Source organism: Salvia hispanica, chromosome 5 (genome assembly GCF_023119035.1).
Source record: "Salvia hispanica cultivar TCC Black 2014 chromosome 5, UniMelb_Shisp_WGS_1.0, whole genome shotgun sequence".
In the NCBI taxonomy this organism is placed as follows: Eukaryota; Viridiplantae; Streptophyta; class Magnoliopsida; order Lamiales; family Lamiaceae; genus Salvia; species Salvia hispanica.
The window spans coordinates 10,011,580-10,081,678 of record NC_062969.1 but is presented as its reverse complement, the minus strand read 5'-3'; the positions used below and the strand labels follow the sequence as shown (position 1 = coordinate 10,081,678).

General features: G+C 36.3%; 9 protein-coding genes across 14 annotated transcripts in view; 2 read left to right on the top strand and 7 right to left on the bottom strand.

The window, feature by feature from the left end:
- Positions 1-6,253: 6,253 nt before the first annotated feature.
- Positions 6,254-8,752, bottom strand: LOC125190782 (probable amidase At4g34880). The gene is given in 6 exon segments (XM_048088183.1): positions 6,254-6,801; positions 6,964-7,162; positions 7,257-7,496; positions 7,634-7,848; positions 8,224-8,387; positions 8,390-8,752. Coding segments are annotated over 6 exon segments (1,476 nt in total). The 5' UTR covers positions 8,694-8,752; the 3' UTR covers positions 6,254-6,447.
- Positions 8,753-9,457: 705 nt separating this feature from the next.
- On the bottom strand, positions 9,458-11,001 carry LOC125187739. Its single transcript, XM_048084370.1, has 3 exons — positions 10,723-11,001; positions 10,203-10,593; positions 9,458-10,089 (listed from the first exon to the last, which is right to left on the bottom strand). Exons 1-3 carry the CDS (start codon positions 10,871-10,873, stop codon positions 9,735-9,737), a joined length of 897 nt encoding a protein of 298 aa, XP_047940327.1. The 5' UTR covers positions 10,874-11,001; the 3' UTR covers positions 9,458-9,734.
- Positions 11,002-12,493: 1,492 nt separating this feature from the next.
- On the bottom strand, positions 12,494-14,913 carry LOC125188825 (eukaryotic translation initiation factor 4B3). The gene is made up of 2 exons (XM_048085885.1): positions 13,709-14,913; positions 12,494-12,744 (listed from the first exon to the last, which is right to left on the bottom strand). Exons 1-2 carry the CDS (start codon positions 14,827-14,829, stop codon positions 12,660-12,662), a joined length of 1,206 nt encoding a protein of 401 aa, XP_047941842.1. The 5' UTR covers positions 14,830-14,913; the 3' UTR covers positions 12,494-12,659.
- Positions 14,914-17,463: 2,550 nt separating this feature from the next.
- Positions 17,464-20,476, bottom strand: LOC125188731 (sterol 14-demethylase-like). 2 transcript variants are annotated; one of them, XM_048085751.1, is made up of 3 exons: positions 20,345-20,476; positions 19,613-20,119; positions 17,464-18,657 (listed from the first exon to the last, which is right to left on the bottom strand). In XM_048085751.1, exons 2-3 carry the CDS (start codon positions 20,090-20,092, stop codon positions 17,659-17,661), a joined length of 1,479 nt encoding a protein of 492 aa, XP_047941708.1. In that variant the 5' UTR covers positions 20,093-20,119; positions 20,345-20,476; the 3' UTR covers positions 17,464-17,658. The 2 variants fall into 2 exon arrangements, with proteins under 2 accessions (XP_047941708.1, XP_047941709.1); XM_048085752.1 differs by having other exon boundaries at positions 20,250-20,385.
- Positions 20,477-27,154: 6,678 nt separating this feature from the next.
- LOC125188184 (peptidyl-prolyl cis-trans isomerase) lies at positions 27,155-27,954 on the bottom strand. Its single transcript, XM_048084941.1, has one exon. The coding sequence runs from the start codon at positions 27,878-27,880 to the stop codon at positions 27,365-27,367; it is 516 nt and encodes a 171-aa protein (XP_047940898.1). The 5' UTR covers positions 27,881-27,954; the 3' UTR covers positions 27,155-27,364.
- A 2,184-nt stretch (positions 27,955-30,138) lies between these two features.
- LOC125188339 lies at positions 30,139-45,370 on the bottom strand. 2 transcript variants are annotated; one of them, XM_048085119.1, is made up of 32 exons: positions 45,070-45,370; positions 44,763-44,936; positions 44,561-44,656; positions 43,987-44,056; positions 43,170-43,303; positions 42,945-43,085; positions 42,710-42,867; positions 42,203-42,371; positions 42,006-42,104; positions 41,799-41,876; positions 41,660-41,719; positions 41,422-41,579; positions 40,902-41,103; positions 40,336-40,455; positions 39,461-39,543; positions 39,258-39,368; positions 38,852-38,950; positions 38,348-38,430; positions 37,529-37,677; positions 36,910-37,053; positions 36,693-36,800; positions 36,321-36,428; positions 35,625-35,729; positions 35,431-35,541; positions 34,535-34,707; positions 33,984-34,443; positions 33,746-33,853; positions 33,402-33,460; positions 32,909-33,293; positions 31,039-32,568; positions 30,678-30,885; positions 30,139-30,574 (listed from the first exon to the last, which is right to left on the bottom strand). In XM_048085119.1, exons 1-32 carry the CDS (start codon positions 45,214-45,216, stop codon positions 30,474-30,476), a joined length of 5,931 nt encoding a protein of 1,976 aa, XP_047941076.1. In that variant the 5' UTR covers positions 45,217-45,370; the 3' UTR covers positions 30,139-30,473. The 2 variants fall into 2 exon arrangements, with proteins under 2 accessions (XP_047941076.1, XP_047941075.1); XM_048085118.1 differs by having other exon boundaries at positions 40,336-40,489; positions 40,909-41,103.
- A 10,342-nt stretch (positions 45,371-55,712) lies between these two features.
- On the top strand, positions 55,713-58,737 carry LOC125190298 (bZIP transcription factor 29). Of its 2 annotated transcripts, none has more exons than XM_048087568.1 (5): positions 55,713-55,914; positions 56,118-57,457; positions 57,528-57,660; positions 57,750-57,834; positions 58,200-58,737. In XM_048087568.1, the coding sequence occupies exons 2-5, from the start codon at positions 56,184-56,186 to the stop codon at positions 58,406-58,408; spliced, it is 1,701 nt and encodes a 566-aa protein (XP_047943525.1). In that variant the 5' UTR covers positions 55,713-55,914; positions 56,118-56,183; the 3' UTR covers positions 58,409-58,737. The 2 variants fall into 2 exon arrangements, with proteins under 2 accessions (XP_047943525.1, XP_047943524.1); XM_048087567.1 differs by having other exon boundaries at positions 55,713-55,926.
- A 517-nt stretch (positions 58,738-59,254) lies between these two features.
- On the bottom strand, positions 59,255-64,197 carry LOC125190297. Of its 2 annotated transcripts, XM_048087565.1 has the most exons (7): positions 63,865-64,196; positions 61,561-63,594; positions 60,514-61,454; positions 60,288-60,423; positions 60,027-60,169; positions 59,831-59,954; positions 59,255-59,761 (listed from the first exon to the last, which is right to left on the bottom strand). In XM_048087565.1, the coding sequence occupies exons 1-7, from the start codon at positions 64,112-64,114 to the stop codon at positions 59,412-59,414; spliced, it is 3,978 nt and encodes a 1,325-aa protein (XP_047943522.1). In that variant the 5' UTR covers positions 64,115-64,196; the 3' UTR covers positions 59,255-59,411. The 2 variants fall into 2 exon arrangements, with proteins under 2 accessions (XP_047943522.1, XP_047943521.1); XM_048087564.1 differs by having other exon boundaries at positions 61,561-64,197.
- A 4,805-nt stretch (positions 64,198-69,002) lies between these two features.
- LOC125186705 (tRNA-dihydrouridine(47) synthase [NAD(P)(+)]-like) overlaps positions 69,003-70,099 on the top strand; it is a 3,609-nt gene continuing 2,512 nt past the window's right edge. The window contains exons 1-4 of one of the 2 annotated variants that reach the window (XM_048083134.1): positions 69,003-69,324; positions 69,402-69,518; positions 69,606-69,848; positions 69,945-70,099. The exon at positions 69,945-70,099 is cut by the window's right edge and continues 50 nt beyond it. In XM_048083134.1, coding sequence (XP_047939091.1) covers positions 69,055-69,324; positions 69,402-69,518; positions 69,606-69,848; positions 69,945-70,099 — 785 coding nt within the window. In that variant the 5' untranslated portion in view covers positions 69,003-69,054. Of the gene's footprint in view, positions 69,325-69,401; positions 69,519-69,605; positions 69,849-69,938 lie in introns of both variants that reach the window. The other variant, XM_048083133.1, reaches the window with a different exon arrangement.

Genomic DNA, 70,099 nt, shown 5'->3' with positions numbered 1-70,099 from the left:
CGAGCAGCATGATCATGTATATGCTAAACTTCTCCACCGGTGATACTGTATTAATTATTGGGTAATAGGTGGCTGCACATAATAGGGATTGAAGAAATATTTTTGTCTGCGTGTTTATATACTATACCATCAATTAAAATGTCATTATGAAATGTCAAAATCATTTCACTATGAAATGTCAAATCCACCATCCTTTTGATTTTCCAGCAATACGGGCCACGGACGAGTTGGATCCGCTTAGTATATCGTGGATGAAGAAATGGATTATGCAGGTGTGTTGTCTTCAGCTGGACTGGCCCATACGTTGAGCTTTCCCAGTAGGACTTTGTTGCCCATGTGGACACATCAGTTAATAACAAGTTGAAAACTTACAATATTCAGATATAGCAGTCACTAACCTATAGATTCAGCCAAGAGAATGATGTTTTCTAACTTTTGTAACTTAGCTCAAACACATACGAAATCTCTATCAGCCACAGATATTCCAGATCCACTGCTTGATCCACACGGAGTCCCAGATGATACATACGGATTCTATAATATTGAAAAAAAAGAATTCAAAATTACAAGGATTTGACCAAGAAATAAGGCCTATTTTCTACTTTTAGGTATAGATTTGTCCATCCCTCTGGTTTCTTTATGTGAACCATCGACACCGTCATCGCCATTAAATGTATCAAGTTCCATACTCATATTCATCTTTAACATTCCTCTATTTTATTACTTTCGTTTTAAGCGAGCTTCAAAAATTAAAACTGATCCCATTTATTTTCATAGCTTTTTCTTTCTTTGATCGGTCAAATTAGAAGAAGTTTAATTCTCCTGCCTTTATTTTAGTTCGATGTTGACAGAGCGGAAATTGGGCTGTCCAACTACATAATTGAAAAAATTCACCACAAACTTGTTTTGTATTCTACACCACACAATACACCAAATCTTAATTCTTTTCATTAAATCAAATAAACCTACAAAATAACAGGACATCTGAGCTATGGAAATATATTTATATGCCAAGAATTCTACTTTGAAATTGTAGAGTGAAATCTCAATATGTTCCAATAACTTTCTTGTACGGAATCTCTCTGCTCTAGTCCCTATGTATCTAAAATAAAAAGACGTATCTAAAATAAAGAGATACTTTTGTTCAAATATTTTAGTTAAAAAGACAAAAATTATACCTTAAAAAATGTGCAATATTGAAAATGACAAAATTATAGTACTGCAAAGATTCTAGATAAATATTAATCCACTTAGAAAGAGGGTAATCTCACACAAATTATCCAGTCATAACCGGATGAAACCAAACAGCTAGCTAAATTAAAACGATAGTCAGATCTGCTAAGCGACAACAACAGATCATACTACTACGACTAGAGTTCACCCCAATCAACGATGATGACGGGCTTAGAGAGCCTTCCGTTGGCGGATCCAACTTTCTCGATCTCCTTAACGGCGTCATGAAAAATGTTACTGGAATGTGGTAATTGGTGGTTGCATATAATAGGGATGGAAGAAATATTTTTGTTTGCATGTACACATACTATACTATCAAATTGAAAAGTCATTATGAAATGTCAAATCCATTTCACTATGAAATGTCAAATCCACCATCCCACGGACGGGTTGGTTCCGCTTAGTATCTCATGGATGAAGAAATGGATTATGGAGGTGTGTTGTCTTCAGCTGGACTGGCTCGTACGTTGAGCTTTCCCAGTAGGACTTTGTTGCGCATGTGGACAAGAAGAAAAGAATGCAGGACAAAATAGTTCTACTACTAGTTGATATAATATTTTTTTTGTTTTGGTACTCCATATTTACGATATTATTTTGTGCATGCCTTGTTTCCCAATGAATATTGCATGTCACATATTTAATTGGATTCAAAAACCATAACCATGCATGATCATGTATATACTAAACTTCTCCACCGATGATGTTGTATTGACTAATGGGTTATAGATGGCTGCACATAATAGGGATGGAAGAAATATCTTTGTCTGCATGTATATATACTATACCATCAAATTGAAATGTCATTATGAAATGTGAAATCCACATCCCATTTGATTTTCCAGCAATACGGACCACGGACGGGTTGGATCCGCTTAGTATATTGTGGATGAAGAAATGGATTATGGAGGTGTGTTGTCTTCAGCTGGACTGGCTCGTACGTTAAGCTTTCCCACTAGGACTTTGTTGTGCATGTGGACAGGAAGAAAAGAATGCAGGACAAAATAGTACTAATACTAGTTGATATAATAATTTTTTATTTTGGTACTCCATATTTACGATGTTACTTTGTGCATGTCTTGTTTCCCAATGAATATTACATGTCACATATTTAATTGGATTCAAAAATTATAACCATGGCGGGCTATTGCTTGTTATAAATCTAGAAGCGAGCAGCATGATCATGTATATACTTAACTTTTCCACCGGTGATGTTGTATTGACTATTGGGTAATAGGTGGCTGCACATAATATGGATGGAAGAAATATTTTTGTCTGCGTGTACATATGCTATACCATCAAATTAAAATGTCATTATGAAATGTCAAATCCATCTCAGTATGAAATGTCAAATCCACCATCCGTTTTACTTTCCAGCAATACGCACCACGGACGGGTTGGATCCGCTTAGTATATCGTGGATGAAGAAATGGATTATGGAGGTGTGTTGTCTTCAGCTGGAAGCCTGGACTGGCTCGTACGTTGAGCTTTCGCAGTAAGATTTTGTTGCGCATGTGGATAGGAAGAAAAGAATGCTAACAAAATAGTTCTACTACTAGTTGATATAATATATTTTTTGTTTTGGTACTCCATATTTACGATGTTATTTTGTGCATGCTTTGTTTCCCAATGAATATTACATGTCACATTTAATTGGATTCAAAAACCATAACCATGCATGATCATGTATATACTAAACTTCTCCACCGATGATGTTGTATTAACTAATGGTTATAGATGGCTGCACATAATAGGGATGGAAGAAATATTTTTTTCAACATGTACATATACTATATCATCAAATTGAAATGTTATTATGAAATGTCAAATTCATTTCCCTATGAAATGTCAAATACACCATCCCTTTTGATTTTCCAGCAATACGAATCACGGACGGGTTGGATACTTGGATCCGCTTAGTATATCGTGGATGAAGAAAAGAATGCATGACAAAATAGTACTCTGGTACTACTAGTTGATATAATAATTTTTTATTTTGGCATTCCATATTTACGATGTTATTTTTTGCATGCCTTGTTTCCCAATTAATATTACATGTCACGTGGTATTTAATTGCATTCTAAAATCATAATCATGGCGGGACTCCTTGTTATAAATCTAGAAAGCAAGCAGGCGAAACCGCGTTGCAATGGCATTATGATCCGAAAAATGTTTCAAATCTAATTATTTTGGGAAGATGTTATTACTGATTAGGTAGATCAAGTGTGATATGTTTGAGACTTAGATCCACCCTTTTCGCATTTTTTGTTTTTCTTTTTTTCAATACTAGTAATATATTTAAATTTTAATTAGCATTTTAATATAAAACTTTTTCATTTTCTTTCAATTTAATTCACATATAAATATAATTGGCATATGAATGTAATTATGTAATTGAATAACAAAATATAATTATTTAATATTACTAGAATATAGTAGTATAACAAATAGTATGAAAAATAAACAATGCTTAAAAAGTAAAGGATCATGTTGTACTCCCTCTATCCCCAATAACGTGTCTCAGTTTTCCATTTTACTACATTACTTATAAATTGTTTCGCTTTACTTTTACTACTTTTAGTAATGGGCATCACATTCCACTAACTTATTCTCCCCCCCACATTATATTATAAAATTAATATATAAAAATATGATACACGTACCGCTAACTTTTTCAACTCACCTTCCTTTGTGGAGTATTTTTTAAAACTCATGCTAAACTAAAATAGGACATATATTGAGGGACGGATGGAGTATAAAAAATGTCCTTATAGCTTTCAATAATACCAATAAAATGTTCAAGCTAATAGGTACTCCCTCTGACCCACTATAAGTGAGACATTTTTATTCGAGTGTTGTTTTGCAAATTTGATAATAGTTAGAATAGAGAGAAAATAAAGTAAGTAAGATAATAATAACGTATATACGACTCTCTTCTATATTATTCTCTTTTACATACTTTCTCTATACTTAAATTATCTTTATTATCATTTTCGCAAAATAATGCAAAAACGAAACGTCTCACTTGTGGTGGGACATAGGGACATAGGAATAACATTCTACCAAGAATGTAATCACTATATAATTATGAGTTTTAGCAAAATAATACTAATAATAATCCATCCATTCCAAATTAATTGACACGTTTTTTTTTCCAATGGATTTAAGAAAATACTTAGTGTTTAGTAAGTAAGTGATTATAAGTAAAGAATAAATAAGAGCGTTTAAAAGAATTGATGAAAAAAGAAAATAATTCATTTAACTTAGACATAAAAAAGAATACTGACTTAATTAAGTTAGAATGTGGAAAAGTAAAGATCCTCGTCATCATCTTAAACTGAATACTCATATATCATGGATACAATAACTAAGCAAAATATGATGTACACTCACTGGCGGATCCAGCTGGAAGCAAGGGTGTACGAGTGTACCCCCAAATAATTCTTCCCTTAAGATATACTCCCTCCGTCCCACTTAAAATGCAACATTTGGGAATCGGCACGGGATTTTATGTAGTGTTGTTTTGTGAGTTAAAGAAGAGAGAGGAAAGTAAGAGAGATGAAAAAGTAGAGATAAAGTTGTTTCCATTTTAGGAAACGTTTCATTTTTAATGGGACAGCCAAAAAAGGAAAACGTTTCATTTTTAATGGGACAGAGGGAGTATTTGAGATGAATTTCATAAATGGTGTGCGTAGCCTAGCCGTAGTTGAGTCAATTCTCACATAATAGACCCAAGTTCCGATTCCTCCTCATCGCGTCATTTTGCATATTTTGTTTCTAATATTCTTCCTCCTCATCACGTGGGTTTCCTTATTTTGTTACTATTATTCTATTAAGGTTTTAAGTAGTTTTTCTAAATTTATTTCTTTTTTGTTATTCTATTTTATGCAGATTTTAGGTAGCTTTTAAATATTAGTACTTCTTATTTATTATTAATATTATTTTTTTGATAGTACTTAAGTAGCTCCTCATCACGTGTGTTTGCAGATTTTAGTTTCTATTATTCTATTTAGGTTTTAGGTAGTATTTTTTTAATGTTATTTCTTTTTTAGTATTATTCTATTTTATGAAGATTTGAGTTAATGTTTTAATATCTGGCGTGAATTCAAAATATTCAATTTTCCGACCGTTTTTTAGATATTAGATAGTTTGAAAATTTTTATGATTATGTGACTTTAAATTTGAACATTATTTATTTATTTATATTATTTTTAATATTATTTAATATATCACACTTTCTCCGTTTTTCTTCATAGTTGAGTTATTTTTCTATTTTAGGAAGTTTCTTCATAATTGAGTCATTTCCATATATGGTAATTTTTTTCTATTTCTTACTTTACTCTCTCTTACTTTATTCACTTTATACTTTATTCTTCCTACCTTTTCCTTTCTCTTAATTTTTCATCTATTTATTTAACACACCCAACATTCATTTCTAAAACATCGTGCCGAAAAGTTTCATCTCAACTATGAAGAAACGAAGAGAGTATTATGTATATTTTTTACTATATAATTCGCACCCCCAATTCAAAAAGTCCGGATCCGCCACTGTGTACACTAATCTACAACATGGATTTTGCATAGACTTCTTCCACAAAATGTGCTTTATTAAACACATATAAGAGTTCGAAATCTATTACAGCTGTTACATGTTATATCGATGTCACGTTATACGATGTTACATAGGGGGTGTTCATTTGCAAGATTGTATCCGGGATTAAATTTGTAGTGTTTTGGTTCATGAGATTCAACTCCACAACTCAATCCTAGATGAATAATCATGGGATAATTAGTCATAGCTTACCTCCTATAACTAAAGTAATCTCATAACTCAATCCTAGATTGTATCTTGATATTATTTTATGTTGGAAACCGAACACCACCTAGATGACATAATAGCAGGTTTGATTTCTTAGATAATTAATCGTCTGTAGTTTGTAGTTGGATAACTGAATAATTAACTAATGTAAATGCACAAGTAAAGCAAGCTAAAAACAGTCAATTTTGAACTTTGATCTAGTGGTGAAGCCATAACAAGAACCATTTTAAACATAAATCTCGAAAATGTGTAAAAAAACGATGATAGAACTAGCTACTAGCAACATCAATACAATAGTACATATATTGAATTCTAAAGTCTAAACAACTAAGAACCCTGTTATAACATAACAAATTGAAAAACTTACAACATTCAGAGCGGTTCACTAACCTTTAGCTTCAGCCAAGAAAAGGAGATTTTCGAACTTTTGTAACTTGCTCAAACGCATACGAAATCTCTATCAGCTTTGCTTCGCTGCCTCTCAATCCTCCGAAGCATATCCCAAACGGCATCCCGTCTCTCTCGTAGCCAGCCGGGACAGTTATTGCCGGATACCCTCCAATAGCGTAGACGGCAGAAGCACAAGATCCTGGTGTCACCATTGCATCTAATTTGTGCTCCTTCATCAGTTTCTCGAATCCGTTTGTTGAAAGTTTTGCCAGATTTTCCAGTATAGCCATTTCGTGCTCGCCCAGCCCATTCGTCTTCTCAGATTCTATGAAGGTATTCTGATCATGCTCCTTCAGCATTTCCTATTGTGAAAAAAAAAAAAAAAAAAAAAAAGCAATTTTGTTGGTTTCAAGATTTAGGACACAGCACCAAATTAGACAAAATAAACTTCATACATGGCTCTAGATTATCGTAAGATTTACAGAACTAAGTAGGATTTGAAAACTAGAAGTGCAAATACGTACCAACTCCGGATTATTCTCGTTGAAGGCGATGATATCGGCTAAAGAATGCACAGGAGAATCATTTAATTCTTTCGGGTAAACGTTTATATGTGACTTGAACTCAGCCGCCATGATTGATATCTCACCACTTAGATTAGGATCAAGAATCGTCTCTATTTGATCTATCTTCAAGTTGTCGATTAATTGTGCACCTCTCTGCCTTTGATCATAATTAAAACAACATCAAATAAACTAAACTTCCAACTTTGTTTTAGCTCATCAGATTCAATATTAAAGTTGATATATTAATTCACCTCAGTGTATCTATATGAAGCTCGAAAGCTTCAGATTCAGCAGTACCATGTATTTTCTCCATGAAGGGATGCCTAATTATACCGAGCCTCTTTCCTTTCAGACCATCTTTGTTAAGAAACTGTTTGTAGCCACCTTCAGGGATGTACTTGGATGCCTCCCTCGTTGCTTCATCACTCGGGTCGAAACCTGCTATCACATCTAGCACATAAACTGCATCTGATACAGTCCTACATATCGGCCTACAAATCATTCAGACAATCTTTATCAGACATTCGCTAAAAAAAATTCAGGTGACCGAACTCTACCACTCATCAAAAAACACCTCAAGATTTCATCGTTTAATCGATAAGAATTCAATACAAGCATGCACAATTACCCAATTGTGTCCTAACGGGGTGTCATTGGTATAACCCCTGCTCGGCTTGTGAGACCAACAGTCGGCTTGATCCCCACGACCGAGTTGTTAACCGAGGGGCAGATAATGGAGCTGTGTGTCTCACTCCCGAGGGAAACACACACCATGTTTGCAGCCACAGATATTGCAGATCCACTACTTGATCCACATGGAGTCTCAGATGACAGATACGGATTCTATAACATTGAAAAACGAATGAAAAACTATGGCTACTAGATAACAAGAATGTGTTAAACATACACCAAATCTCTCCAGCAACCCTCAAACTAGACCTGGTTGTTAAGCAGTCCGCTTGAGTTGAACTGTACTTCTCCAAACGAATCATGTCTATTCATACTATAAATTTGCACACAATATGTTCCAACAAACCATGCATTACTCATCTAATTGGCACACAATTACCTATTACATTAACAATGTTGCAATTTGCAAATGCCATAATCAACACCTACATAAGAGCTATGTATACTTATCTACTGTACAAAAAAAATTCACACAATTATACACACACCAACAAAATAGAGGACAAAAGAGGGTTAAGAGGCACAAACCGCTCCTTGTCCGGAGCGAGCACACCAGCCATTGGGAACTCCACTGAGAGAACGGAACCTATACCATTCACTCAAGCTCGCCTTCCCTAAAATCAGGGCGCCGCTCTTCCTCAGCCGTTCCACCACCGCAGCGTCCCCCTGCACCTTCGATCCGAGCAGAGCGTAGCAGTGTTGTTGAGCTTATCGCGCGTCCCGATCGTGTCCTTGAGGAGCACCGGAATGCCGTGCAATTCCCCCAAATCCGCCAATCCGCCGCCGCTTCTGCTGGTCTCCTTCTTCCTGTCTAATTCATCCGCCAGTAGCTGCGCGTCCGGGTTAACCTCGATCACGCCGCGAAGCACCGGATTGAGACGCTCGATCTGGTGCAGGTAGAAATCGACTAGCTTCCTGGCGGTGAGTTTGCCGTCTGCGAATGCTTGTTGAATCGATTTGATTGTGGCTTCTTCCACATGGAAATTGAGCTCTTCCATGGCGGAATTTCGTCTAGCAGTTGTAGAATTTGCGATACCTCTCAATTTTGAGCTGGAGTGCCGAGTGCGTGATACATCATTAACGGAAAAAAAAAATCATTTTGAGATTTGCGCGCCTTTGTTTTTTTTTTTTTTAATAAATACTACGCTTATTATGCTCCTATTTTATAATATTGACATAATAATATCGAAAAGGAAATTACACAAATAAGACAACGGTTTGGTACTACAACTAGATAAAACTGCTAGGTTTTTAGGAAACCCAATAGGGCTGACTCGCTCGCGTTCCAGACCGGAGCAGAGGGTTTTGGAGTAGGTAATCCGCTCAGCGTTTCTATCTTATCGAATTGTCGAGATTTCCGATTATGATTAATCTGAATTATAAATTGTCAACTATAATCTTAAACTTTCCGCTAATCCACCAAGCTAATTGGGTTTAAAAAGTTTATGATTTTGTATTTATATAAAGTGATAATAAGTGTTCTTTGACTCAAAGTTAAATATTGTAGTATAGTATACAAGGAGTACTAGTATGCGATTGTCGGAAGCTCGGATCAATTGACTGTTCATCGTGTATTTGAATAAAATATCATGTGCAGAAATAGAAACAATTTAAAGTTTGTGCATTTACAATTCAATATTCACGTACTTAGCTAGTAGTACTATTTTTTTTAATATTTACTTCACTTCTTTCATTTTTTCAATATAGCTAGTAAAAATGTTTGTAAATTTTGCAAGTCTTCCAAGTTTGAATTCCACTAGTAGAACAAGGGCTATGCAAAACTCCGCTTATTCTTTTTCAATAAAATAAAATGACCAAATTCTCAACAATTTATTTGTAGCAACACGTTCCAACTGCAGTAATAAAAAGTTTACACAAGTAGATTCAAAGGTCAACAATCTATGTAATAAAAGAAGCCCCTCTTCCAAAACTCCTCCAACCCATCAACCTCATTCTACAACTCTATAATAAACGCACAATAACAAATTTAAGAAGTTAGAAACACACAATTTGAAACACCTAAACAAAGGTGTGGAGATTCACTTGCAAGTGGTGAATCTGCAGGTGGCCGCATTGCCCGAGCCGGCGTTAGCCCTCATGAAGCTCAATGCGGTGTGGAGCACGTTGCGCGTGGACCCCATCAACGCCAAATTCATAGCTTCAATCACACCTATAGGGTGGTATGGGAATTGTATGCTATTGTAGGAGTTGAGCAATGCTGTGGTGCCTTCCCTCAACAATGTCCTATAGGGATCCCCTCTCCCTAGCATCCCTTGCCTTAGGGTCATGTCCGCTCCGTACCTACGGCCCGCGATCAACCCGAACGCAACGGCCACCTTCGTGTCCGGACTCACCACCTTCCAATAGCATTGGTATTCCGGCATCAACCACATCCTACAACACAAGTATCATAATATAAAATCATGATCATAAGTTAGATTTTATTTTTTTTAATTGGCAAATGAACAGAAATTTAAACTAGATTAGTACAATGAAACTTGACTTACTGGTGGGGACAGGCCGAGGCTTCCAAGAAGGGCGCGGGCGGGAAGCGGGGGACAGGGGGCAGCAGAGGCGCGGGCGGAGGGCTGACCGGGGCAGGGGTGGATGAGCTCGGGCAGAACGACATGGGTTGAGCCGGCTGAGCCAGCAACGGGTCAACGGAGTACATCTCCGTGTTGAACATGTTGAACATGAGCCGGAGTTGCTTGGCCGGCCCCGCGGCCGCTCCACAGGCGTTCGAGCCCTGCCCGTTGCTCGAGACCTGCGTGTAGCACGCATTCAAATTGGGGGTGCCCCCAACTCTCATCGCGTAGTTTCCTAGCCAGTTCGTGGTCTCCTCCCCCCACGTTGTGTACTGCCCATCGCTCCCCGGGCAGGCCATTGTCACCTTTATCCCTGATGCTCAAAACGACGTTGTTTCATTTAATAAATAAATAAATCCAATATATAAAAAACCTTTAAAATATTTTAAATTACACATTCAAAAAACACTAAACATTAGTACTAATAAACATGAAAATGTACCATATAAGGGATAATCAAAGAGAGAGATCTGGCCATCTTTGCATTGATCACAAAACACGGTTCCGGTGACCATGGCATCGCCGCGAGCTCCAGTGATCGAGGCTCCGGCTACGAGGAAAGCTGCAAGCAGAAACTTGTGCAACCAATCCATGAGTTGAGACGAGATTGAATCTGCCGAGAAATGAATGGCTATAAGTAGTGAAGCTCTGTAAAGAGGATTTGTTGATGTGAATTAATGTGAATGTGAACACTTTTTACACTTAAAAAAGAGAGAAAAAAAGGAGAGCCAATGTTTTCGTAGTAATAACAACTGCTGCTACACAACTCTCAACTGCCTCCATTTATTGTGAAAGATTGTCATTTGAAAAAAAAAATATGACCAAAAAAGGTACATATCGAATTTAATGCTTGCTGGAAGAATTAGAATCTAGCTTCAAACATTAAGGCAAAAATTTGAATTTTGATGGAAATTCGACCATGGTTACATGTTTTAATAAGAGCCATCGACTTTTGTTGCTATTTAATGGATGGATTATGATTGTAAAAGCAGATGAATAAAAGAATAAATGAGAGTAAAAATGGAACAGTGCAGCGTTGAAGGATGTTGTGCATAATGTCGGCAAATTAGTGAAGAGAAACTGTGTAAACAGCAGAGGTTATTTAATAAGCTTTAATGGAGTCGATTTTTCACTTTTCAATATTCTGAGATGCGTTGTTTAAATTAGGTTGATTGTCCGTCGTCTTGGACTTGCTTATTTTTAGGTTTATAACATGATTTTGAGATCAAGAGGCTAAATATATGACCTTTACAGTTTGTTCAATTGAAATTAATTAGATGAGAATAAAGTTTACATACTCCTAGTTAAGAAAAATTACATAAGGATTAATTGATCAGGGATCCATAATTTGTTTTTAATAGACGTATTATCTATATTCGTATTCGAGTTGTTAAAAAGAGATTTTATCATGTAGAGACTTAAGACGTTAATGGTTTTGACTTGTGTACATCTCGGTCGGCCACCTTAATTGATCCAATCCCCGTCAATAGTCTTTACATATGATATTCAGAAGCTATGTTTAAGTTATTTGTACCCTATATAAATGTTAAGAAGTTTTAAAAATGAAAATGGAAGCCAAAGAAAACATAAAAGTAGCAAACATATTATGAACTATTTCTTCGCTTGTTTTCCTATTTGGACTTCTGATTGAGATGTAAAGATTAATTTTTTTTTCTTTTTCTAGAAGAGTTGTGGTGTATATATATACTAAGATGGCGAATTTTGGGAGTAAAAGAAAACTAACTCGAGCGTGACTAAGCAAAGTGTCTAAACTCGAAACTCCATAAGTCGAAGCGACATTAAATATACCACACACAAATATTGAAAAAATTTGTTGATAACAACAGCTATTATCATTGAATGTAAACTGAAATTGCATCTCATTATCATGCTGTCTAACAACCACCTCTTAACAACCACAATCTCGTAACAGAACCATCATGAATCTTCTTTTATTTTCTAGGACAGTATCGTCTTCCTTCATTAACATAGCTACAAAAGGGAGTACAACTCAAACCAGATTCGTATGATAAAAGCTGTCTTAAAAGCCACAAATCAAAAAAGTTACAACCAATTTTGGGAGAAGAACGAATTGCATTCCTACTCATAATTGTATTCCCACACAAATAAATAGACAGTATCTGAATCCGAAGAAAAAAAAAAAAAACTTAGTCCACAACACGTACAAATGAGCCATACAGGCAAGACATAAATGATAAAACTACCCATAATTCTCTACCAAAATTTGCTATATATTGTGCGGAGATTGAGAACAGATAACAGAAAAAATACATGAAACAAAAATCTATCAAGCTCAGCAGATGCATTGTTTAAGCCACATCAATGCTCCTTTTTTTTGTTTTCTCAAAGCCTTCAGCATCAGGCCTGTGCCTCTCCCCCTTCAGCCTCTTCAGTATGTCCATTTTCGGATTTCTCAGTATGCCCGTTTACGGCCTCCTCGGCTCTTCAAGATAAATGGGTGTAGGTAAGGTCAGTGATAACAAACGGTAGCATCAGTTTCAAAATATCCGGGGAAGTTGAGATACAGAAACAAACAATAAAACAGATTCAAGTCCTCTCCATAAATCACAAGAGCAGCACAAATCAACAATAAGTACTAGTTATTGCAAAATAGGTAATATTAGCACCTAAACGACTCTCCAAATCTATTTAGATGTCTGAAGAGAAACAGGCTATAGTAGAAAGAAGAACATTGAAAACCTTAGATGGTTTTATCCTCCAAAACTATCCAACAAGAATGTCATGATTGATAACCCAGGCGGATAAATTTTGTGCAAAAAAGTCAGCTAACCCATGAATTGCAGAACCATTATATTAGAAGGACAAAAAGTGTATCTATATCTAGTCAATAAAATCAAACTGTAAAAGTTATATCCAAAATCCAGGAGTGCACTTGCACTAGATACTAGCCAAAATTACTGTGATGTTGTTCAAAAATATGCTTTTACACGGCCTGGGAAGGGCTGGTTCACAATCGAACTTTATCCGAGTGCATTTACACATATTTTTAGAGTTCCACTGCTAACTTACAAATTTAGGAATGAGATGATGAGCATATGATTCCCTAGAGATGCACACTTGCTAATTGACTAGGTGATATTATAACTACAAAATACTTTTAAGCAACAAGTTTGGCTAACAAGAAGATCTAGAATACCATATACAAGCATCAATCATGACTAGATATTTACTAAACATATTATCATTCATTACAGTTTAAAATGGCAGAAAACATACAGACAAGCCAGTAACACAAAGTTCATCACTTTGCTCAATTATGCAAACCAAACACCAAAGGAATCAAAGCATTCAAACATGTCAAATTTACACCCTAAACTAACTCAGCAATAAAAAAGTATCCCAACATTCTCCACAACTCATGTAGTTTAAAAGACTAATTCACCAACCTCTCGGGGCGGGAATCAGCAGATTCTGGCTTTCTCCATGCCCTCTCAGTCTTATTTTCCTGCCGCCTCTCTCTTCCACTCCAAAAGTTTTTCCTAGGAGGATCCGGTCCATCAGAAACAACCTCCTTAATCTTGGTAGACTCGAGCTTCTCCTCAATCTCCTTCCAATCTTGGCCCTTCTCCTTCAACACCTCCTCTCTTGGCCTCGCCTGGCCGAACGGATTGCTCCCTGCCGGCCTCGCGGTAACAGCAACAGGAGAAGCAATCTCAGCCTTAGGCTTCTCCGGAGCAGTAATCTCGATCACGGGCAGTGTTCTAGGCTGCAAATTCAATCTAGGCCTACTGCCAGCACTCACCTCCTCTCGTCTCCTACCCCAGCTCTCCGAATCCGCAGAATCCGAACCCCCCCTCCTCTCCCTCAAACTATCAAAGGCGCCTCCCATCCTCGGCCCTTCCTCCTCTCTCCTCTTCATCCAACTACCTGAATCCGCTCCACCGTTGCTGGATTCCAATCCAAATCCCCCCCTCCTCTCATATCTCCTAGGCTCAGAGGGAGCAAAACTCTTATTCGACCCCCAATTATCAACCTCATCCGCTCGCGATTGCGATTGCGAATCGGTGAAGAAACCCCCTCTTTCCCCCCTCTCTCTCCTCTCAAACCCACCACCAGCAGAAGACCTCTTACCCGCCGCCCAATTATCAGTCTCATCAGCCCTAGACGGCGCCAATTCGCGATTCGACTCCCGATTGAAACTCCCCTGGCGCCGCGGCTGCTCATCCCTCATCCCGCCGCCATAGGATCTGAATCCCCCTCCTAGCTTGTTCCGATCGAGCTCTTCCGCCGTCCGCTCGCGCGGACCCGTCGGGAGAGCCATCAGCTCGTCCGTCGTCAGTCCCGGCTTCGCAGCGCTGTAGGTCGAGAATTCCTGGAGCGAGAGGACCTGCTTCTTCTTCTTCTTAGTCTTGGCCGCAGCCAGGGACGGGAAATCCGCCGTCTCGGAGTGGCCGTTTGGCGCCGCCACCGTTTCCTCCTGCTGCTGGAGGAGCTCCGACTCGTTCTCCTCCGCGTCCAGAGCCCACGCGCCTGGCTTCGCCCACGCTGTCTTCACCGTAGCCGCCATGATTGCTGCTTCTCGATTTCTCTCTCTCTCCCCCCCCGATTTATTTCCTGCGTCTTGTGATAGGTTTTGTGGAGATTTTGCCTATATCAAACAACGCCTTTTGCTTATAAACGATACGCAGGTTTTGGGATTTAATCCAACGGCTATGTGATTGCGGTTAATTGCTATGGACGGTTGAGATTCGATGCATTTCATAGTTTAAGGATTTTTTTCAAAGAATGTGGTAAACAAAAATAACTAGTACCATATTTATATTTTCTTCATAAAATTAACCTTTCAATTTCAAACATGTATTTTTATTATTTCTTCTTCTCCATAAAAAGATGAATATGGTAATTATATCTGTATATTTTTGTTAATTTATCTTCGTTCTTTTCTCGGAATAAATTACTTTAAAAACGAGCTCTCGCTTGTTGGCTGATGGGCACTTAACATGTTTCCGAATATAGTAAATCATATTCCCCCATGACTCATGTCTTTAGTATTCATATCTATATATTCTAAAATTCATAAGCATAAATATTATATTACTGAAAATCTCAAGAAATTAATTTTCTCAAGCAACTTTACGTTTCGCCAAACAACCAATGCCTTTGGAGTTATACATGGAAAAATAAATAAATAAAATTTGTGGAGCATTAACATGGATTATATGTTTTTTCCGCCAATATGAATTTATAAATTCAAGAAATACACTTCATTGTAACATTAAATTGACCCATCATATAATTGGTTTTATGTTGCTAAATGTACCTTCACACTTAAGTATATTATCCAAGCGATGAATAAGAATGACACTTCATTATAACATTAAATTTATGTAGTACATTATTTTTATTTGAAAATATGCAATTAGGATTTTGTAAGAATTCTCATAATGCAGAAAAATAAATTAAATCGAGAGAGATTTTTGTAATGTCAACTATTATCATAACAATATGCAATTACAATTTTATAAGAATTCTCATAATGCAGAAAAATAAATTAAATCGAGAGAGATTTTTGTAATGTCAACTATTATCATAACAATGAATTTACAACATTATATTGAATGTGCTATCATTATAGGCAAATTATGTGAATTTGGTCAAAACATGGGAGAATCATGACATTTATCCTAGTATATTGTACTATTAATTGACGAAATGATTTTAATATTATAGTAATAAATTAATTTGGTTGTCTGTTAGATATTTTAATCCTAAAATAAATATATTTGATTTTAATAATTCAGTAAAACGTGGTTTAATTTTAATACCATTCACCATTAAATGCAAAAATATTATTTGCAAAATTTTAAATTAAAACTAATGCAACATTATTCCAACAAAATAAATTGGAACCGCTCGACCTCAATCGATGTTTTCAGTCCTGGAACTCAATTTATTCAAAAATAAACTACTCCGTGTATTAAACTATTAATAAAACTATGTAACATTATTTTCGTGGTGTACATGTCTGCAATCTACCACCGCCAACTATACCACACACGCCAGCTCAATAAACATTTATTTTTAATTTTATATTATCCTTACCTCAAGGGGCCCCAAAAATCTAGGCAATACTATATTATAATGCAATGGTTAACTAAAATTTTGTATAGGTCTCAAACATGCAAATGCCATATATGGCAAACTCCAATCGATTTTTGAATTTTTTTTAATGAAATAATACTCCCTCCATTCCATAAAATATGGGCATATCATATGATACAGGAAATAAGATAAAATTAGTAAAGTAAAAGAGAGGAAGGGAAGAATAGTTCAAGTAGTATTAGTGGATATTAAGACTTCATTATTAAGAGTGTTTTCATGATGGTAAAAATTATAAATAACTTGATGTATAGGAATAATAAATTGAGATAATTTTCTATAGATAAAATATTTTTATAGAACGGACAGAAATGAAAAATGTACATATTTTATGGGACGTAGGAAGTATCAAATATGAAAATTTTGAGTTTCTCTATGAAAGAATATCAAATATAGATCTTCTGCAAACATTTTCTGAGACATATCACAAAAATGGTTATAAATCGTTGGAATAAAATTACTTTTTGGTACAAAATATGTATTAAAAAATAGAATTGAAAGCACTCGCAATAGGGGGTTCCCCATCAGCTGCTATTGGGGGTGGGCATCGAGCGGCTGCAAAGGGCGGTGCCGCTGCCTCGGGTATGGCCGAATGGAGATCGGCACCGATCTCCAATTTTCACAGAGATAGTGAGATGGGCGAAGGATGGACTGTTAGATAGACTGCTAACGTGTAAGAAGGAAACTAAAAATGGGCTGAAGATGGACAGTTGCCAATTGTGAGGGCTATGAATTTGATGTAAATGGTTAGAGCTTAGTATAAAAAAAAAGTTACATAAACACGACTCGTTTAAATTTACACTTTAATGAAACATCGTAGTAGTAGAGTATGCAATTACATTTGGTAATGCGTAATGTGGAGAAATATTATCATACATATGCTATGCGTAATGAACGAATCTTGATTCGTCAAATAGATTTTAACACAAATAAATGTGGAGAAATATTATGATACGGTTAGACATAAATATTTGTGGATTTTACATATTGCAAAGATTGATTGAGAAATAACAAACGAAGAGAAGGAACTAAGAAGCATAGATAGAGGAAAACTACATAACGCCTTGACATACTGCAAAAGTCTGGAGCACAACAGTAAACAATGATAAACATCTAGATAATGAGAGCAAAGTTTGATGGATTCATCACTTTGAAAAAAAAAAAGATTAATAAACCAAACCTGCAATACGAAATATGCTTAAGATGAACCTGCCATTGCCTTCCTTGCCCGCCCCGATCAGTTGAGGGGCACAGCTCGGCGTTTGTACCGCACCATCACTTCCCCCTTCACGCCGACCACCATTGCGTTCCAGTCGATCTCTGGGAACGGAGAAACGAGCTCCATCTCGAAGTTTCTGAGAAGATGGCTCCATATCGCCTTGATCTGCAGATAGGCAAACGGCTCCCCTAAGCACCCGTGCCTGCCACCTCCAAAGGAGATATAGGAGAAAGCCCCTGCAGCTTTGTCCTCGTCTCTTCCCGGAGCAAACCTATCAGGGTCATATGTCTCCGGGTCTTTGTAAATATGTGGGAGGCGGTTAGCAAAGGCAGGAGAAGTAGCCACGATGTGTCCCTTGGGAATGTCGTATTCCTGCCCTTCCTTTGTCTTCACGGTGAAATCGCTGTGTGAGCTCCGGAGAAGCATTATCAATGGAGGGTGGAGCCTCAGTGCTTCTTTTATGCATCTGTAGAGAACTTCCATCTCTGCTAGAACGTCATAGTGGACATCGTTTCCATGTTTTTGCACAATTGTTTTCTGCTCCTCCAGCACGGCCGACATGTATTTGGGGTTGCAAAGAAGGTAGGCCCCAGTCCATGTTGAAGTAATGGAGCTCGTGTGCTGGCCGGCAAAGAGAGCAGCAATAAGCAAGCCGGTGACCTCTGACTCAGACGTTGGTCGCCCATCTTTGTACTTGGAATCTATGAAGCACTGCAACAGATCATTAGCTTTCTTGCCCGTTTCTTTACGTGAAGCAATGATACTTGCGAAGATGTCAGCAAGCTTCTTGCGTGCTTGGTCACGACGACGGTGAGCTGGGATTGGAAGGTAAGGGAAAATAACACTGATAGGGAGCATTCCATTGTCAAGATGATGGAAGAGAGCAGAAACATCATCGAAGAGCTTATTGCGAACTTCTTCACCTAACAAGCATCTACTGGCTGTCAGTATGATGAGATGCTCCAATTCATACTTCAGATCGACTTCGCCACTCTCTCCCCATTTTGAAAAGTAGTCCTGCCAATTTAAATAAATAAATCTTCTAGTTACTCATCTTTAAGAAGTATAGAAATATAAAATTGCCAATATACAGTATAAAAAAGATGACATACAGTAAAGTAATCAATTTACATATGAATGACCAAATATCTCAAGTCAGAATCTACAACCTTTTGTGTAGATTCCACTCAATGTAATTTTGTCAAACAAAACTCTGTTGTACACTTACAAAAAAATCCATAGAAGGAGCAAGAAGGTATAGTAGCTAAAACAGGTGCTCTATAGCATATTATTGGCAAACCATAGTCGAAACTTCATATATTAAGTATGGGTAGCGCAACAGCTGCAAGAGACACTGTATTTCTTGTTTCTTCTTCTAAATGAGATGCAAGATCATAGAATACCAACTGAAAAATGTAAAAGAATCGATAAAGAAAGCTTCAAAGAGATCAAAAGTAATAAGTGGGAAATTATGAGGCCAAGCACAGAAAATACCACCAGCTACATATGCACAAGTAAATACACCAGTTAACTAAACAATAAAAGTCTAGTATAAGATAAATCACATAAGGAAAGAGAAACTAGAACAATAAATGATAATCAGCTAAAAAGATTCAAGAAACAAAATTCTTATAAAACTTATTCTTCAGCTCTTCGAGACCATCACACCCTAACTAGTTGAATGAATCCATATCATATGACTTCGACAATGATCAAAGGCGTCAGCCAAGTTTTCCATCATTTGAAGCACGTGTAGATGTGCTTATTTCAGACCCATGGTTTGTAAAATTCAAGATCCACATTAGTCAACACCACCAACTCATTTGACCCAATTAATTACGACATGGACAGAAACTTAAATCTGAAGCGAAAAATAGTAAACCATCCAACAACCCAAAACACACATATGCCATTTAATTGCAAGCATTTCACGCACAGAATCAGAATCAGAATCAAAATCTAGAACAAATACCTCCGCCTCCAAAACCATCTGATCAACATAGGCTTTGAGCTTATTCACCCTAAGCGCCTCAGTGAAAAACCTGAACTGCTCCTGCCTAATCGTATAATCCACATCGAACACCACCCCAGGCCCGAACGTCGGCACATTGAACTGATACACCTCCTGCTGGCTGAGATCCGACTCCGGCGCCTTGAAGAAATGCGCGGAGACCTCCGGCCCGATCAGGAACGTGATATTCTTATTCAGGAAATTCAGTGTGAACACGCTACCAAGCTTAGGGTACTCCTCCTTCAGCATCACCACCGGCCCCTTCATGAACCGGACCAATCCGCCGAGCACCGGCCACGCCGCCACCCGCGGGGGAAGGCGCTTCGCAGATCTCGGCATTATCAGCGCCGATATCAGCTTCGCCGCCACGATTGTGGCGACGAGCAGAAGCCCTACATTGAGGAATTTGCTGCCGGAGCCGGCCGATTCGACCGCATCCATTGCTATTGAAAATTATGAACGAGGATCCTGAAAAATCAGATCAAAACGTCAATGAATCTAGACCAAATATCGCACGTGAGGGGAAAGGAGAGAGAGAGTTGGACGAAAAAGTTAGATCTAAAAAAGTGAGAACGTGAGATTTGGTGACGGAAATTACGATGATTCCAGTCGAAAAGAAGCTCGAAATTGTGCAATTGAAGGAGAATTTAGAGGAAGGAGATGAAGATGAGGAGTGATGAATCAGAGACGCACCTGATGCAAATAGGGTTGATTTGAGCTCAGTGGAAAATCAGCATCGAGAGACTGTGGAGTGTTGTGTTTATGAGTAGAGGGATTAAGGTTAGGCATTAATTAACGATTTTAAACCCTGATTAAGATCGGCCAATACGGGTTGCGCCACGTCACCGACCCTTGGCTTCTTCAAAGCGTGCAATTCGTACTACTACATAAACTTTGAAATACAACTATAAAATAGTGAATTTATGTTGGAAATTTTACTATTTACAGTATGCAAATTTAAGAAAACGCAGACTTTATATAAATTCAATATCATGGGTTTGAAATGAATTCATGAGTGGATTGCAATATTTATAATTTTATGTGATTCTCGACTTCTATATGATTATTGAATTGTTTTCATTTCATTTCCTATGATTCTACTTTTCTACATAATTCTTGAATGCTCTCATCTTCTATATGATTCTTGAATTGTAATTAGTTTCATTTCATAAATAATACTCTTTTATAGTATGATACCTACTTTTCTATATGATAGTACTCTTCTAAATAATTCTTCATGTTCTTTGAACTTCCTTAAACTCTTGAAGGGAAATGTGTTTTCTTGATCCTTTCGGATTTTGATATGAATTTGATAGAAGATTTTCACCTAATTTTTTGTTAAACGTTAACATTGAGATGATTTTGATAGTTGGAGAAGATATTGCAATTAAACTTTTGCTTCTCTTAAGCTATTAATTAAAATTAAGACTCGTATTAATAAGTAGTTTATGATGGGAGTCAATTTCTTCTTGGTTTTATGTATGAATTCATTTTAATAGGTAGTGGCTTGAGATAATATGAACAACAAATTAAGTTCACGCAAAAAGTAAAGGGCCTCGAACAATACGTTATAATCACTTTTTAGTCATGTTTAAGAAAGTTAGGACTATTTTACAACAATTTATAGATGTTCATCTGAATCAGAGAATGTCACTATGCTGGGAATGGGTTATACATCAACGACCCCAAAAGAACCATTCGGTTATGACCGATCCCAAAAGAATAATTTAGTTAGGTGGGATTTACACATCTTTTAGATATTTATGAATATTTGTTATGTTTATCAAATCCTAAGCTCATCGCACTCCTAGCTCCTTCCACACTTGTAAAAGGACCTCCTACTACACTCCTAAGGATCTCGGATTTCATCTTTGGACTATGATCCACCTTCCCATATAGATCAAGAACTGTCTGCAATTCTGCAACATTCACCAACTAGAAGTTATGTCTCTATTGGTATTTTTATTAGATTTACGTTATTAGTCATGTATAGCTAATTTTCTAAAAACAAATTAGCTGTATGAATTATTTTAAATTTAGATTTGTCTCTATTGGTATTTTTATTAGTTTACGTTATTAGTCATGTATAGCTAATTTTCTAAAAAAAAAGATTAGCGGTAGGAATTAGTATTTTAAATTTTAGGCGTATGCAAATGCCCTTTGATGAGAATTGTTCGTTAACGTGTTTATCAAATGAATAAGTTCCAAGCTCGAGATTTCTATAAACTAGCACCACACCCGTGCGACACATGATCCAATTAATTTTCTATCTACACTATGTGAATTCACTTTATGAAATGACAAATAATATCATTATATCAAAGTTCTAAACTCACAAATGATTATTTATATCAAGTTTAAAACTCACTTGGAGACAATAACAATTTATTGAATCAATAAAAACTCTTATAATTAAATAAATTTAGAAACTAATAGTTGAACAAAAAACACAAGTCAATTAAAACACTTTTCGTCCTCTATATACGTTGCGGCTCCAAGTTAAATATTTCAATTTATTTTAAAAAATTATTATTAAAGAAAATTCTATATTTTTAATGCATAAATTTTTTGTGTAGTAGATATAAATATGATTAATGCTATATTTTGAGTTTTTATATTTCAAAACAAATTTAATAAAATTTACTAAATAATTATGTCAAGTTAGTGTTGCTGACAACCACTTATCACCTCGAACATTAGCAAATCCAACGGTTAGTTTAGTAAAATAGTTGTTGCAACGGTCTAACCAACTAAATCTCACATTTTTTTTGTTGATGCTATAATCCTCAGCTTTTAACAATACGTAAATAAAGAAGTTTTTTAATGTTTGATTAGATTCATTAAAATTCAGTTTACCTAGTTAACCCTCATGTGAGGAAGGTAATATTGGGTTTCATGAAATCAATGGATGAAAATCAGTCTTCTTTATCCCCTTAGATTTGGTTACGAATTTGATACCAACACTATTCTAAAGGTTGCCAGCTTATTTTTAATTAAACATCAACTTTAAGATGATTTTGGCAAAGAATGTCTTATTTGCTAGAGACATTCTAAAAAGAAATACGATATGTTTATGGTGAGACTAGGAAAGTATATTTTTCTATTAGGATGTTACGTACATCTATTGTCTCTATTTATTCTTTTAGTATTTTATTATCTTAACTTAAAATAATAAGCAACAGTGCAACACTACATACATAAAATTCCATGCCACATAATAAATGTGTCCCTTTTAATTGGAGTCTTAATTTATTTATTGTCAATTCTAGCATTCATGTAGTATTAAAACATGTATGCACATCAATTATAATTGTGAAATGGATAGCCAGATTTTTGTTGGGATTGGATCCCATGCTGTGTTTTACAGCGGGGGCTGCTGTGGCATGAAACGGCAACGTTTTGGAGTCAATTTCTGCTGCATTTACATCAACAATTTAGCTTACTGCATACATATGCTTTACCTTTTCAGTTAAGTGGAGTCAATTATTACAGCCATTTTCATTATCAATTTAACTTACATTGCTTACTTTTCCAATTACTCAACTTTTGTAACTTTATTCTTCCCAAATAGCTTCAACATATTTTATGTGGTTTATCATTGGATGGTAACTTTATTTAAATAACGATTAATCTGTATTAAACTATTCATTAAAATATATGAATTATTTTTATTTACTAATTAAAATTTCATATATATTCAGTTGCATGATCATTTAAATTTTATGTATTAGTAACTATTAATATTATGATAAATTAATGTAATAATAATAAAATTATAAATTAAAATTAGAGTTATGATCTTATCGGTTGCAATTAGGGGTTATCAATTCTAGCTATAATTTATTTTAACTAATTTATCAAATTCGGAAAGTAATTTTATATTAAATTTTTTAATCTAAATTACTTATGTTACCTAAAAAATAAATTTTAAAAATAATTTAAACTCCCAATATTGTATTATTCTTTAAATTATTTTTAGTATAATTTGGATTTGAATCATACCCCTCGTCCCTAAAAATAGACTACATTTGAAATGACACGAGTTTTAATGCACAATTGATAAAGTAAGAGAGAAATAGAAAAAAAAATTATTGGAGTATTGTCAGTAGAGAATGAGACCCAAATCATGAGAGAGAGAAAAATTTCTGTAAATAAAATTGGTCTATTTTTATGAGACGTCCAAAAATAGCAAATGTGGTCTATTTTTAAGGGACGAAGCTAGTAATTTTTTGTTGCTTTCTTGTTGAATCGTAACTTTTTAATTTTTCTTTTTTGTCTCACAATGCCAAAAACGGAAACTAATACTCCATCTGTCTCATCTCAAGTGATTGACTGGTTTTGGGCATGTGTTTGGAAAAATGATTAAAGTAGAGAAAAAGTAAAATAAGTAAGAGAATAATGTAGATATGATTCTTCTATATTATTTTCTCTCTTACTTTATTTTCTCTCCACTTTAAATACTTATTATCATTTTTGCAAAACAACGGCCTAAAAAAAATTAATCATTTGAGTAGAGACGGAAGGAGTATGAAAAAAACAAATAAGTATGATAAAACAACAATATGGCATTGTCTCTTAATAAAATGATGTTATTATATTTGGAGCGTTAATTAAAACATGTTAGATGTATAATAAAAATGATACTCCGTATGATTTTGTTGTTATAAAATATTTTTCTTATTTTGTTATATTAGTTCCAGTTTCACCATTATGGAACAATTTACAAAATTGAAACGTTATATTGAGTTTCAAAATTATGGAAAAGACCAAAATTCAATGAATATTATGATTTAACTAACATTTATCCATAAATTGAAAAATAAAATGAGTTTTCAAATTTAATTAATTTTTAGTCAAAAATAAATTAGAATTGTACATAATAACTCCATATTGCAATCAATAAGCTGTGCTTATGATTTAAAATAAAAATATATAGATATTACATTTATTTATTATAATTCTAGTACTAATTATTAGTTAAAATAATATTAAGTGATAATATCTTATTTGCTAAAAAATGAATACTATTCAACAAAGTAGTACTATTATATAAGTAAAATTAGTATTCAATAATTATTAAATAGTTCAGATTTAACCCGCGGTGTGGACTGTGGACAATATAGGAGTGCAATATTATGTAAAACCATTGATCAAATAATTCATTTACAATGGTTAGCTTAACTGAAAAGGTACAGTATATGTAAGCTAAATTGTTGATGTAAAGGCAAGTAGTAATTGACTCCAAAACGTTGCCGTTTCATGCCACAGCAGGGGATCCAATCCCATTTTTGTTATGACTTGGGCTTTAAAGTGTATTTGGGTCTATGGATCTAATGGCCTTAAAATCTCAAGTATCCAAACTATAATATCCATTGATATTTAATTCAAAGTTATAATCTGGCATCTATTATTTTGTCCAGTGAATTTATATGGATAATCGATATAACTTGTTACAACATTTGTAGTTTAGTGTTTCGAATCAAGCTGTTATCATCACCAAAAACTATAGTAATATTCTACTTCAGCGTCACAGCTAAAAGACTATTTGATCCATCCACAAGTGTCTTATTTTATGCAAACACCGGTTTTAATTTTAAGAAAATTGAGTGAATAGAAATTAAAAACACATGAAATTACTATATATATTAATTTTAAATAAAATAATTACTGGAACGTGAGGTCAATCATTTAAAAAAAATATTGAACTGAGATTTTTATTTGTAGACGAATCTAAATAAAAAAAAACAGGATTCATAATCGCAGACAAAGGGAGTATTGAGTATTTAGGAATTGGCAAGGCTGTTGGAATTGATTATGATAGTTAGAGACTTGATAACTCATTTTTGGTAGTCGTTTGTTCATAGAACTACATGAAGAAGGATCATTCCTGTGGCAATGACACAACACCCCATGTGGTGCCTATAAAACGCAGAATTTAATTGATCAACGACATTCAAACATTTCAACAGTGCGTTGACATTGCTTTAAATTTGTCCACGTCTATAAAAACTTTATTTTTTTCTATTATGATTTTTTTATTATATTTCACATCTAACTGTTACGTTTTTTTATTATCATAATGTCCTAGAATATGTATTTTATGTTTAAGTAACTTGCTAATCATTGTAGTTTTTAAGTCATTTAAAATATCCTTCAAACAAAAATTTAAAATTATTTAATTTGTTTCGTGCAGAGATTAGTTACTGGGTTTGCAAATGAATACCCTTAGTATTTACTAAAAAAATAATTTAATTTGTAATTAAATAATGAAAATATGTTAGTACTACTATAAAAGGAAAAAAATATTGAAAATGAAAAAAAAATGTTGTTGTTTAAAGAAAATCAATCTTTTCATTTATAATAATATGTAATAAATATAATAGTACTATATTTTAGGACAGTTGGACTGCTATTATCAAGAATGAGAATTAACCCTTCAACAATGAATAAAGAACATTTTATATGGAATATAATAGAAAGTCATAAATGAAAAAGGAATTTAATGAAATACAATAGAAAGTCATAAATGAAAAAGGAGTTTATCATCTGAATGTCGTTTGATTAATTAAACATTGCGTTTAAAGCACCGCATTGGGTGTTGTGAAATTCCCCATAGTAGAGCTCCGAACTACTGCATTCCTTAGATAAGTACTCCATTCATTTCATATTAATAGAATTATTTTTTTATTTAAGAAAATTTTAAATTAATTGAGCATTTCTATTTTTAATAAAAATTAATTTTTACTTTTATTTTACTCTATTAACAAAGAATGGAGTAGCTATCAAATGCTCCATGTGCTAAGACCCAAATAAATTCGAATTTATGCGGCGAAATATGGAAATTAATGAAATAGAGTAACGGCTACGAGCCTACAAACTATAATAAACATTTGTGAATTTCAAGTGATGCATACAGAAAGCAAATACTATAAAATTCAGAAATACTAACAAATAAAAACATTTTATTACTCCCTATTTAACAGTAAGCATATACGAATAAATCACTTACAGCCCGATAAATTAAATAAAGTCATCTCGTGTATTCGAGAACCGTCTCAAAGCCCAACCACATTAAAACACATTAATTGTGGCCAGAAAATTATTTAATAAATAAATAAATGCATAAATAGTGGGGGCCAATCTACACCAAATAACGACAAGAGAAAAATCACTCCGGTTTACTGAATCAACTCCTAGACCAAATCATCATCACCCATGACCCAACTTAATGAATTCAAACGATGAATTTATTTTTCTCAACTAAATTTATTTTTCAATTAACCGATAAATTAATCAACGATGAATTCAAACGATTTAACATATACTATGAGTACAATTTAAAGATGTATCCCGATATCAATAGCAACGTTTGAAAATAGTGAAAATAGTCAACAAATACAAAACGTGACATCATATTTGAATTGTAAACATTGTTCGAGTAAACATCCAAGATGCCAGATATATTAACAGAAATAAATAAGGCGGAAGAAAATAGAGAGATAGTGAAATTTGAAATGGAAATCGAATCTTATTGAGAAGAGAAGTTCAGATCTAAAACCATAGTTAAAAAAGAGGTAAATCTCACTCGGAACAACCTCTCATAATCCCAAACAGAAGCATCGAACAAACTTGATTCAGATAATAGAAAGCAACGAAATTAAAACGATAGATCATCATCAGATCTATATGATAACAGATCATCACGAGATGGATCTAGAGTTGACCGCAATCGGCGATAACCACGGGCTTAGAGCACCTTCCGCTGCCGGATCCAACCTTCTCGATCGCCTTGACGATGTCGTAACCCTCCACGACCTGCCCGAACACCACGTGCTTGCCATCGAGCCACTCGGTCTTGGCGGTGCAGATGAAGAACTGAGATCCGTTGGTCCCGGGGCCAGCGTTGGCCATGGACAGGATGCCAGGGCCGGTGTGCTTCTTCACGAAGTTTTCATCGGCGAATTTGGCGCCGTAGATCGATTCGCCGCCGGTGCCGTTCCCAGCCGTGAAGTCGCCGCCCTGGCACATGAAGTTGGGGATCACGCGGTGGAACGACGATCCTTTGTAGTGGAGAGGCTTGCCGGAGCGGCCGGTGCCCTTCTCGCCGGTGCACAGAGCGCGAAAGTTCTCGGCCGTCCTCGGCACCACGTCAGCGAAGAGCTCCATCACGATCCGGCCGGCAGGGGCGCCGCCGACGGTCATGTCGAAGAAAACCTTAGGGTTTGCCATTTGATTTTGGTTTTCGGTTGAGAAATTTTCTAGAGGAGTGAAGAAGTTCTCAGCTGTGTTAGGGTTTGGAGTGATTGTGTGAGGATTATATAGGGCAACGCGAGAGTGATTATCCATGGCAGAGGAAACTGGGACCGTCGGATCATGACACGTGGCGAAATCGTGAGAGGAGTGGTTGTAGGTGGGTTTAGTTATTTTTTTACCATGGTTAAGTTTAGGGTTTTGTTGATAGGGATGAGGGATCACGTGAGCATATGCGAAAAATATCTGCCGCTACACATTTTCTCAGTTCTTTTTTCTTTTATTGAAAAATGGTAATTAATGCTCTATTCCATAATCATACTACTACAATAATTTTATTTTTGAAGTAGATTTCATTTCGATTTTCGAATATTATCTAAATGGGAAGAGGTTGAGTATTTTAGGAATAAAATCATTTTGAAGAAAGAAAATTAAAGTAGGAAGCTTCGTTTGTGGAAAATTGATTTGAATTGGCATGATTTCAAAGAGGAAGAATATTGCTTTTAATTGGCATAATACTTTCTAAAGAGAAGAATTTTCGCCAATTAAAATTTGTCAATTTACCCAAGATTTCGATTGACAAAATCAAAAACTTGTTTTAGACACAGACACCACAACCAAATGCTCTACATAACTAATTACATTCAGATTTTGGGCAAATTTTATATGATATGACCTCCAAAGTAGCATTTTGTATTTAGTGTGAATCATCTTCAACACAAATCAATAAGTAAAACTCGTTATTGGTTCAAATGGATGCCTATGAGTGAAAATAGGTCTACGCTAGAATAGTCCAAATCTGATTTGCTAGGATTATCATACATTTTAAAAATATTTGAACACTAGTATTATAATTTGTGGCACTCATTTTTAATAGTGTTAATTGAGATGGCACCTTAATTTTCGCTACCTTATATTACGCTCCCTTCTAAGTTTGTCTATAATAAAGACATTTTGTTCCATTGGAAATATTCTCATGGTTCTCAAGTCCAATTGTCTCAAAATTTAAATTTCTAGGCTCCAATAGTGTAAGGCTGAGTTACTCATCATTGACTTTTTTTAATATAGTTACAACCTCCATCCACTAAAAATGTGTAATATTGAAGATGGCAAACTTGTAATTTATCCTGGGTAAATATCTCATCAATGCTATATCATGAATTAAAATGGTAGGCCATAAGCAGGTTCTTTCTAAATGAATACTAGTAGTATAAGAATATATATTTAAAAATAAAAATTACGCACTCTATAATGGCTAATAAGAGTAACTTTTACACTCTTAATAAGTTAAAATGGTAGGTCATGAACAGGGTTTTTTTCTAAATAAAAGTTACGCATACTTTATAACTGGCTAAAATGGTGTAACTGTTGCACAATCTTAATAGTGAGAGAATTAAAAATTTATCCTGGGTAAATATCTCATCAATGCTATATCATGAATTAAAATGGTAGGCCATAAGCAGGTTCTTTCTAAATGAATACTAGTAGTATAAGAATATATATTTAAAAATAAAAATTACGCACTCTATAATGGCTAATAAGAGTAACTTTTACACTCTTAATAAGTTAAAATGGTAGGTCATGAACAGGGTTTTTTTCTAAATAAAAGTTACGCATACTTTATAACTGGCTAAAATGGTGTAACTGTTGCACAATCTTAATAGTGAGAGAATTAAAAATTTTCAAATGTAATTCAAATATTATTTATAGCTCATGCGTACATTGAATTGAATATATATTATTGGTTCACAAAATAAAAAGAATAAAGACGCCTTTTCTTTTTTCATTATCTAATTATTGTGTCCCAATGCATAAACTTTTCTCTAGCGTGCAATTGCCACAATTCGAGAATCAACTTTATTTTTCAGCTTTACTTTTCATTTCAGGACACGCATTCCCGGAATCCTGTGAACAGTAGGTGGCGCTGCTCCAATCATTTAACTTTTCTAAAAGGGAATATTAAACACTCCATAAAAAAAGAGGTTTAAGTTATACTGCTAGTGCTACTACTCTAATTATAGTTATAATTTTGTTAAATTTTTTTTATCTATATAACTAATTAAACAAAGAAAAAAAAAAGTTCAGGACATAATGAAGGCACTTCGTATTTTACAGATAACTCTACGAATGAGATAAAATTGCAGTACGCAACTAAAAAAAGCAACGTCAATAATGAGGCGGTGCACATAACTTGCGTGGCGGTGGTGTGAAGAGAATTCACAAAAGAAATCCTATCATTTCAAAAACGGTAGTAGTACTCACTACTTTAATAAAAATTCAAAACAAGAATTACATCATGGTTTCATTTAAAAGACATTCTAAGATTAGATTTATAATAATTCGATCAAGTCTAGAGATACACAGGTGCTTAAGTGACTAAAGCTCGAGCTCGACTCAGAACTATCTTTTGAACGCACTCACGGAGCGTTCAAGCCAAGCCTTGATAAGCTTGAGGCTAACATCACTCGAGATAACAAGGTAAGGGCCTCAAAAGTTAGGAACGATACAAATTTAGAATTCTACTACAAATGTGAAGTAGACAGAATTGGTGAAAAGAATATATACATCGATCTCAAAACAAGGCGTCTTGGTGTACTAACTCCGGATACACAACTGCTACAATTTGTTTCAAAATTGTCAGTGGCTCTTTCAAGAACACATGGCCCTCCGTTGCTACAATGAAAACATATAAGCATAGTCAGCATTTATATTTAGAACTCTAATTCAAATCATAATCTGAACTGTGATGAGATTGGGAGAGGGAAAATGCTGTTACCTCTAATAAGAAGGCGTAGTTCCTTGGAGAATGTTTCAACATGGCCTAATACAGGCCTAATGCCACAAATTTGTATGACAGAATACTCTAAGTATAATGCCATTACTGTCACTTGTAGCAGCAAAGTGCAGACTTCCTTTATTTCTGACGCCACCTGTTTTGTCTTGTTGGCTTCGCACAGTTCTGTGATGATGGCAATCCCTTGATCCTATTAAGCAAAAATCAAACATATTTCATGGAATAAGTATGCAATATTAAGTTACACCATTTAATTGGTGACTGCATCAAATATTACAAGCATATACTAATGTTTATAGATGGTTGACAGAAAAATGAAACATTGAATGTAAATTAGAAGTACCTGCAAGCCATGTAAAATATCGGGCATTGGCAGTTCAGGGAAATTTGCAATGTCAACAAAACCAACCTCCTCTGCCTTTCTGGCAGCTGCTTCAGTTTGTGTGCATAAAAACTTCAACAGCAGAAATGCAGTCTTGTACATCTCGATTGCAATTAAATCTGACAAATGTGTCTGATCAGATGAATTGCTATCGTCATTCGACTGATCTCTCAAGACCAGAGCAGTTGATTTAGAGGACAAGAGCGCCAAGTTGAGATTTGACTTGCAGCCAAGAGCAGATAGAGCAAACCAACCCTTTTTACTGTTTACAAACGAAGGCTTCTTGAACAACTCAAGCTCTTCTTTGAGTACAGGATGGCAGGATAAAGGAGCTTCCCTCCGAGGTGATTCTCCAGGGTGCTGAGTTGCTCGACTAATGAAGGCTAACAAATGGATGCTTTTTTCCCGTAACTGGGACTCCATGCTTTGCAGAATTTTCTTCCACGAATTTGAGTGCTCCGCCAAGACACAAATTAGAGCCAAAGTATTTTGTGTGGCTTTAAGCTCATCTAAGGAAGTGTTTGATTTCAATGCACGGGCTCTTTTATTTTCATGACCATTAGTTGGGAGATCTGGTGCAGTTAGGTAATAGAAAACTGAAGGTGCTTTCTCAACTAATATGCATGCCATCACATAATCCACAACACTTGCAGAGTTATCTCCCAAAGAATGGATAATTGCTGTAAGTACAGCCAAGCTCAGCCCCCAGATGGGTTGAGACTTTTCGGTTTTGTCAAAATTGGCAAAGATGCTCTCACCTTGGATTACAGAGAGAGGTGCACCATCTGGAAAGTCAGACAACAGCATTCTTAGTGATGCTAGGATACCAGCATTTAGAAGCATCTCAGCACCCTGTCTCACGCGTGCAAGATTCAAAAGAAATTTTAATATGATTGGAACCATTTTGGACGCAGCTGCATCTTGGAGCTTCTGAACAATATGTGGCAATGGGAAATGCTTCTGTATGATGGGGAACCAAGTAGCAGGGGTTGAGAAACCTTTCAGTATAAAGTCAATGGCAGCCAAGGATAGGATACAATTATCTGGGTGCTGAATGCTGCTGCAGAGAACAGGTAATAACCCCAAACTTGAATAAGAAACTTCAGATGAAACTTCAGTTGATTCAGTTTCGGTTGAATAGCCCATACCCGAATCCTTGCAAGTCAGCTTAACTGAAAGGATCAAAATAAGCAAAAACCTAGTAGCTGTTTCAGCAGCAAGAGTTGGCCTACAGCCGCTCAACACTTTGAGACCATAGCTTGAGGCCTTTAAAATAAGAACACGATCAGGCTGAGAAAGTTTTGTTTCAACTGATCTGAGGAGAAGTAGCAGTAGCTCTGCTTGAGCTGTAAGAATATCTAGCACAATATCTTCACTAGCATCGCCGGCAGGAGTCAAAGATGCCAGTGAGGCATGGATAGACTGACATATGTGGTCAATGCCTGAAGAAACTACTTGCTCAGAAATCTTCAGCCCGGTCAAATCTTCAGCCTGTACAAATTGGTAAAATCTCAACTTCGGCACCGACAATTTTTTATTGTATTAATAAATTAATTAAAAAGAAAAGTAAACCAAACCAAATCCAAAGATGGGATATGGGATATGGCATCACTGTAATGTTTATGAACATCAATATTGTTATACTATGAACATCAATACAAATGTTATTCCATGATCCACCAATATATTCTTTTAGGCATTCCGTCAGGATGGTGATTCCCTCATTTCAAAACTTACCAATCACGGAAAGGAATAAACATAGGAATATTCATTTTATTCCTACATACTATCACCTCCTTAGAATTTTGATATCAATGAATCTAAAACTCACATTGTTTTGGCGCATGTACAATAGAGTAACAAGCCCACGCAAAGCTGAAAGCTTGGAAGTAGAGTGCAACATTCTTGAATTTGCATCTTGCAAAGAAAGGAGCATAGTTTTCACAAGATCCTTGGACTCTTTCCAAGCAAGAAGATCCCACATTTCTAATCCAAGGTCTATTTTGAGGCGAACAGTATCATACAGGTAGACACTCTTGTCGTTGGCGGGAAGATCATCATCCTTTTCATATTTATAGGCATCCAGAAATCTTGAATCTATCAGAAACTGTAATAACTCTTTAAATGGTCTATTGTCAATCTGACGGCCATTAAGCTCTCCTTGGATGTGGTAAAACAGATCACTTAGAATCAGATTCTCCAACTCTTGTCCTCCACTAAAATAACAAGTATCAAAACTAAGAAATGGAGAAAAGTAACATCTACTTGGATAAATTAATAGATAAAAGCATCCAGCATCAGAAGAGAAAGAAAGTAACACCAACCTGTAACTACGCTCAGTATACTGGGTCAACAAATCTGAAAAAGCTGGTAACTTGAATAACTGTAGAAGACAGCACAAAATGAGTGTACAGATTTCAGAGCTCCTAATGATAGAAATTATCAACAGAATGGAATGATAAAGCCAATATGTTGGCGGACAGTCATTTACAGCAAATGCGGTACATGGTTTAGTTGTAAGCACTACGGGAATCAACATGAGATAACAATCGCTAAAATAGTTGAGTTTGATACCTTCAGATTTTGTTGTGTTGGTGTTTTTTCTCACATGAAATTACTTATATTATTAACCAATTATAACTTCAGTAACTCCAACCATATTATATACCTTTTCTGACAATGCTGAAATCCTTTCAATTAGTGACACAGACAAGCTCCCTGAGTCACCACTTCTTAATTTAACCATCACATGAACAGCAAATGCACCAGCAGCAACCTAAATACTCATCAAAAGCGACAATTTGAAAGGCGTAAGTGAGCAACAGAATTAACATTCAGACGATTTTATATACTTTGGAGCAGGAGAAGTTGTAGTTACATAAGAGCAGATAGCATGAATAGATCACCTTGGCACGTGTATGACTACTTTCATCATATTCTGAGGAAACACAGACCTTGATCAAGTCACTCAGAACTGAATTCTTACACCAGGATGAAATAGTCTCCTTTAGGCTTCCATTTTTTTTTAAATTATGCTCAGTTTTTTCTGCCCCATTAGGAGGTGATGTAGATATTCTGTTGACAACTGATGCAGCATGCCTCAACTTCTTTTGCACAAAAATCTCATAGCTTAGTATATCCAATACGTTGGAGAGGATTTGACATTCGCAGGCCATGTTTTGGAGATCCATTTCAGTTAACTTCTCAGATATGTTGTCTCGGTGAGCAATGAGCACCAGAGAACGGGTCAAATGTTTCCAGAACTCATCTGCAACTTTTAATTGTTCCAAGTTCTTCGAGAACTGAGGTGCACCTTGCCAAAGTGCCTTTAGAAACTTCAACAAACATAACAACATATTTGGTTTCCTAAGGAAAAATAAAATGGATTATAAATACCTAATCAAGAAATTTTTTAAGAAAACCAGCAAGCAGATAATTTAATCAAATGAAACCATACCTATGTAATAAGTCTTCAGAATCTTTTAGGTACTGCAAAATTGCATATAAAGGACTTTCTTCCAAGGAATCTAATGATTCATTCTCAGTTTTCTTTGGCTGATGTTCAAGGGCATTTTGCACTTGAGTATTTGAGTACTCCTTCGACGCAATGACAGCAGCAAGAAAAGCAGGCTGTATTTGAGCATACCATTAATGTAAACATGAGCAGAATTATCAGATTAGAAAATATATTAATTAGCATGAAGTATCAAGCATGTCTTGACCATTGAGACGTCTGAATCCTCAAACTAAAGCCAGTCAACAAAAACAGTTAGATTATGAAGAAATACTGTTGAGAAGATCCGACATGTAAATGATAAAAACTAGGTGCAAAGACCCATAAATGAAAACTACAGACACGTAGACTGATTATCAGTTACTCCCTATGGATAATTTCCCTATCACATCTAGCAGACCTAGACAAGTGACATGTAACTTTAGCACGGGAAGAGTGTCATTAACTTTAATAGAAAACTTCAGTTTTTATGCATATACTACCAAGTGATCCAAAGTTCTACAGCTTAGATCTATTGCATCATGTTATGATTAAAGAAACTGCGAGCAATGTGTCTGCAAAAATATTCGAGGACCGGGCATATTTCTGAGAGGAACAAGAGAAAACATCAATTTCAATGCCGATATAATACTATAAGCTATGGATAATAGTCAATGAATGATTAGTCGCAATCAACTTCAGATAAATGTCCATGGAGTTTGCAATAAACATGAAGAAAAAGATAGTAAAATTACAGAATTCTTTAGTACTGATGGAAGAGGACAATGCAAAACTTGATGGATCCATATGGTACGAATAAAAAACTAAAATCTATAAAGGACAAAGTAAGGACAGATAACCTGATTGCTTGCAGCAGAAGTTAGGAACCTCAAAGTAGCAACGATGAGATCCTCACTCGATGGTGACTGCTGAAAAAGAATGCTGGTAATAGATTTCCTGAAATGGGCAACCTGCAAGAGGGTTATAAATCCAAATTAGTAATGAGCATTTCTGACAACTAATACATTGTTACACGACCAGTTCAGTTGCCAACCTGCTTATCATCCAACCCAAGATTCATATTGTTGTGGGTATAGGACTGTGAGATATCTGCCATAAACAAAGCAGAGAGCAATCTTGCGCCAGCCATTTGTATATTCTAAATGAACCAGCAAAAGACAAGATATAAGGAATACCAAAAAGATAGAATGACATGAATAATTATATACTCCCTATCAGAGAAGTTGCGGTAAGATTATATTGAGACCATAAATCCAATAAAGTTAAGAAAAGAAAATACTATGCAGCCTATATGCCACCACAAATGAAGTTTTCTTACGCATCTCAGCTATGGGAGACTTAGGGGGTGTTCGGTTTGCAAGATTGTATCCGGGATTAAATTTGTAGTGTGTTTGGTTCAAGAGATTCAATCCCACAACTCAATCCTAGATGGATAATCATGGGATAATTAGTCATAGCTAACCCCCTATGACTAAAATAATCTCACAACTCAATCCTAGATTATATCTTGGTACTATTTTATCTTGGAAACCGAACACCACCTTCCTGGATTAATATCTAAAGATGACATCATGACACACAAGGCAAGGTCTGACTAGAACGTAAAGTGGAACTCAAGCAGAACAACTCTATGGGGGAGGACAGATAAAGATGCATGAAACAAAGACTATCAGCCATATAACAATACTGAAGAATCAAGAACATGATTATTGAGGAAAATAGGTCGTACAGCATTACGGAAGTATGATATAAATGATATGGCGGCAGTGATCACAGGTACTGGCTTTGTCGTCATTGATAGAATTGCTTCATGAAAAACAGAACTACCCTGTGGATGCTGATACAAAACAGTTTAAAGTTTTAGTCAACAACAAAAACCATAAATATATTATCAAATAGAATTAGTGAAGCAGCATAACATTACTGAAAAACAATTGGTGCTTTGCGATATGAGTCCTGAAGATGTACCAACTTGACATTTTATATAACAACAATGTCCATAAGTAAGGTTTTGTTTTGTTCCGGGAAAAGAGGAAGCATATTCAGAAATAACAAAGAAACTATAATGATATAAGAACACACAAAATTTAAAAGTGCACACCTTTGAAAAAGTGGATATCATGCTGAGCAAGACATTTAGCCCAGAGGATATTGCAAGCTCCAAACCCTCAATATCCAGTATGTCAAATAAACGAGATACATGAAGTTTCTGGCATATAAGAAAAGAAGGTAGAAGAAAGAACAGATATCAAACACAATATTAAAGTTACAGAGCTAAAGATACATAATGATTAAGGAATAAGAAGAGTATCATGAACCTCTAAGGTTGGTGCTGTTGTACAAACAATTCGGAAAAGTGCAGAGTGTATAGAAGAATCAGAAAATATAATATCACGAACTACTTCCCCCAGCTTGGGACAGCATGAGATAGACGAAATACATTTCCTCATGACTTCAAGCACCTATAAACAAAGAAATCAGACTAGGCAGAAAGTGCTTATTCGTAAGTACTGAAAGAAATTAGAACTAAATGAGGATAGTTTGCTAATACTAGAAAAAAATTACTATTTAATAAGGGGAGAGGAGATCTCTCCATATTCATACTCAACGTAAAGGTCTCCACTATGACCAACATTTGAATAAGAAAGTGTCACGAAAAAGGTAATATAGAACTTATGGAATTGATGCTGGTTAAAGAAGAAACACAGAATAAGAGAAATATATTGCGTAAACTGTAAAAGAGATATCTTCTGCCATGTCTTGATGCAAAAATATGCAAGAAGATACATAGTCTGTGATTCCTTGAAGACCTTATTCAATAAAGTTATCCCTTACATCCTATGATTTCACTTGAGATGCGAATCTAGAGAACTGAGAACCATAAAATCTAATGCAATATAAATTCAAAAGTTTATACACAGATGTAAAAGCCAATACCTTCTGTGTCACCTTCCACCGAGCAGGTTTCACCTTATATTTCCAGAACTCGTGATTGATGAGAACATACTGAAGTGAGAAAACGATGAGTGCAAGGATGGTATCGGTTTCTAATCCTTTCTCTAGTAGATTCATTGTGAAGTCAAGCACTGCACGGTAACTTGCAAGAGTTAGTTTTCAGAATATTAATTCGTTGTAATGGAAAATCATTCAGTGAATCAACTGGTGAGGAAAACAAGATATGTCTAACAAGTAGAAAATAACAGAAAACAAAAAATCTAAGAGCAGTCAAGAAGGACAAAAGAAGAGGCTAAAGATAAGCGTAAACCCAATGATCTGCTTCTAGTATTCTATTGCAATGCAAGTTTCAAATGTGGAATTGAGTGGAAGGCAGCATGAGAGCACCTTAACTTCGAATCCCCCAGGAAAGTTGATTTTAAAGATCATATCTGAATAGAAGCTAGCAGGTCATGTTTTATAATAGCACTCTTAATTACTAATCTATTACTGTACTTGTTAAGTCAAAGAAGCTACATACCCCCAGAGGAGTAAAGCTGTAGCACAGAAACAAAACCTTGAAGAGTAGAGGAGTTTTAGGTACAGCGTGAGGATGATAAGTCAAGAAGTCAAAGAAAAAAGTTTGCAATGCTGAGCATACAGAAGGCATACAACTAAAATAATATAATAAAAAACTTTCATGCAGTCGATAATAAAGCTCACAGGCTGAGGCCACATAAAACGTTAATGTTATAACAACAAAATCAATTGGAGTATATTTTAGGGATCAGCGCCATCTAACTAGGGAACCAAATAAAATACCTGACAGGGTCATTGAGCAGTCACTCTGTTCACAATCAATCAAAAGCATTTTGGCAAGTCTTCCAGAGAGCAACCAGGATCCACTGAGATGAAACATGGAAACAGCAATGTTGATAAAAAAAGAAAACTTGAAGTTAGGCATCATATCAGGCTTGTTCTGAATCTTTTGACAATGAGGAGGAGGCACTGAATGGACCAAGTATAAAGAGATCCTGCACGCTCAATACCCCGACAAAAACACTTCCCAGTTCCCAGAAATAGCAAGCGCTGAATAATACACCAAAAAGATTTAATGTAACACGCCAAATAACAGGAGAATATCTGGGTGCAGCTGATAATCAACTCAATTCAGTATAGCATAGCAAGAGTTTTCCCCATAAAACAGTCATTAAGTATCAGTTTCTAGATTCCATAATTTCCATTCAATCAAATACAGTTAACAAAGTAGATCTCATAAATGAAGTATCTCCATCTACTTAAGTTACAGAATGTCTGAAAATTGACCTGGATAAATTGTTGGATCCAACATCAAAGGGATTTGTCCTCAAGGCAACATCAAAGATATTGCCCTTCATGGCCATTGTAGCTACATGAGACGGCTTGCTGTGATATAAAGATAGGAAAAGGAGAGCAGTAAGAACAAAATTTTGTGCATATCATGAGAAAAGTAAACCAATTTGAAGTAAAATATACAAACCAACTGGAATGGTTTCAAACTCAATTACAAAATTATCAAATCATATTCATCACAAGACACCTTATTAGCCACAAGGCCCACAACTATAGGGATAAAACGCAACACCAAATATATAATAGAACAACTATTTGTATGATGCTACTATACACCAATAAAAACTTGTGGCCAGTATCATCATCAAATAAATTAATCAATGCAGTATATATCAATTACCATTTTAACATTTTCGTCAATATGTTTACCCCCATGGACATCATTATGGCACCACTTATGCTTGGGGGAGCGTTTTTCAGCACAGCACAAACAATCTCGACAATGTCAATGCTGTAACAAGAGCCAAACAGAGTAAACTCACTTGAAGAATAGAAATACCAAGTGAATGAGTATCTAATAAAATGAAAATGAAACTCTCGTACCGAAAATAACTCTGCTCATTCCCCATAACATAGTCTCCATCACAGGAGAAATTCCAAGATTTCATGAGAGTACAACAGATAGCCTAATGACATACAAATTGGCTTCATACCATCAGATACTCTATAGTTATAAGAAATACTTCAAAATTGTTTTCAGATTACAACATGATATCCGAAGAAAAACTATTAAGTCGATCCACCACAAAAGTTAAACAGATAATTTCAGGAGTGTGTAGCAGTTCGCGACTGAAATTTCCATAATAGTAACATAAATTTTATTTAACTATTCGGAATCATCAACTACACTAGGTGATAAAGTCATTCAGATACACACCAAAGACAAAAGAATCAAGTATCAACCTCTGTCGCATACATTTTTTACGTCAAGAATCCAGTTACTCAAAAATTATTGTGCAGCAAATTAGGAATTTAGGCAGGTGTTAAAAGCTAACTAGTTCTAAAACATTTTGACCTCCTAGAAGAAATTTACAAAGGCATGGTCATATTAGTCATAGTAATCTGCAATTCTCAGCACAAAAGAAGTTTATCGGAATCGATCTTGTTTTAGTTAGACAAAAGTATGAGATAAAAGTGTCGCATGCAAAGAGTACAATAAAACTAACTATAATAGCTTTGTAGATTATTCTTTCACACACTATCTCCCCCATATCAAAAAACTGAAGGCAAAGTTAAGCTTCATACTAATGACAGGATGTCAAAATCAAGCAAGCAAAGATAAAATAATGAACATGAACACACGTCCAATATAAGCATAACGGCCGAGCATGTGTAATTAGAAGGCATGCAAATTTAATATGTAAAACCATCAGCAGTGAATTAAGCTTACAAGAGTAATCAATTTAGAGTTAGAATACCGTGTTAAAACTCGCCAATCGACTGAGCAAGTCAAGAATAACAACTACTTCCTCTGGGTTTTGCATATACAACTCTTTAGCCAACCGCAAAAGCAAAACAAGAACTCCAGACACTGTATGCTGCAGAGAAGACAAGTAGAGAGCAAGGCAGAGGCTAAGCTTGAAAGGAAGAGAAAGATCGATAGACAGAGTCAGAGATACATATGAAGAGAGAAACAAGAAAACAAGTAACAGACCAAGTAATAAAAAGCATCAAAGTCCACATTCAAAATCCCTTTAAAGTTTTAACAGATACTTAGGAGGTAGCAGATAGCAATAACAGACTATAAGCTATATAGTGCCCAGGGAAGAAGATAGTTCCGGATGTGACATCATTCTTCCATGCATAATGGGTTGAAGGAATGTTGATAATTATCCGATTTAAAATGTGAAACAGACTTCAAGTCACAGCATAGACAACAAAGAAATAGATGATGTGGAATAATTGTACAGAGAACCCCAAGTTTCAAAATAAGTTAAATGAATGACACTATTCAAGTTTACAATTTTATGCATTAAACATTTACCTCCCACCTGACCAGAGCACAATTGTCGTCGAGCATTCTCAATACTTGACCCCTAGATTTTCCAGGAATTATCAAGCCTTCAACCCCAGCAACATGCAAGGGAGAATGTGTTTCAACGATCTTTGAAACAGCATCCACTACTGAGCCATTCATAATCTCAAACGGTGTCGACAGTCCAGTGGACTTGTCTAGGAAATTGAATCTGCTCAAAAGTCATAGATTGTATTAACTTGTGTTTAGTAAAGGTGCTCATAAGTTTTAGGTGGCAGTCAAATAATGAAAGACACATTAAAGTTATCTAAAAACCACAGTTACTGGATCTATGTTGGACAAAAATATCTTAACTCTTAAGTGGTCGGGACATATTCTTAAGTTAACCAATCAAGTTCGGAGAGTCAACTACAGATCCCTTTAATATCTACCTTATGAGAGGAAAAAGATCAGGCCTTGTTTCGGAAGCAAGAACCCAAATAATAGCTTATAAATAAACATTCAAATATGCCATCCAAGTTCCACTTACACGCATTCAGACGGCCATGCACCTTCACTCAGGGCTGATAACAAGCGAAGAAGCTCAATAGTTCTAAATGGAAATTCGCCCTCTAGGTTGAAAAGAAGACACCTGACAGGACCATCAATAAAGCTGTCCCTATCCCAAAACTGATCACATAGGGACTCCTGCAAGAAATTTATTTTCTTAAATATATTATAGTTGGAATATGATACTTAATCATCAAAAAAGTATTTAGCAGGCATACCTCCCCGTGGTATATTTTGCAAAGTATGTCCAATATCAATTTCAGGTTCTCATCCTCAAACTGCACGGCATGGAAGACATATGATGTCTGAGCAACTAATGAAGAGTGAGGGTACTATGCACATCTATTTAAAAGATACCTGGATATTGATTTCATAAGATGCAATAAATGCAGAAACAAACGTTCTTATAACACTTCGGTAACCAGCTAGAGGACCCTAGAAAGATGGTAGATTGAAAAATAAGGCATGGTACAGAATAAGTACATTAAGAAACAAGGAATTACTGGGAAATGCATGCCCGCAACAACTCACTGTCATAGAAAGGTACCCAAGGAAGTTACTCACATCTGAATATTTAAATGTATCACTTTCTAGAATGTCAAGAAAATATCCCAAAGATGAAGCCTCCATAGCTTGACGAACATAACCAATATGATCTATCTCCTGCAAAGAGTAACACATTTAAAAGAAAACAGAGATCCGAAAATCAAAGTACAGGCATCATAATGGTAAGATATGCTCTGAATAACAGAAATATGTACCATCAACTTATTATTTTCCTCTTTTTCTGGCAGAGAAGAAACAAGACAAAGAAACAAAGCCCATGCTAAGATCAGAGGGCCTAATTCTTTGGACTCAAAAGCATTGAAGCTAGAAATCATTGAATCAATTTGTTGAACTTCCATCTCTGAAAATCTAAGTGATCCCTGCCTGAGCAAGAAATAGCAAGCACTTCAGTTACTTGACAGTAAGCATACAACTACGAAAATAGCATCAAAATCCATATAGAAGATTGCACTTATGAAAATACCACCAATACATAAATGTTGTCAGTTACACCAAATTACATCTAACATTACTTTTTACCTATGTTGCATTGTTGCGGGCATAACAGACATGCATAGTTGCACCACCAGTCAAAGGTTCCGATTATTTGAAATGGCTTTTACAATTACAAAAACAGAATGCAAAACAGAAAATGGAATAAAAAATAAAAGAGGACCAGGGGGAAGGGGCAGAGAGAAGAGTAAAAAGAAATGCAACAAAACCTGAAAGAAATGTTATCATGGATCATCTGAAGGAGACTTTCCAGGTTTAAAGACTGAATGAGAATGAGCATCAGCTGCACTTTGGCATGATATATGGCACGAATAGCATCTGGTGATATCGCCAGCTTCTGGAAATTGTAAGATCCAGTTACAATACCCTGCATGACACAAAGAACAACATGATAAATCAGTAAATAAAACGCTCACAGGTACATCGACAAGAAGAAAATCCCACCTCATATAGCGCACATAATCTTTTCCAGCATTCAGCGTCACAAGCACAAAACGACTCGCAATAAACAAGGAAAAGAATGTCAAGGATTAAGTTGTCCTCTATGAGTGTTTCCTCTGCCCATAAAGTGTAGAGATCAAAATCCTGCAAGAAACACTGTCAAATATGTGTCCATGTAATGTAGAAAATAAATTAGAAAAAATGCATAATTATTACAATGAAATATACCATCTGATCCGGGTATTTAGATGATAGCAGGTCCTCAAAGATAGAAAGTAATTTACATTCGAGTCCACCAGAAATTAACCGTTTTGCCACCTCCAGTACAGTAGAAACTCCTTCCGACTCAGTTTCAAAATACACTGCACCAAAAAGGGTTTGCATTAGGAGGAGGATAAGCTAAATACTGAGACAACCGCACAATTTTTCAATGTAAATGTGAAGGCGAGACACCATAAGGAGTAGCTGCTATGTTTCTTTAATTTGTGATTTCATACAAAGAGAGAGTTTGTCAATTTGAACCCACCAAGTGCCAAATCGAGTCTGTATATCTGCTACTATAAATACTTATTAGTTTATCTTATTATTGCCGAAAGTGTGATCTATCTGTCACTCATCCATTCATTACAACTGGAAAGAAGGTGGGAGCAGAATCTCCTCCAGAGATTTTACATTCTATGGAAGTAAACCTAGCAAGTACAATTGAAGTGCATTTAATTAAGCAAGTTGAGTTTCAGAGATGCATGATGACAGCTATGGAACATTTCCTTTCTTCGTGAAAACCTAGAGATAAGAACGGTATGCATTATCTTCACTCATTGACATAAGAAACCAAGTACCAACATTTATTGAGCTGATATATCACTTTTTAAATTTGACAGGAAATATAAGATAGACAACATTCATCGCCCAACCTCAAGCAAGAAATCCAGTCATGTTGAAATAGCATAAAACTTTCTAAAAATTGTAATAATATCCATGGCAGGGGTGGGCGGTGTATTATAATTGACATCAAAATAATGCGGAACCAGAGAGAGATACTTACAGGCATGCATAAAGATCTGTCTTGTGCACTTCAACAAGCATTGCCGTTCAATGTAGTACTCAAGCATGACCTTATTAACAAAAGGCAAAATTGGCATACACCAAGGACATGCCATGAAGATATTTGTAAAGTATCAGAGACAAAGTTCTTCAAGTATTTTGAGATGAAGCTAAGAGAAATAAGTGATAAAAATATGATTCGCCTTTGAAAACCTTAAGTTCACTGTTGACTTCATATAATTAATAAAGTAGCTATCATGATCAATACCTAAAAGACCATATAAAATCAAAACAAAGCACAAAGTTTGATAAACATGTGCACCAAATAAAAGTATTTCATCTAGATGTGATTATTATTGTGAAATTTTGATAACCACATCTAGATGCATTACTCAGAGTCCAAAAAACACTGAGTAACTGCATAAGTGTTGTTCGTCTTATGGCATTCACAAGTTGAGAACAGGCAACAGCTAAATATAGCATTACATGCTTCCAGTTTTTCAATCACATACTGCACCAGTTGCAGAAGTCAAATGGGTTGCACAATTATCAGAAGGAGAAAGATATCAACTAACCAAATTTATAATATCTGGATGCAAATCATTGGTTGTTGCATTGTGCTGCTCCAGCGATCTTTTGGAAATGATATATGATTGCACCTCATCTAAACACTGACATGTACACAAGTGATATTTGCGTCTCAGTAATGATAACAGTACCAACTAATCCAAACAGCACTGGAAGAAAAAGATGTCAAAGAAAATAGGTAAACATTACCAAGATACTACTAATCTTCAGTGCAGCGTCTTTCAATTTCGGCTGTATATTCAACTCGTGTGGGCCAACTTTCACACGTGGTGAATCCAATGCTTCTCTCGATTTCTGATTGGGCGGCTTGAATTGTGACACAGTGTCCGAAAACCAAGCGTGATTGTCCTTCAACTTCCTATCCTAAAACACAGCCAATCGCACAAATTCTCAAAAATCAACATTGAAAAACCACACATTCCGCATTACCATACAAAATACTATTTACAATTGAGGTGAGTTCAAGTAATTGCAACGTGATTCACAGTTTTCTTACCAAATCTGGAGGGGTTTCGGATGACACGGAGGCGTTTTCAAGCTCGGTGAGAAGTGCACTGAAAGGATCCCACCAGAGTGAGGCGTCGACAATTTTTGCGGTGTCGGAAGACTGAGCTGCGGTGGTTGCAGGCGCGGTTGACGCCATTCCCGACACCGGAACAATCAAAATCCGAAAACCCTAGAAATTGAAAAACTGCGCGCGCTTCTTAAATTTCGAAGTGAAGAGGTGAAGAAGAAAGGGGTTAGGGCGGGTTTTAGAAGCTGTTTTAATTGGCCAAGAACTGGGAGTGGTTCATCTGCGGGTGCGTTGGAGTTAAAGTGTTAAACGACTGTGTTTGATTCTAAATTCTTAATAGAGTTTACTTTTTTCATTTCTTTCTTTTGTTCGTAATTTTATTCCCTTTAATTTGTGTGTTCTTACTTTAATTTTGTCTTTTTTTTCAAATAATATAATTTGTGATTATCTTTATTAAGAAATTACTCGCTTCGTCCCTCAATAAAAGTCGCAATTTGTCATTTCGATCCGTCCCGAAATAAGAGTCACATTTCACTTTTAGCATAGTAGGCCTCACATTTCACTCACATTATTATAAAACCACTAGTGTTAAAAAGTGGACCACATGTTCCACTAATTTTCCCAAACCCACTATTTTTCACTAAACTTTTTAAAATTCAAGCTCACACCAAAAGTGACTCCTATTGTAGAATGTATGGAGTAGTTTCTAAATCATAAACTTTGATCAAATTTTGATATTTTCTACAAAATTTAAAATTAGTTTAAAGTATCATGAATTTTACATTCCGCTTGTTTTTCCCAAATTGATTCAAATAAAATAGTTTCAACAAAAAATTATTCTACATGGGCAATCGTGAAACGTTGTTGATATTTTAGATCACTTTTTAAATTCGTGACAAGTAGGATAAAAAACCAAGTAAAAAGTCGCATTGATTAGTTGTGTCAAATAGGATAAAAAGTCATATTTCCTCCGTCTCACGTTACTTGAAGCACTTCTTTTTCCTAGTTGTTTTGAAAAAATCTTAAAGTGGAAAAGAGTAAGTAAAACAAAGAATAATGTAAATCCAATAACTTTGAATCTGGTTTACATTATTTTTACTCTTTTCCACTTAGATTTTTTTTGAGTCACTTATCCAAAACTACTCCAAAAAGAAGTGCTACAAATAATGTAGGACAGATGAAATACATGTTAACCGGATATGGTGATTGAATTGCTGTAAAAAATAATAAATTGAAGTATAAAGTTCGTGAAAATTTAGACCAATTTTAAAGTTCGTGGTAAATATCAGAATTTGGTAAAAGTTTAGAATTTTAAGGACCAACATTTCTTCTTTACCAACGGGAGTACTACTGTATTAATTTTCTAACTTAAAAATATACTCATTCTGTTTCATTTAAATATTCATATTTTATACAGTATTTAAAAATAAAATTTTCTCTTATTTCTACTTATTAAAATATTTATTTATTTTTTCCATTGTACTTTATCATACTTCTTTTGTCATACAAATATATAATTATTTTAAATGGAACAAAGAAGAAAATATAGTACTCTTACTCATTATTATTGGATAAGCGCATATATTATTTAATGCATTATGGAGTAGAATAATATTATCATTAGATTGTGAGGTGTAAATTGTCATTCTTTGAGTGGAGTTACAAATTCAATAATATTCAAAATTATTGTAATGTTAAATTGTGTACTATTAGAGAGTATATTATGCTTTTCGCTTATTGACTTGCAAGTTATTCAAAATAATTCTATACCCATGAATTATCCGATGTACATAATCTTGCAAAATTCATAAATTGTTTATACAAGACTTCATTATAGTATACAATGTGGTAATTTTATTATTATAGTATTACTGAAGATTGTATTATGTAAAGTTCACGTGATATTTTGCTAGATGTGATCATTTACGATACAATCTTGTAAAATGCCATAATGTTATTGTATTTAAATAAAATTCTATCGATAACTTTAACTTATGAACTTTTCAAGATCACTCATTAATCCAATGTGATAGTAACAAAACCATTCAAAAAAAATTTTGCATGATTATATATTTTACTATTTTATAACAGTTTAGAAAGTTTATGATGTTATTGAAATATATATTTTTATAGTATTTGTAAGAAAAAAAATTACTCGTTTTTGAAATCTATATTTTATGTTTGTCACGAAATAGAAAAAAAGGCGAACCAATATACGCATGGGCAATGAAACATAATTTTATTGGTATGACGTTTTTACAGGTTCGATTCATCAGTATGAGGAACTATTATCGATCATTTGAATAATTATGTGTGTAAAAAAGTTTAACTATTAACTAGTACTTCATCCATTCCACAATAAGAATCATGGGGGCGGATCTAGTATATGTTCACAAGGGCAATTGCCCCCAGCGGCGGATGCAGGTGGGGTCGCGCGGGGTCGGCAGACCCCACCGCCGTCCCCGGAGAACCACCGGAAGACTCCTCTCAACAGCCCCTGACCCCATGGCATTCGGAACTCCGCCCCACGATTCATCCTCAGACCTCAAGCAGCTCGGCTTTTCCGATGAACTCAAGCAGCGCAACTTTTTCCATCTTCTTCTTTTTATGTATTGGGCTTTAGGTTTAGGCTTTTTATTAATTAAAAAATACAATCTTTTAACAATTTTATCTTAATATAAGTGTTTAAACTTTATTTATATTTATAAATAAGAATTCTCGGTTTCTAGTTTAATGATCATTTTTTAATCATGATTTATTACTTTTTAGTTTTATTTTTTTGTAGTTTATTGATTATTAGTAGTAATTGATAAAAAAATTTATCTGGTTTTAATAAATTGCTTTTGATCATTGATTTAATTACTTTTCATTTAGATTAATGGATACATTTCTTTTATAAAGATTTTTCCCTTTCGTCTGTTCTTCTAGTACTAATGTTGAACACGAACAACGACTAAAAGTTATATTCATAGCTATTTCCAATTAAATAACTTTAATTTAGCTTCAAAACATGAATACTTATAGAAGTCAATTATCGCGCTTAATATAAAATAGAGATATTTCATTTGCAATGTATTTTTATTACTATTTTATAAATTTAAATATTACTCCTTATATTAAGTTTCTCGTCCGATCCCACCATTTTTAATTCCTGGATCCGCCATTGATTGCCCCCCTTCAACTATCCATTTATACATAAATATATATGTAATTTTGTTATAATATGTTTCTTTTGATTAAATTGCCCCCCTATTTTTTTATTAAAAAAACGGTGTTGCCCTTAGGAAAAAAAAGGAGAAGTCTAGACATATAGTTAAACATAAAAAACTTAGTTGCCTTCCGTAAAAGAATACGAAAATTCAGAGTAGCTGGAGTGTCAAAGACGCGAGTCTCTAGAACCGATAAAGAAAAATATTTCAGAGCAGAAGAAAAGTTATGTACAAATTTTAAAAATATTTATATATATTTATATTTTGCCTCCTCTCATACAATTTCCTCAATTTTTGGTATTTTGGTACGTCTCTCATTTCATTTATCTTATTTTGGAACGGAGGGATTACAAATATTCAAACAACAACAAAATTTGTTTACATTTTCATCTGTTTCATACCATCTTTTCCTTTTACCATATGACGACAGTGGCGGATCCAGAGGCGGCGGTCGCCCCTCCCCGGCGGCCAATAGAGCGAATTTGTCCTTAGATTTGGCCGGAAAAATCCATGGTCGCCACCTCCGTCGAAAAAAATTAAGAGAGAAGAAGACTCGTAAACTGAGCGAGCAGTAAAGAATGGTCCAAGATCAGAAGGTGACTTGAGGTGAGAAGGTTATCGGAATATGAAGACAATGGAGTTCTCACCGGAAATAAAGATTTGAGGGTCTGCGCACAGGAGGGAAGAAGAAGACAATATAGTTGGCTGCATACTTTGGGCCTGATAAATTAATGGACCAATATAAAAAACTAGAGGGCTGCATCATTATTAAGTCAGCCTATTTTATAAATTTTGATTTAACAGAATAGACTTAACAGATTTATTACTCCATTTTTTAATAGAGTTATTTCACAAAAATAATTATTAGACTTATTGCTAGAGATTTAATACTTCAACTCTTACACAATGAATGAAATTTACAAAAAATAAATAAACATTACTATGAGGCATGCATTAAGTATATATGAGTGGATTATATTTTATTGATTTTCATTTTTAATAAATTTATATAATTTTAAATTTTAAGCTATACTTTTGTTACCATTTTATAAACTAGTTTCATAATCAAGTCGAGTTTTCAAAAGAAAACTTTAGCTACCGTATTCTTCGCCATGAATTTTGACAGAGTTATAAATATTTGGATCAAAAGTTAAGACACTTGATTTATCTGGCCAAAAAGTTGCTTTAGACAATATGTACGGAATTACTTGTAGATATTAGTCTATCGTATATATCAAATATAGTACTAGTAAAAATACTAGTATGATGATAATTATGAGTGAAGTTGCCGTTTGCACCTACGAGACATTTAAGCAACGTACATAAAAAAACACAATTCCGCCCCCTCCGGAAAATATTTCTGGATCCGCCACTGTACGACGAAGCTGACAAGAAACAACATCAACAAGAACTGGACAGTACACGAGTTTCAATCTAGTGAAAAGGTCATGCAAGCACTGCTTAAAAATCAGTTTGTGGAGATCTAAACTGAACTGGTGAGATGGATGGTGATGCAGAACGTGAAAATGTGAGAGATACAATGGATTACTGTAAAGATGCAGAGTTCCACTTTTCCCCCCAATATTATTCAAGAGTAAATTGAGCATGGAGTCTTCTTGTATTGAAATTTTGAAAGAATCATTTTGCACTGGACGTGCTTTTTCTTTACATTCTTAAATTCTTGTTGTAGTGGAATGTGACATCCCAATATTGAATGGATGAACAGAATGATTTCAATGTGAATACAGAGATCAACATTTTATGTGATGAAAAGAATGCTATGTGATTGTGCCCTTGGTGGAGAGATTTCATTACTGATGCATTTCATAGTTAACTGCTAAATTTTGTGGTAAATATAGCAATTTGGCAACTGATGGATTACCATTACCTTTCTCACCATCAATTAACTTTTAAAAAACTAAATTAAAAAGATTTCTCCATGGGTGTCAGTAAAAAAGAAATAAAACACACACACACACACATATTGAAATATCTTAATCTCCATGCTGAGAGTATTTAACTTCACATAATTATATAGGATATCGGTCTCTAAAATCATTAACTCTTGTCAAATTTTAGTATTTCCCACGATCTTTAAAATTGGTCTAAATAAACTTTACATTTTATTTATTATTTCCCATAGCAGATCAATCACCATATCTAACCAACTTCCGTGCATTTTTTTTATCCTACTTGGCATTATTAAATGAAAGTGATTTTCTACGTAGTTTTTTACTCAACTTGTCACGAACTTAAAAAGTAATCTAATTTGGACTGTCATGGAAAATACTAACATACAAAAGGTAAAGTTTGTGATTTTTTAGACCAATTTTAAAGTTCTTGTGAAATACCAAAATTTATAATTTTAGGAACCAATATTCTTAATTATATAGCCCTGATTTGAATTAAACGTAGGAATTATCATCCTGCACGTTAATTATTTTTCTTTTTTCAGCTTTTTTTATTAAATCTAACGTGTGCCCTTCATTGTTTGAATAGTTTTATTGTGTGCCTGTTTTGTTGGTCCAACAAAATTCAATTCCATTAAATAACATCAACAGTCAGCATTATAAAATCATAATTGAAGTCTCAGTCTCACAAACAACGTGCATTATTGATATAAATACAATGTCGGCTTCATAATTAGACAAGAGATAAGACGTGATAAACATTATTCCCTACACAATAACATAATCTCTCCACATAAATTAAAAACACTCAATAACGAATACTATCTTGCCATAATATGACTAGCCCATAATTGAGATACTCCGTATATATTTGTAATTTAATGACATGTTTGGTAGGAGTGATGACTTATCTAGGAATGAAAATCCTAGATGAGTAATCACCCCTGTCAATCATGAAGTAAGAGTATAATATAATGAATATAAATAATTTGGTTGAATCGACTAATCTAATGTGCATATATAACATTTACACATACTTTAGAAGAAAATACTTTATGATCTGATACATTATGATCAAATGATGCCACTCTTAAAAATTAGTCTATTAGTTAACCGCAAACACAATACTTTAAAACTAGACACAGACAGAAGTCAGAACCCTCACGAGCTACAGTAATTGCGAAAAGGGTCCTAATAAAACCTTATAGCTGAAAAATTGAACTGCCATAATTGTAAGGGTTACAAATTAGAGAAAACATGACATCATTTCGCATGCAACTACGTGAAGACACACATCTGCACGAGTTTGGCCTAATGGTTTTGTTCATAAAAGTTGTTAAAAATCCCCCAAAAACTAGACATGCTAACGAGGTGACCCTATTTGACATGCCGCCACTATCCAAAATTTGCCAAAAAAAAATTTAGGACAAAAAATACGTGACTATGTTTGGACGAAGAAAGGGAATAGTTGTCTGAATCACAAGTTAATGCTAAAATGCTTGCATTTTGTCGACATTTTCTCTATTCCATAAATATAGAGACATTTGAGAAGATACAAGAATTAATGCATAATTGGTAAAGTAGAAGAGGTGAGAAGAAATATAATTAAAATAGTGTCATTAGATAGTGATACCTTCATTATTCTTATTGTTTAATTGTGGATCCTGTTAGTATAAGTTGTAAATAAATTGAAGTATATTGGTAATGAGTTGAGGATAATTTTTCATAAATGGAAATGGACTAATTTTATGGGACGAACGAAAAAAGAAAGTCTCCATATTTTTATGGGACGAAGGGAGTATATAGTACTCCCTAACTATTATGGCGTGGATATGGATCTAGTATACCCCCTTTTTTTTTTACCATTTTCCGCCCCTAACGTCCCACAACACGCGCAACAGAATATGTAGTACTTTCGCGTTGGCTAAAAATGCATATTTTGTATGCTTTGATAATCCGAAATTTCGAAACCATGTAAGGAGGAGGAGAAGTATAGTGCAAAATAGCAAAAGACCAATTACAAGAAGAAGAAGAAGAAAAGAAGAAGAAGACATAACACATCAACCGCGAAGGTGGGCAAAAAAAAAGGAGGCAACAAAAATCTAAGCCGAAAAGAAACGAACCAAAAGCTAATCAGTAGAAACCACACAACCAACAACCACGAACATCAACCCAAGAGCCACCAGACTAAGGCAGGTGACAAGCATGAAACAAGAGAAGAAGCGTCACGTATATACATGACATCGGTGATGTACAATCAATACTATGAACATGTTGGACATTTGACTATCACCCAACGTGTTTAGAGTATGCCGCAGGTTGTTCCATGCTTTTCCTAGGCGCCTTCTGATTTCGAGCAAAGAATGCCCTATCTTGGGTAGTCGGATTAATGGTCGATCTCAGAACCACCGGACAGCATGGATAGATCACATCTGCAAAATAGTAGCTCATATTTTGCGTTGTTAGATTGAACAATGACATCAATGCTTTGAACCAATTACCTGAGCATCTTTGATTTGGATGTATTTGGTGTATAATTGATTTTTGGTCAAATGTGCTAACTGTTCCCAATAGTTTGTTGTTCGATTTATGCAAACAAAAGTGTGTGGAAATTGTGTTTCCAACCATGGTATTCAATCCAGTATAATCTTGCTTGCTTGATCCATCATAAAAAAAAATCTTCATATGAACAAAAACGTTTTAAACTGCTACCTACCAACAAGAATGATAATTATAACATTTTACATCCTATATATAATTATCTGAAAATTCGTTCAATCAAAATAACATGAGGGGCAATTGGAATTATTTTATGTATATATTAAAAAATTTGCAATAAATGTATAAAGGTGAAGAACGAGTGAGGAGGGGCATTTGCCCCACCTTCAACCACGCTAGATCCACCCCTGCTATACTATACCCAATCCTGAAAACTTTATTCCACATGATAGATACTATCATGCTATATTCACTCCATATTTTTTAATTTTAGGTGTTACTACTATATTAGTCCTCACTGATATTCTCTCCATCACTAGAAAATAACTATTTTCATTTTTGTTTATCCATAAAAAGTATAGACTTTTTAGTTTTGAAATTTTTTTTCTCTTTAATGAGGTGAGACCCGTTTTCTATTAATAATATTTTTAAAAAATTCTTTCTATCTTTTTTATTTTTATAATTATACATTAAAATCTATGACCAAATGTTGATGCTATTTGGTGACGGAGGAAGCAGCAGTACTTTTAAAATGCAAATGCAATATACATGGTGTGTCGTTATGTGACGGACATGTGTAACAAAAAACTCAACAAATTTCTTGGACTCGTGACTATTCCATTCTTCTTCATAATAAAAGCATCATAATAAAGAATTAAAGATAAGCCGGATACTCTTAATGAGCGTAATAAATTTCAATGCCTTGAATCATTGCTAAAACAAATTTAAACAAATTTATGATGATATGATTGCAGCCTTGCAGGGCACATTGTGCTAACCAACCCCCTTAAATTCTAACAAATCAAATGTTGACGGTAAGATTTATGTTGAATGTAAAATACAAATTCTTCATTTTGAACAATATAGTATATTGATTAATTTTTTTATCCCAATGATTACAGATTTATACGTATTATATTTTTGCAATATGTGCAAAAAAAAAGTTTCAACTAATACAGATCCACTTTAAAAAACATGGGATGCCATATATCTTTTTTATAAATGTTAGATCTTCAAATTGCGCAATCCAAATTAGTTACTCCTAGTTAGCATATAAAATATGGAGTAGTTATTTTTTTGAATACACTCATACTATGATTGTGTGGATTACTATCATTCTATAAACACATTATCCCTAACTTCCAAAAATCGTGATTCTATTTATATCTGCTGTGATTAAATTTCATTCCTAAATGTTAAATTGGACATTTATAACATTGAAAATTTAACGACCAATTAAGCCTTGAACGACAGTATTCATATTCAATGATATTTATAATTACAAATAGCATCAGGTCATAAAGATAGCACCCAAATATGAGTACATTTCTGAATATTGGATCGTCTTGCATATTTTTTTGGAGTATAATTTAAGTATATATAAATCGAAAAAGCAAACGAGATTAAGATACCACAAAAATATATATAGGTTTGAATGTTTGAATCATAATGTCAGCCCTCTGATCAAATAAAGTTTAATGAATACGAATAAATAAAAAAAATAGTACTGCAAAATTTATATAGGACGAAGCAATAACAAACTATCATAACCCAAGAAAACCATTTTTCTTGATTAACTCTGAATCATTACGTCAAAGGGAAAATTGGTAGACCTAATTATTACACAGGGAATCTAATTTAATTTGTCCAAATCAGTAATCGAGTAAATTAAGTAATACACCTAATCATCAACTAATAATAATGATTAAGATGAAGAGTGGGGTGTGGCCTTTGGCCATAATTAGAATCTAAATAAAAAGTTGCAATTATAGTGTCCTTATCTCGTTTTTATTTAAAACAAACTGCCCACAACTTTTCAATCTTCTATTTTTTCACTAATTTAACAGATAAAAATCACACTATATAAGGGAGAGGTTGTTGAATGAGTTTACATAGAGTTCCAAATAAGTTTTTTTTTTCTTCCAAAAACGAATGATGATTGAATGTTATACGCCAATCACGGTGTGAGATATTCGAGATTCAACTTCAAAGTAAGTATACTATGTTTTTTTTACATTTTTGTAAATGTTTATTTTAAATTTTATCGCTTCAATTAGTCAATTTTCTTAACGTGGGCAACATATTCTCTATTCTCCCAATTTTCTTAAATGTACTGATTGGAATTTTATATGGAATTATGGATTACGAAAACAATAGTCAATAAAATTTACGATATGCGTATATTTTTTGTGGTAATAATGAAATAATGATAAAGAATTAATCAAAGAAATTTTGTAGGGAAAATCAAAGAGTTGAATACAAGTACTATTGGTAAACGAAAACATTTTATTTTGTAGAAACAAGAGCATATGTTTAGGACATTAGTAATTGGATATTTCATATTTGGATTTATACTCCGTATAAGTTTATTATTTTTCTGTTTAGCTCATAAAGTTACATGACTTTAAGTTATAAGTAGTGGTGATTGCAGAACAATATATGAGAGAGTTGAAATAGAGTAGTAGTAGGTACTATTTATTTACAGTTGCAATATTTTTGTTAATTCATCCCCAATTTCCGTCGTATTCTGAAAAAATAAATACTCTGAAAAAGAAAAGAAAAGCGGTTGGGATAGACGCGCCGGAGAAGCGAGTGCGAGCCCCTTTTTTGGAAAAAGGAATTATTTTTAGAGGGAGAGAGATTTATTGCAATATATGCTGCGGTGATAGAGGAGGAAACCGAAATGCGGTCGGAATGAAATTGAGATGCACATGAAATGCGAAATGCGATCCAAATGAAATTCAAACTCGTATTAAATTCACGCGTTCTCGCGAGTAAAGGCAAAACAGTAGCGCAAGCAGCAGTCATGAAGTCCGTGTAAATAGTCATACCAGTCGTCGTCCCCAAAAATTTCTACAGAGATAAACCCGCTCTAGAGCGAGCGAGAGAGAGGGCTACACATACACTCACACACATCGTTGTCGAACACGCAGTCGCCGCGCTTCAAAACGCCGAATGCGGCGGTTCAGCTCTACCTAAAATCAGCTCATGTGAAACACCGTGTAACTTTTTTACTTTTTTGTTTGGATTTACATTTTGTTTATTGAGTTTTTGAGTTCGTTATTCTGCATTTTCTAGGGGAGGTATGCGGTAGGTTGTCTTCTCGTTGATTGATTAGTTTATTTATGGCTACAATTTTACTGCGGTTTTGGTTGAGATGATTGATTTTTATATCTATCTATTTGAATTTCAGGTTACTTGTATTGAATTTTGTGGAAACATTGTGTGATTGATCGGAAGTGTTGAAAATTTGAGGAAAATGGCTGGTGATAATGAAGAAGCTAATACGCAGAGGCTTCAATCTTCGTTTGGAACATCATCATCTTCATTTCCTAAACAACAGCAGCATCAGTCGTTTTTGATGAAGCAAATGGAAATTCCTCAGTTAACCATGCCGCAATTTCGTGGTCAGATTCGGCAGAATTCACCTAATTTAGGGACTGAAAACAATGGAAAAAGAGTTGGCATTCCGCCCTCTCACCCCCACCCCCAAATCCCTCCAATTTCCCCTTACTCGCAGATCCCCGTTAATCGCCAAACGGGAATGCAGAATTTCAGCACTAGTCCGGGGCCATCACACAGCCGTTCATTGTCGCAGCCCTCATTTTTCGCCCTTGATTCGTTGCCACCATTGAGCCCATCGCCTTACCGGGAGCTGCATTCGAATTCTATGGCTGACCATGTTTCGGCTGATGTGTCTATGGAGGAAAGGGATGGGAGCTCACACTCGTTGTTGCCACCCTCGCCTTTTGTGAGGGGTAATTCGATGAGAATTGGCGAGAGTCTTCCTCCGAGAAAGGCTCACAGGCGGTCTAATAGTGATATCCCGTTTGGGTTTACGTCTGTTTTGCAGTCCTCGGCTCCACTCATGCCATTCAGAAGCTCTGCTGGAGAGAATCAAGGGACTCAGCAGCAGCAGCCAGCGACGTTGATCAAGAAAGAGTCATGTTGGGAGAAACCCGTGGAGAGTCGCACTGAAGGGATTGGGGAGAGGAAATCTGAGGGGGATGTTGTGGATGATCTTTTCTCAGCGTATCTGAATTTGGAGAACATTGATGCTTTCAACTCATCGGGTACTGATGAGAAGCTGGGGAATGATAATCGGGAGGATTTAGACAGTCGAGCCAGTGGCACAAAGACGAATGGAGGTGACAGCAGCGATAATGAAGCGACTAGTAGTAGTGTGAATGAGAGTGGGAGTAGTGCACAGAAGCAGGGAACTTCTTCACTGCCACAAAAGAGGGAAGGGCTTAAAAGGAATGCTGGGGGAGATATTGCTCCCACCTCCCGTCACTATCGGAGTGTCTCAATGGATAGTTTTATGGAAAAGATGAATTTTGGTGACGAGTATCCCAAAATGCCGCCCTCACCGGGAAACCATCAGTTGTCGCCCACCGATTCTATGGATGGGAATTCAAATGCTTTTAGCTTAGAGTTTGGTAATGGCGAGTTCACTGGTGCTGAACTGAAGAAGATTATGGCGAATGAGAAACTTACTGAGATAGCATCAAGTGATCCCAAACGGGCTAAAAGGTAGCATACATATATCTATATTATATGTATATATTTGTTTTTCTAAAATATGGACTTGTTTTGGGTTTAGGATCTTAGCTAACCGGCAGTCAGCTGCTCGATCAAAGGAGAGAAAGATGAGGTATATATCAGAATTGGAGCATAAGGTCCAGACTTTACAAACTGAAGCAACCACATTGTCTGCCCAACTCACTCTACTTCAAGTGAGAGTTCGCTTTTAATTGCCTGTTTTAGTGAATAGTTATCTTTTTCGTCGTATAATCCATGAACGCCTTCTTTCTTTGCAATGCAGAGAGACTCTTCTGGACTAACTAGCCAGAACAGCGAGCTCAAGTTTCGCTTGCAGGCCATGGAACAACAGGCTCAACTCCGAGATGGTACCCTTTTTTAGTTCTGTTAATAGTTTATGTCCCTCTTCTAAATGCATCTTTTCTTCTTAGCATGCAACACTTTTGTTGATCCAACTCTTACTACTAACAAGAAATCTGTCTAATCATGGTGTATGCACTGTTTGCCTTACAAAACCTTTACCATGTAGCACTTCATCTGCCTCCATTTTTCAAATTCACTCACTGCACTCGTAGAACTCACTTTGTGGTTTTTGGGTCGGATATGGAAGGCGTAAACAGTTAGGACACCTTCATTGCGCTGCCCCCATTTTTGCATCTTCCCGTTTCACTTGATTGTGCATTTTGCTCGAGAAGCTGAGGCGAAACTGGCTCACTCGCTCTCTCTCTTGCAGCACTGAACGAAGCCTTGACAGCGGAGGTGCAGCGTCTGAAGCTTGCAACTGCTGAATTGAGTGGAGAAAAGTTTCAGCAGCTCTCAATCAGCCCCCAGATGTTCCAGCTGCGCCAGCAGCAAACTCAACTCAACATGCATCAAATGCAGCACCAACAACAGCAGCAATCGAGTGGAAACACACCAGCAAATAGTGATTCAAACCAGTAGATGAACATCACAACACAATCTGCACTGCAGACCTCAACCAAAAAAGCTTTTGATGGTGCATCAGCCTTTGCAGCTACTACTGCTATCTCTATATATTCATCAGCATTTTTTCTAGTGAAAATTGCATTTGTTTTGTTAGGTCGGGATCATATCGCATTGCATTGCGGGCCACAATTGTCCTTTTTTTTTGTCCCATGTGTTGTTAGCCGTACTCGAGCTTGCATCGTGTTTTTAAGCACCAACAATACTGTTTCAGATGTAGGTCCCCAGGGATTTGGGTTTCTTGGTTCAAATTTGTTTAAATTATATATATATTTTTTATTTTGTTCTTTCCCCCCCTTCTGTTATTTGGCCAAGCAGTCGAGCTCCACTATCTTCACCGTGGGTAAGAGATGGTCGAAGGTACTTCCTCCAGTCGGATTACTAATATCTTCATTTCTAGTAACACCACACCTATGATACTGTGTACTATGCTTTTCGTTTGATATATGTCCACCACTTTTTGTCTGGCCACTTCTGCAACTTAAAATGTATTCTTGAACTTTTCCTTTGATCAATAATGCACACTAATTCTGAATCTTACTATTCAAACATGGTTACGTATATACAGGATCACACTTGAAAAAAAAAAGGGAACTGGAATCGGGTAAAAGGAGGCAGATTGGGTCAAATTTTCCCTGACATGAACAACCAACCCTCAAATTGGCACAGTTCATTCTTTAAGCTCTCACAAAAACAAGTTTCAACACCGACCAACTAACCAAGTTATTATACTCTAGGCTCTCTCGTGAGAAGAACCGATATTTACTGGTTTGTGCAGGCGTCTCGTTGGCAGAATAAATTCTATAGGAAGAGCTAAAATAGGAACATTATTCAAAAACAGATATGTGGAGTTTATGCTTCAAAGTTCAAACTCTCGACTAGTATTCTACATTAATTACTGTCACAATAACGAGTTTCAACACCGACCAACTAAAAGTATACTAATATACTATAAGCTCTCTCACCAGAAGAAGCGATTCTTACTAGTTTGTGTAGGTGTGTCTTTGGCCGAATCAATTCTTTCCAGTGTGTGGACTATCTCTTCCATAGAGGGTCTTTTTTTGGGATCTGCTTCAAGGCAACCAAAGGCAACCGTAGCTAATTGCAGTAATGAATTCTTAGGATATCGTCCCTCTAAACGGACATCAATAATTTCTTTTAAATTACCCCACTTGGATAGATATGGTTTTATCCAGTCAACCAGAATGTGTTGTCCAGATGGACGACTGATGTCGAGTGCTCGCAGCCCTGTCATCATTTCCAGTAACAATACACCAAACGTATATACATCACTCTTTGCGTATAAGTGCCCTGCAGAAGTAACCAACTCATTATAATGTGATCAAGCTCCGCTGGGATATGCGAGTTGGCCATATTTACCTGTGGCAATATATTCGGGAGCAGCATAACCATATGTTCCCATAACCTGTGTCGTTACATGGGAATAACCAATTGTTGGACCCAACCTCGCTAGCCCAAAGTCAGATAGCTTAGCTTCGTATGACTGCAGATAAACAATTCAAAACATCAGAGCATTCTATTGGTTTTAAACTGGAAAGTGAATGAAATAACTTACTCCGTCAAGCAATATGTTAGATGTCTTTAAGTCCCTATAGATAACTGCTTCTTCTGATGCATGCAAGTACGCCATGCCACGAGCTACTCCAGTCAATATCTTAAGCCTAATGTGCCATGGAAGCGGTTGATCATGTGCACCCCCTAACCAAGAAAAATTCAGTAAGTAAACTACTCCTATCAAGCACTAATTGCATGAGAGAATGTGTAAATTAAGATGACAAGGTATGATTGTAGCAAATGAAATGAATTAATCCCTTACTTCTAAAAAGATGGTTTTCCAGGCTGCCTTTGGCTATGTATTCATAGACAAGAAGTAGTTGTTTATCCTCATGGCAGTAGCCCAACAGCTTCACTAGATTGGGATGAGAGAGACTTCCAAGGAAGTTCACCTCAGCCTGCAAGTTAAGGTACACAGCATCCATTCTGAGTCTCATAATTTAAGTTGAGTAAAGAAGAGGAGGTGAAAAAAATTCTACTGTTAGTACCTGCCACTCTCGAAACCCTTGCGTGCTTTCAGAATTCAACTTCTTGACAGCAACGATGGTTGTTTTGGCAGCGGCTCTGTCACCCAGCCACCCCTTGTAAACCCTGCCAAAACCTCCTTCTCCCAGCACCAAATCACCTCTGAAATTGCGAGTTGCGACTTTGAGTTCCGTGAAGCTGAAAACCCTCAAATTGGGCTGGGCCATCACACTAAAACTCCCATCATTGGCAACATTTACTTTCTTATTTAGTCCAAGCAGTTCCATGTTTGCATTCTGAGAAGTACCAGTAGATGAAGGCACCTGCCCTGCTGGATTGTGGCTCGCATCATCAGCAACATGCATCCTCTTAGAAAACAACACGTTAAACTGATGAGATGTATCAGTAGATGAAGGCACCTGCCCTGCCGGACTGGGGTTCACATCATTCATTCTCTCATAAAAAAACTTGTTAAACTGCTGAGATGTATTATCAGTAGCTGAAGGCACCTGTCCTGCCGGACTGGGACTTGCATCATCAGCAACATTTATTTTCTTATTTGCTCCAAAAAGTTTTATGTTCGCCTTCTGAGATATACCAGTGAATGAAGAACCACCCTCAACACTAATTTTGTCTTTCGGTAGCGAAGAGTCTGCCATCTCCTTCTGTTGAAGTGCAAGCTCAATTTTGGTTACAATGTGTATGGTTGTTGGCCGGTCTTTTGGTTCATCATGGAGCCATCTTTCTGCACTGTTGACAAACTTCCTCAGGCTATCTGGTGAGATTTCCCCTCTCAGAGTTGGAGCCACAATATAACCAACTTGTCCCTTACTAATGTTATCCATAACCTGCATATGCTCTTCTATTTCATTTGATGACTCCACTGCTGGACTTGAATTCACCCTATCACTTCTCTCAGTATTTCCATCCACTGTAATGGTGCTGGTCCTACGTGATATCGGTGCTGCAAAATATATAGTCAGAAAAATGCATGGCAAGCAATCCAGTTATACCAGAGAATAAGCCATATTGGAACCAAAAAAACCATCCATCAAGGTACAAAAACATACCTGATACTGAGGTGCCTGCTAAGTTCATTTTGTTTGAGGGTTTCTTGGTCTTCCAAAATGCATCCCACGGCCAAAGTTTTCTTGATATCCGAAGCATCATGGATTTTCTTCCTCCTTGTCTTCCAGAATTGATCATAGTGCTGTTAATTTGTTCATTGGGGATAAATGTAACAGTTTTCACATTCGTCATTGGTATCCGACTACTTGATAAAATAGTTCCATCATTATCTGAATGTGGCATGGCATTGGGAGCCGAGGATGTCACATTCTCCATCTGAGGCCCGGCATCAACAATATTTGTTTTCTCATTTGGTGCCATGAAATTCACATTGTCCTCGTGATATTTATCAGTTGATGAAAACAAATGTTCAATGCCAGTCCTCTCATTTTTTGAATCAAGAGATTCTGCCTTCTCCTGCTGCTCAAGTGCAAGCTCAAGTTTCATAACAACATGCCCCATCGCTGGCCGTTTTTTTGGTTCATCATGCAGGCATCTTTTAGCAACCTTCACAAACGTCTTTAGGCTATCTGGTGATACTTCCCTTATTAGGCTTGGAAGTACAATATGATCAACCTGTCCCTTACTGATGTTATCTATAGCCCATGTAGCCAGACAACACTTATCTTCTTCATCACATCGCTCCAGTGCTCTTCTCCCACACAACACTTCCAACAACACCACACCAAAAGAATATGTGTCGCTATTTTTTGTTGGTTTATGAGTTACACAGTAATTTGGGTCCAAATATCCTCGTGTGCCTCTAACTAGTGTGCTATTCTGGATCCGAGAGTCGCTGCCGAATCCAGTCTTAGCTAAGCCAAAATCTGATATTTTAGCAACAAACTTCTCATCAAGCAGAATGTTTGAAGATTTCACATCTCGGTGTATGATCCCATGGCCTGTGTGAAGATAATCTAGAGCTCGGCCAGCTCCAATGCAGATCTGAAGTCGTCGCTTCCAAGAGAGGTGATAAAAATCATTGAACCTGGCTAGTTTGAATAGATGGTCGGCCAATGTCCCGTTGGGCATATACTCATAAACAAGAATCATTTCCTTTTGCTCATTGCAGTATCCGATGAGAGAAACTAAATTCACATGTCGAAGTTCAGAAAGCATTTCAACCTCTGTCCAAAATTGTTGCTCCCCACTACCGGAGTGTTGCTTTGATCGCTTTACGGCTACAATCTCTCTCCTATTATCTATGAGCCCTTTGTGGACATTCCCAAATCCACCCCTTCCAATGAAATTTCTGCTGTGGAAGTTGTCTGTTGCTGATTGAATCTCAGCTAGTGAAAAGCGACGGCAAAGTCGCTTTGCCCCGGGAGATGGTTCGTTTTCATCCTCCAAAATATCAGTTGCCCACATTTTTTGGAGCAGGTGGACAATGATGATTACCAGAAAACTCTTAGCAAAGACCACAGTTGCAATAGCATTTTTTCGACCAAGAAGAGAGTTGAGTAGAGTAGTGATAGAGATTGATGGTGAATTTCCTGGTGTAAGCAGAGGATTGGGACTAGCTAGACTGAGGTCAGGATTGCTTAACTTGAAGACTTCAAATCCTTCAATTGGGCCTTGTCTATCCACTAATTCATGTTGAGAATGCAGAGAAATAGAGATTCCATGCTTAGACTCACTTTTCTTCCCTTGCACCATCACTATATAGTTATACCAAAGAACACTTCGATTCCCCAATTGTTGGAGCATATCAACACTAGTCAAGGCAACCATGTTTTCAATCATAAGCACAAAGTCCATTTTAATTCCTATCTCAGACAAATGAACCCTGACCAAATACCTAAATCCCACATCAACCGACACTCTCCAAACGAGATCACTACCCTTGTTTCCATTTCCTTGAAGAATCGATGCCCATATCCCAAACATATCATGGCCAAACGAGGCAGTCCCCGACTTCATATTTCGATGATAAACCCTCTCAAGTGCAGTAGCATTGTTAATATAGATGACAGACTTTTCTCCAAGCACATCAACTCCACTATCTCCACCATGACAGTAAGAAATGGTGGAAGGCACTGATATAATCTCAATTCCATTAATAAATGCATAATTATACTTGGATTGGCTAGCTTCGGGAGAGAAAACTATATTAAGGGGATGATTTTGATGTACCATTATGCAGAATTCCTTAACAAGGATATTGAGAGAAAGAGCACGAGAAGTTATGGAAGCACTGAAATTAGCAAGTAGAGTGAAAGGACCAGCTTCAACGGTGAAGAAATCAGTGTAGCTATGGAAGCCACGGTAGTGAGCGGGATTGAAGTGAAGACGGATAAATTTCTGACCTGGATCGAGGTGAAAGGAGTAGGAAAACTGGGAGCGAGAGATGCGCGCGGTGGCGTAGGGAACCGGATCGACGGCTGTGATCAGCTCTCCCTCGAGAGTGGATGCCTTTGATGAGCCTTTCGTTGCAGCGTCTCCGCCCCAATTTTGGCCGCTCACAGCTGCACCTCCGCCGCAGTTGATAGAAATACGATCACCACCTGTAATTGTGAAATTGAACAGCAGGAAGCAGAGAATCACGAGACGGTCCATTCAGAATTGCATGTAAAGTAGTTTGGGAAGAAAGATAGAGCATCGGAGTTGGAATTTGATTACAATTCTGAGCGTCAACTCTCAGGTAAACGTGTTGCACTGTTACACTAGCCTATACGCGTTCACACTATGTTGTGAGTTGAAATTTTTACAGAGAATAGATATGGGGTTGGACTCATGATGACGTACCTGTAGATCAATTTTTTTGGTGAAAGAAACACATATGATATGAAGCCATACTGCACTGAGTCTGTGACTGTGAGAGGCGATTCTTCGATCAGAACAAAATGAGGAAGAGACCTAAAAACGCAATGCAAAGTTCCAAATTGATATGAGTGACACGATATACTCCATTGATATTTAACTGCATAGCACCCATGATACAGCTGAATTGTGAATACAGTTAAAAAAAATAAAATAAAATTAAAAACCCTTAAAGTCCAACTGCTCTCTCCTAGTGAGAATCACGTCATACTTTTCCTACACCATTCCTACTCCACCCCTCACAAGCTCATTACTCATATTTGTAAGGGGTGGAGTAGGAAATGTGATATGAAAAGTATTAGGTGATCCTCGTTCTCTCCTGGGTCCTAAAGCAATAAATGTCTCATTTTACGTGTAGTATAGTATTTAATTCTATTTTTATTAAATTGAATTTGCAAGTTCTATTATTTCATCTATATTTTTTACTCCTAAACTATATAAATAATGACCAGCGAAGGTTGCACGTTGTGAGTAAGAAATGTTAACATATTCCCCAGTCCCCTCTGTATAACATTAGGAATCCCAAAGGGGTGGGTCGATACGATATATCGTATCGAAAACGTTGTATCGTGTATCGTATCGAAAATATCGATATGAAAGAATTTCATATCGTTATCGTATCGAAAGTTTCGATATATCGAACTTTCGATATAAAAAAATTTCATATCGTTATCGTATCAATATTTCGATATATCGTATCGAAATTCGATATATCGTTAAATATCGATATATATCGAAAATTTCGATATTTATCGATATATATCGAAAATAAAATATCGATATATATCGAAAATATCGATATATCAAAAATTTTCGATATATATCGTATTTTCGATATAAAACGATATATCGCGATATAAGGAAATTCATATCGTTATCGTATCGAAAACTTACGATACGATATCGTATCGTATCGACAATTACGATATATCGAAAATTCGATAATTTTTCGATATTTTTCAATACGATACGAGCGATATATCATTTTTTCGATATTTTTCCCCAGCCCTTTATTCCCAATCTATGTAGCACATATTCTAAGAAATATTAAAAGGAAGAGCTGAAAAAAAACTTACATATATATTATATTAATTTTAAATAAAATGTAAGTAGAATTAATGCTTGGAATGAATAAGAGAAAACTATATCTCCTATTAATGTAGAACAAAAAAAAATAGAAAATCCATTACCGGACAAAAGGATAAGTATAACTTAGATTAGTTGGTTTTCAATCAAATATAATAATCTCTCAGTCCCACTATATGTTACTCGTATTACTTTTGCGACGTCCCATCCCATCTAATGTGATTCATTTTTTTTTTTATCAAAACAGAACACAAGTATTTTTATTAATTTATTCTATGTCTTACTTTATTTACTCCGGTTATTTATTATTCTTTCCACTTAACTTTCTCTATTATTTTATTTTATCTCCTATATATTCATTATTTAGTGACGTATCTTGTTATATTTTAATTGTTCTTTCCACTTTTAACTTTGTAAATATATAAATACTTTCATCTCATAGGTACCAAAAAATTTCTTAATATACGCCCTCCATCCTAATATAAACGACTCACATTTCTTTTAGGACGTCGCCATTTCTTTTTTTGGCATTCTCTCTTTTACCTTTTTTTTTCCTATTTTATTACTAACTCTCTTACTTTATTCACTTTCCAGTTTATTAAGAGCATCCACAATGCCGGCTAGCCGATCCACGTCGCTAGCCGATCGGCTATATGACGACTACTTCGCTCCGGACCTGCGGTTTCCAGCAACCATGTTCAAGCGGCGTTTTAGAATGCGCAAGGAGTTGTTTATGCGTATCGTTGACGCTTTGGAGCGTCGATATCTTTATTTCCGCTTCAGGCACGATGCGGCTGGCAGACCCGGCCACACCCCTATCCAAAAGTGCACGGCGGCAATCGGGCCGTTGGCCTACGGAGGCGCGACGGACATGTGGGATGAGTACCTCCACATCGGTGAGACGACTTCTCTCGCAATGTCCGAAGTTTTTCTGTCAGGGCGTGATTCAAATTTTCGGTGAGGAGTACCTTCGAAGCCCTACCCCCAAGATTGTCGGAATCGATGCGGATATGCACGGGGAGCCAGCAAGGGGTCCCCGGGATGTTAAGCGGCATAGATTGTATGCATTGGGAGTGGAAGAACTGTCCGACCGCCTGGAAGGGGGCCTACACGACCGACTACAAGTCAAAGAATCCCACGATGATCCTCGAGGCCGTAGCTGATTACCGGCTGTGGATCGGCATGCGTATTTTGGGGTAGCCGGGTCGAACAACGACCTCAACGTCCTCAACTCGTCGCCCCTCTTCAACGAGAAGTGTCAGGGCATGGGTCCAGCCGTCTCATTTGTGGCCAATGGCAACCGGCATGATATGGACTACTACTTGGCGGATGGGATATACCCTAGGTGGCCCGTCTTTGTGAAGACGATCAGACACGCGGCGGATGACAAGAAGGCCTACTTTGCGGAACGACAGGAGTCGGCGCGCAAGGACGTGGAGCGCGCATTTGGTGTGCTCCAGTCTTGATGGGCGGCAATTAAGGGTCCAACGCGTTTGTGGGATGTCAAATGCGTTTCCCAAATAATATACGCTTGCACTATCATGCACAACATGATCGTCAAAGACGAAGGCGTACAACTGACTAGTTGGGCCAATGACGATGAAGCCGGTCCAAGCCACGGAACGGCCACCCCTATCGTACGACATGGGGTACCTCTCGATGAAGTCGGCCGCCTCCAAGAATATGCCGACATGCGCCAAGTGGATGCTCATATTGAACTCCAAAAGGATATAATTGAATAGTTGTGGGCACGGAAGACTGCACGGCGATAGTTTTTTTTCTTTATTATATAATTTATTTTTTTAAATGAATGTACTTTTTTTAATGCAATTAATGAATTTTCCCGTATATGTCTCGTAAATTTAATTCCGCAATTTAATCATAAATTTAATTCCGTAAATGTAGTTGTTTTTGAATTATTTTTATTGCGGCTGGCCTATGACTGGCCTAAATCTGATGTGGCAGGTGGATTTTTAGTGCCGCTGACGTGGCAGGGAGAGAGAGTGACTGACCTATTTCTATTGTGGATGCTCTAATAAAACTCTATTTTTTAATGTTAAAAAGTTTTAGCTCACTTACCTTGGGACTTAGAGCATCTCCAATGGCAATAGGCCAGCCACTCTCTCTCCCTGCCACGTCATCAACACTAAAAATCCAACTGCCACATCATCATTTTAATCAAATAGTCTAGCCTAAAAGCATCCACAGTAGGGGCGCCGCAGCGGGCGCCCCGATCGCGGCTAAGCCGCGCCTGTCTACTGTGGCGGAAGAGGCCGCCCCGGAGGCGGACGGTTTTATGGGGCGGAAGGGCTTTCGCCCCGAATGCGCCGAGGACGAGCCGGAGGAGAGAGAAACGCGGCGGCCGCCGCGGCGGTCGCTGATTTACATTTTTTTTTAATTTCGGATTTTTAATTGTTTTTATTATAAATATTCCTCCCATTTTCATCTTCTCTCCACACACATCTTCACACTCATTTCACTTTCTATCCAATTTTTCTATCTCTAAAAATTTGTGGATTTCCATTGCTATTTATGGATGATTTGTGGAATGAAGCATGAGATTCTTTGATTCAAGAGGTGCAGAGGGAAGCCGACGAGGAGGATGAGGCGGCGGCAGCGGAATTGGCGGCGGCGGCGATCCCTCGTGAGATTCGTCATCGTTGGACAATCCCACGAGACCATGTCGGAGCGGCTGAGCGGCTTATGGCAGACTACTTTAGCGCTAACCCCCGTTACCCGGCTGAGATTTTCCGTCGGTGTTTCAGAATGTCGCGACCGCTCTTCACCCATATAGCGACGACATTGGCGGACCGGTACAGTTGCTTCAACCTCCGGAGTGATTGCACTGGTCGGATCATACTGTCTACTTTTAAGAAATGCACCTCTGCAATAAGGCAGCTTGCCTATGCCGGACCGGCTGATATGTTCGACGAATACCTACAGATGGGTGAGACGACTAGTCTAGAGGTGCTCCGGCAGTTTTGTAAGGGCATGCGGGAAGTCTTTGGTCCGGAGTTCCTACGAAAGCCAACCCCTGATGAGTGCCAGAGACTGCTAGATATGCACGGTGCGGTGCACAGTTTCCCAGGGATGATGGGCAGCATTGATTGCATGCATTGGGAGTGGAAAAACTGCCTGGTGGCGTGGAAAGGCCAGTTGACTACTGGTTTCAAAAGCATTTCCCCTTACTTTAATCCGACGAAAATTAAGTTTTCAATTTTAATTTGTTTTATTAGCCGTTTTTATCTAATTATTTTTAGTCCGATAATTTTAATTGTGATTGAATTAAAATATACAACAAATAAAATAAAGTGAAATGTGGCTAAAAAAAGTGTCCACTATTGCTGCGGAACTTTTTTTTGTAGCCGTGGACAAATAAAAAGTGGCTATGGACGAAAAACGTAAAAGTGTCCAGCCAAAGTGTCCACCCTATCGTGGATGCTCTAAGGCTAGCCACAAATAGATAACGTAAAAAGTATTCGCCCCAACGACGTCGTATTGGTACTGACGAATTGGGGAAGTTCAAGTTAACTAACCATAAACCTCCACCACCAAAACCCTACTCTTCCACCATCAAACCCGACAGAGATATGGAAGACCCGTCACCCGATACGTTAAACGGCGTCGTCTCCACTGATGCCCCGCCGACGCTGCCGCATTGTCAACTGACCGCCGCGGAGCTGGTGGCTAAATCCATAGCTCCAGTCAAGAGAGAATTCCTCCGTCCGCCTCCCGCTAGAAACTGCGACAAGACCGCCGATAATAATTCCGACGATAAAGAAGCACCGCAAGCCGCCGCCCCAGCTCCAATACTCAAGGACAAGAAATCCAAGCGCCAAATGAAACGTGACCGCCGTCAGGTCAGTTAATCACTCGGTTATATGAAACGAAATTGCTTCAATTTGTTTGGTTCAAACTAAGTTTGCTGGAGATGTAGGAGCAAAAATCTGCGTTGCATATATGCCCTACGGTAGCCAAGAGCGGGAATGTTAGTTCGTGCGTGTATGGTGAGAACTGCCGCTTCAGCCATGATTTGGAAGCATTCAAATCTCAGGTGGATTGATGAATCTGTATTGAGCTAATATCGATTTTGATTATGTGTGCGTAGTAATTGGAGTAGATTTTATTGCTGTGAATGCAGAAACCTGCTGATTTGGAAGGTGTTTGCCCTTTCCTGAGCAACGCGGGGCCGTGCCCTTACGGTCTGGCATGTAGATTTGGTGGCACACATAAGGTTGATAATGGCGAAGTTTCCACCACTGCTAATGTAGATAAGAAAAACAGTGAAATGAATGTATTGACCAAGGATGTTCAGAGGCTTTTGTGGAAAAATAGGATGAAATTTCCCAAGGCAGATGCTGCGCTCAAGCTTCTTGGCCTTCAGGTGAGGAAAATACTTTATTGCTTTGAATGAATGTGGAGGTTTAGTTTCACTATGTTTGAATAGGGGTTGATTTTGAAATTTTGGTGGCAGGTGCAGGGAAAAAAGGCAAAGCCCAGTGGCAATGACAATGATGATGAAACCAATGGTTCTAATGTAAATGGAAATGGTTGTTGCAGAGAAGATTCTGCAGAAGTTTTGGAAGAAGATATTGTCGACAAGGCCGACGTGGCTGATGAGGTTAGGAGGTCGAA

Bases quoted from the DNA above. Each gene is read 5' to 3' on its own strand.
- LOC125187739 (XM_048084370.1), bottom strand. From the start codon at position 10,873: ATGGATTGGTTGCACAAGTTTCTGCTTGCAGCTTTCCTCGTAGCCGGA. The intron at 10,594-10,722 runs GTACATTTTCAT...TTTGAGCATCAG, and splicing joins CTTTGATTATCCCTTATATG to GGATAAAGGTGACAATGGCC. The intron at 10,090-10,202 runs GTAAGTCAAGTT...CTTGTGTTGTAG, and splicing joins GCCTCGGCCTGTCCCCACCA to GATGTGGTTGATGCCGGAAT.
- LOC125188731 (XM_048085751.1), bottom strand. From the start codon at position 20,092: ATGGATGCGGTCGAATCGGCCGGCTCCGGCAGCAAATTCCTCAATGTA. The intron at 18,658-19,612 runs GTATTTGTTCTA...TTAAATTGGCAG, and splicing joins AGATGGTTTTGGAGGCGGAG to GACTACTTTTCAAAATGGGG.
- LOC125188184 (XM_048084941.1), bottom strand. From the start codon at position 27,880: ATGGCAAACCCTAAGGTTTTCTTCGACATGACCGTCGGCGGCGCCCCT.
- LOC125190297 (XM_048087564.1), bottom strand. From the start codon at position 64,114: ATGGACCGTCTCGTGATTCTCTGCTTCCTGCTGTTCAATTTCACAATT. The intron at 60,424-60,513 runs GTACTAACAGTA...CTTAACTTGCAG, and splicing joins AAGGGTTTCGAGAGTGGCAG to GCTGAGGTGAACTTCCTTGG. The intron at 59,762-59,830 runs GTAAATATGGCC...TTACTTCTGCAG, and splicing joins TCCCGAATATATTGCCACAG to GGCACTTATACGCAAAGAGT.
- LOC125190298 (XM_048087568.1), top strand. From the start codon at position 56,184: ATGGCTGGTGATAATGAAGAAGCTAATACGCAGAGGCTTCAATCTTCG. The intron at 57,661-57,749 runs GTGAGAGTTCGC...TTTGCAATGCAG, and splicing joins CCCAACTCACTCTACTTCAA to AGAGACTCTTCTGGACTAAC. The intron at 57,835-58,199 runs GTACCCTTTTTT...TCTCTCTTGCAG, and splicing joins ACAGGCTCAACTCCGAGATG to CACTGAACGAAGCCTTGACA.
- LOC125188339 (XM_048085118.1), bottom strand. From the start codon at position 45,216: ATGGCGTCAACCGCGCCTGCAACCACCGCAGCTCAGTCTTCCGACACC. The intron at 42,105-42,202 runs GTACATATTTCT...TACTCTTTGCAG, and splicing joins AGGAAAATAATAAGTTGATG to GAGATAGATCATATTGGTTA. The intron at 41,104-41,421 runs GTAAGTGGAACT...ACTTTTGAGCAG, and splicing joins GCATGGCCGTCTGAATGCGT to ATTCAATTTCCTAGACAAGT.
- LOC125188825 (XM_048085885.1), bottom strand. From the start codon at position 14,829: ATGGCGGCTACGGTGAAGACAGCGTGGGCGAAGCCAGGCGCGTGGGCT. The intron at 12,745-13,708 runs GTTGGTGAATTA...TTTATCTTGAAG, and splicing joins GCTGATTCCCGCCCCGAGAG to AGCCGAGGAGGCCGTAAACG.